The 72089-nt window shown below is 40.2% G+C and overlaps 1 protein-coding gene and 1 long non-coding RNA gene across 2 annotated transcripts; both read left to right on the top strand.

Moving 5' to 3' along the window:
* Positions 1-39404: 39404 nt before the first annotated feature.
* LOC138870207 (uncharacterized) lies at positions 39405-42681 on the top strand. The gene is made up of 6 exons (XM_070147998.1): positions 39405-39680; positions 40152-40736; positions 40916-41051; positions 41642-41748; positions 41800-42059; positions 42132-42681. Exons 1-6 carry the CDS (start codon positions 39405-39407, stop codon positions 42679-42681), a joined length of 1914 nt encoding a protein of 637 aa, XP_070004099.1.
* Positions 42682-43778: 1097 nt separating this feature from the next.
* LOC138872032 (uncharacterized) lies at positions 43779-45872 on the top strand. The gene is made up of 2 exons (XR_011400451.1): positions 43779-44455; positions 45463-45872. It is a non-coding gene; the product is annotated as an uncharacterized lncRNA (long non-coding RNA).
* The last annotated feature ends 26217 nt before the right edge of the window (positions 45873-72089 follow it).

Raw genomic sequence — 72089 nt, 5'->3', positions numbered from 1 at the left:
CGTGATAACGGAAAGCTTTTGTGTGAAAAGAATTAACAAAATAATGATTTTTGGCTTAAAAAGATGATTTTAGTTGACTTCGGTCAATATTTTGGGTAAACGGACCTGGATCCGTATTCCGACGGTCCCGAAGGATCCGTAATAAAATATAGGACTTGGATGTATGCCCAAAATTGAATTTTAAGGTCCCTAGCCCGAGAAATAAAATTTTGAAGAAAATTGTTAACTAAATAATATGATGGTTTTTGGAAATTGAATAATATTTGATATTATTGGTATCGAGCCCGTATTTTAGTTTCGGAGCCCGGTACAGGTCCGTTATAATATTTAAACCTTATTTGTGAAATTTGGTGGAAAACGGAAGTAATTTGACGTGATTCGGACCATTGGTTGAGAAAATAGGAAGTTTAAAACTATCTTGAAAATTTCATGAGTTTTGATGTTGAATTCATAGTTGTAGATGTTATTTTGGCGATTTGATCGCGCGAGAAAGTTCGTAAGATATTTTAAGACTTGTGTGCATGTTTGGTTTGGAGCCCCGAGGGTTCAGGAGAGTATTGGATAGGCTACGGAGTGTTTTGAGACTTCAGGAATTTTCGGGTGCATTGTAGATTTGCAGACATCGCATTTGCAAAGCCTGGCTTGCAAATGCGAGCACCGCATTTGCGAAGCTTCATCGCATTTGCGATGACTGGGCTGGGTGGAGACCTTCGTATTTGCGAAGTTCATCGTCGCAATTGCGATTTTGACAGTGATAGGATTTGTGAACAATTGTCTGCATTTACGAAGGCAGCAGATCAGGCCAAGCTTCGCATTTGCGAACCTGTGATCGCAAATGCGATCCCTGCAACTGTGTATAACATAAGTTAGATGGGATTTTCAACTCATTTCTCAAATTTTCAAACCCTAAGCTTCTATAGGCAATTTTCTAAAGAGGAGTTCTTCCCCAAATCACAGATAAACAATTTCTAACTCATTTCCTTCAATCAATTTCATCTTTTCACAAGATTTCATCACAAAATCTAGGGATTTTCATGGGAAAATTGGGGGTTTGGGTAGAATTAGGGATTTTTATAAATTGGGGATTTAGACCTCAATTTGAGGTCGGATTCCAAAACCAATTATATATCCAGGCTCGGGGGTGAATGGGTCATCGGGGTTTGATCCGAATATCGAGTTTAGACCAAGCGGACCCGGGGTCGGGTTTTGACTTTTTGGGGAAAATGTTGGTAATCCTATAATTATGCATTGGAGTTGAGTTATTTAGCATTTATTGATGTTATTAAGTTAATTATGACTAGATACGAGTGAATTTGTGGTGAAATCAAGAGGTAAAGTAGTGATTGATCTTTGAAATACCCGTTGGCTTGAGGTAAGTGTTTGGTCTAATCTTGACTTGAGGGATTAGGTATCCCCGACTTGTTTGCTATGTGAAATACCATGTGTGTGGCATATAGGTGTGGTGACGAGCACTTATACATCGCCAAATTACTTGTTTAGCTTGTTTTCTTTTCCCCGTTCCCTTATATCTTGTTTTTCTACCTTAATTGCTACTTGTTAGCTGTTGATTTTCCTATTGAAGTATTATTTGTTTCGTAGCTTCATTTTATTACCTTGTTGGATTATGTTGGTTATTATTGCATCATGGTACACTTAGGTTAGTCTCACTGTATAGTTTAACTAGTGAAGTTTTACAGTTGTAGTGATATTCCATTGTGTTGGTTTGAGGAGTTGTTGTTGTGGAGGATTTGAGTTGATTTTCCAACACTTGTCCTCATCTTGTGATTTGTGTTGTTATATATATATATATATAGAGAGAGAGAGAGAGGGATCGAGTTGCACGCTGCAACAGGAGGAATAAGGGTGAATGTAATTGTCTGGTGGGATCGGGTTGCACGCCGCAACAAGGAGTAATAAGGGTGGACAGGTGAGATCGGGTTGCGTGCTGCAACAGGAGGAACAAGGGACATATATTGTGGAGAAATAAGGATGGACTGGTGGGATTGGGTTGCACGCCACAACAAGGAGTATTAAGGGTGAATGTTGATATTGTTGTTAATATGATGGGATCGAGATGCACGTCGCATCAGTTGTTGTTATGTATTCATTTCTATTGAGGTCCATTACTGTGATGTTTAAACACCCTTAAACATTGGTTATAGCAAAATACTAGTAGAACAATTGGGTTTCGTATTTATTAATGCAAGTTCTGGTGATATTTCATTCTATACTTCCTTTCTGTTTAGTATAAACTATTGCATGTTGTATATGTTGTATGCCCCGCCGTAGACTCGTCACTACTTCATCGAGGTTAGGCTCGGCATATACCTGTACATGGGGTCGGTGTTACTGATACTGCACTCTGCACTTTCTGTGCAAATTTTGGAGCTAGTGGCTGATTGAGAGGTTGGTTGCTATCACTGCATTCAGGAGACCCAAGGTAGTCCTGCAAGCATCTGCAGTCCCTGGCATCCCCTTCTATCTTTACTGCATTCTGTTTTACTTTTCTCCGAGACAGATGTATATTTTTGTCACGACCCTAAACCGGACCCGGTCGTGATGGCGCCTCTCGTGAAGACAAGGCCAGCCTACACAATTCCCAAATTTAGTTTTTAACAGTTTAATAAGTCAATTTAAGTCATTTATAAGGATAAATCCCCAACAAGCATAGATTTAGCAAAATAAATAAGTGCGAAAATAAATAAACCCGATATCGGGGTATCATAAGTCACGAGCATCTACTAGGGTCTAAATACAATGGAAAAGTCTGAAATATACTAAATATAGTCTAATTAAATCAAAAGGGAGAAAATCAATGTTGCGAACGCCGGCAGCTACCTTGCTAAACTTCGATGACTCTACCTCCGATCAACAAGTACCCGCTATCGGGTTCTGAAATACCTGAATCTGCACACAAGGTGAAGGGAGTAAAGTGAGTACTCCAACTCAGTGAGTAATAATCATAACTAAAGACTGAGTGATAAGAAATCACGAAAAATGCATCAACATGTTGTATAGAGTAGTACAAACCATTAAGAAAGCAATGAAGCTGTGAAATCTCTTAAAGCATCTTCTCTCAGTTTAAACTTCTTTAAAATGACTTTTCAACAGTTAAGCAATTGATGCAAGTAATTAGAATAGATAAGCACAGAAAATCTGCCCCTCAGGCACAGTTACACAATTAAACAGGTAAATGACAGGCAATTAAGGAAAATAAACACATAAAGGTTTGCCTGTCAGGCATAGTATCAACAAATCTGCCCCTCGAGCAATATCTCAGAACAGTACCAGCCCCTCGGGAAATATCTCAGAACAATACCAACGCCTCGGGCAATATCTTAGAACAATACCAACCTTTCGGGCTATATCTCACATCACAATGGGTCCGCGCTCACTGGGGGTGTGCAGACTCCTGGAGGAGCCCCTTAAGGCCCAAGCACAATATCAAGTCATCTCGTGGCATCATCACTAGGCTCTCAGCCTCATATCAATCAAGCCACCTCATGGCATATATATCTCAGGCCCTCGGCCTCATAATCATAATCAGTGTATCACCATTGCGGCGTGCAACCCGACCCAAAAGTATCTTCACAACACAAGCCCTCGTCCTTACTCAGTCAAAATCACATAAGCCACTCGGGCAATAGTAAAACATGATGCTCAGCCCAAAATATTATTTGAAATATCATTTGATATATTAAAACAGAGTCAACATGGCTGAGTTATGAAAACAGTGGAATATAGCATGACAGAGTAGAAGTTTAAAGTCAAAATAGTGAGGAAATATCAATAAAAATTCCCGAATAGTTCAAATAGTTGACACGAGGCCCAAATATGGCATTTAGCCCAAAACATGATGATAGCAAATAGTTTCCAATCAAATACGCAGTAAAACAGTCATTCGGGATGGACTAAGTCACAATTCCCAACGTTGCACGATCCCACACTCGTCAACCAGCGTGTGCGTCACCTCAATATAACACAATGATGTGCAATCCGGGGTTTCATACCTTCAGAACATCATTTATAATCATTACTCACCTCCCTCGATCCGGTCCAAACTCTAGCCCATGATGCCTTTGCTCACATGAATCGACCTCTGGATGCTCTAAAATATAGTCATAATCAGTACAAAATCATTAAAATATGCTAAGGGAGCAAAGCCCACTCGAAAATATTCAGTTTACATCAAAAATACCTAAATTGCTCAAACTCGGCCCCCCAGCCCATATCTCGGAATCCGATAAAAGTTACATCAATAGAATCCTCGTCCTCTCACGAGTCTATACATACCAAGAACATCAAATCAGACCTCAATTGCCCCTTCAAATTCCCAATATACACTATCCAAAGTCAAGGCCTAATTTCCCAATTTTAGGCTTTCATTTCCACATATCATGATTAAACAAGTAAGAATCAACATAGGATCGAGTATTGAGTTCAAAAATCTTACCTCCAGGTGTTATATCTTGAATCCCTCTTCAAATTCTCTCAAAAAGCTCCAAAATTGCCCAAAAATGGTGAAAGATAGCCCCAAAATCGCGGACAATGGCTTTTTAAACATTCTGCCCAGGCATCAAAAACCTTCTTCGCGAACGTGAGATAACAATCATGTTCGCGATGAACAAAAACACCAGCAATCAAAAATTCTCTATGCATTCGCGGTACCAGCCTCGCGAACGCGATACACACTGGATAAAGAGCTATGCGAACGCGTCCCAAGACTCGTGAATGCGATGAAGAAAAGTCCTTCAGCCCAGCTCCTAGCCCGACTCTATGCGAACACAAAGAGGTCCTCCCTTAACACTATGTGAACGCGGGACACACTTCGCGATCGCGAAGAGCAATTTGCTACTTCCATGGGAATACACTGCGCGTTTGCGACACGTGCCTCGTGAACACGATGAATGAGGCACCAGATATCAGCAGAACACAACAGTGAAACATGAAGGGAAAATAGCCCGGAATCAATACGAAAACACGCCCGAGCCCCTCGGGACCCCAACCAATCATGCAAACATATCCCATAACCCCAATAGAACTTGTTCCAACCTTTGGAACACTCAAAACAACATCAAAACACTAAAATTGTATCGGATTCAAGCCTAAGAATTCCAAGAACTTCCAAATTCTGCTTTCGATCAAAACGTCTATCAAACCTCATCTGAATGACCTGAAATTTTGCATAGATGTAACAAATGACACAACGGAACTACTTCAACTCTCAGAATTCCATTCCGACCCCTATATCAAAATCTCACTTATCAACCGAAAAATGCCAAAAATCTCATTTTCGCCAATTCAAGCCTAAACCTTCCACGGACTTTCAAAATGCATTCTGATCACGCTCCTAAGTCCCAAATCACCTGACGAAGCTAATCAAATCATAAAAATTCTGATCTGAGATCATATAACTACAAGTCAAATCTTGGTCAAACTTTTCAAATTTCAAGCTTCAAACTGAGAACTGTTCTTCCAAATTCATTCCGAATACCCTGAAAACCAAAACCAACAATTTACATAAGTCATAATCCATCACACGAGGCAATTCATGCCCGAGAACTAACGAGCACAGTGCAAAAGCTCAAAATGACTGGTTGGGTCGTTACATCCTCCCCCACTTAAACATACGTTCGTCCGCGAACGTGCCCAGAGTTGTTCAGAAAACCATCAAATCGTTGTGTAACCTTACCATGCACATACCTGGTGGTGATCCCGCATCACCTTATCTCACATAAGTCTGATAACACAATGTAACTGAAATTTTCACAATCCAACCTAGCCCATAAACCTTGGAACCATATTTCCACTTCTGAAATCATCCACAAGATCCGAATATCACATCTATACTATGAATAAGCCCGAACAAGCTGTAGTAACCCATACCTATAACCTCAGGTGCAATTACATGATACACCACATAATTCAAACACTTGTAGCGATAACTTCTAATCTCAGTTGCTGCACACAACAACCGAATACCGATAGAAAACCTCTTATCAACTAAAGTAGTATTCCAACACTTTCATATACTGCCAATAATAAATGAAACACACAGTAAGCCATAATCATTTCTCAAATCAACCATTCATGAAGCTACTTCTCTTTTTGGCAAAGACTATGGCAAATTTCTGTGTCGAACCTCGATATTATCCTTCCAACATGATAAAATCGAATCCGTTCGTATACATTAATGATCCCAACGACCTCATCTAATCCAACACACTACTCTGGTGACATGACATATCAATACAGGCTAAAGCCTCAACTTGTGAAATCCGCGCACCAATAAGCAACAATCCAAACATACTCAAATCATGAAAATGACTCAAATGAAAGAGTTGTACTGCAAGCTCACCAGTGCCACCACAACACAAGGCTGAGAACCCGTCTCACATCATAGAAATAGAACACACGAATCTAACCCACAAGGTCATACCTCCACATAACTTTGATACAATGTGCGACCCTATCCAGACACTGGTCCACATGAAACACTTCAAATCACTATGCTTAAAATCGATAACCATGCGCAATATAATGTCTAAAACCAAAGCAATCATCATGACCACCGCGAAGCAATTGACATAACATTACAAAACCCGAAAAGACATAACTGATACGCCATCCCCCGAGCAATACCCAATACTCTTCTCGCTCGAATTCCACTACAACACTCCAATAGAACCGCACCACATGTGCCCATAACCAACAAATTCCAATGCCTCACAACACGTAAAGGTAACTTATAGATCCTCTCAGAACACTAATAGCTCAATAACAATTGAATCAACACATCCCTCATCAATGGCAACTCGAATCCATATAGGTCCACCAATGAACCCTTATCAAGGAGTTCCTGAAGCTGATCCTTCAACTCCTTTAACCCCCACCGGTGCCATGAGCCACGGTGCCCGGCACCAAATTAATACCAAAATCAACAACCTTGCTTGGCGACATGCCCGGCCACAAGAACACATCCGGAAAAGTCCCTCACCACCGAAACTGAATCAATTGTAGGAGTCTCTACACTAACATCCATCACGAAGGCCAAATAGGTAAGACAACCCTTCCCAGCCCTCCACTGGGTCTTCGAAATATAAAACTGCCCTACTAAGAACATAATCAGTTGAACCTCTCCACTCAATCCGTGGCATTCCCGGCATAGCCAACATCGCAGGGAGAGGAACGGGACGCATGGAAAGGAAACTGAGGCCGACACACCTCCTTCGCTTTCGGATTCAAAGCGGGTCTGCCCTTCCAGTGGAAGCGAGGCAAATACCTCTTTTCACTCCTACTCATCTTCTCTTTCTTCACCTCCTTCGAAAGAAGTGGATTTCAGGTCACTCACTTCTTCCAAAATAGATTTCTGGAAGGAAAACATCCGAAATCTATTTCTAGATCCGGTCGAAAGCATAAAGGCCTTAGCGCAATAGTCCAGAATAACACGACACAAAGACAACTAGTCTATACCCAATATTACATCATAATCTAACCTACCAAGCAGCAAAAGATCCACTCGGATCTCCAAACCCCAATAGTCACTAAATAGTGCTGATACACACGACCCATAACCACAACATAGCCTGAATATAAGAGCTCCCACTCTGCAACTCTATATAGCACACGAATCACTATACCTGATCCCAGTCCCGCCGTCCGAATACATACAACACCTCTAATACCCAATCCTTCCATGAGAGGTACTCTAAAATTCTTCTGTGCCACCAAACAAACTCGAATATCAGCAGTCGATCTAACAAAAGAGTGTCGGAATACTACCAAAGTACCATCAACTTAATCACATTGCCTTTTTCTAAAACATATACCCTCGTCAAATCACCCCAATCAGCAATACCATTTTCTTATTCACCTAAAGATCATTCCCCTAATTATCTAAAGCTTATTTCTCTAATTATCTGAAGCTCATTTCTCTAATTATCTGAAACTGCCCATGCTGCCTAAGAATTGTGACCTTCCTTTTAGAACTGATATGTGACCTTACACCTGCAAATCTAAGTCTTGCACAACATACCACATATACCATACCATCCTAAGGTAAATGAGAACTTCATATCAATTTCGAGCCACATGCAACTACGTACTCAACTAGCCAAGAATTTTTCCATTTGACCTCATCTGGAAGAAAATCACTATACATCACATGCTCCTCATGCCCGTGGAAAATATACACCTCTAACCGTGGTAGTAATCATCAAGAACTTTCCAAATTCCATTCGTACAAAACTAAACCGTTGAAACTGAATCCTTCTAAATCAACCAAGCTATGCAGACCACAAAAAACCAAAGAGAATTGCCACGAAACACCTGCAGAAACTCATTACCTCGTAATCACCCAAAGGACTAATCATAACTTTACCATGCCGATCCGGTCTACTACCAAGCTATCCTATTGATCCTAGTTCCTTCTAAATTACCTTCAAATTGATACTTCTCCTTGCCATAACACCACAATTCCTCAACCCAGACTCACCACATAAGACCCAAGCATAAAACCACAACGTCTAAGGTTCACAAGCCGCCAAACTCTCTCTTAAATATTCCCAACAGCACCACATTCAAAATGCTTACCCTAAAGCGACTTCCTACGAATCCAAAGCCATTATCTTCACCTTTCTGATATTGATATATAGAATCCCATAATTAATATAGAAAATACCACAAGTCCTAACATCTTCTAATGAAAACTCAGTTTCTAGCCACATATACAACTTGAAAATACCCAATTGTTACATGTAAAATCTTGAACATATTAGAACCGTTCTCGAGAGTCATTCACTCTATTCGAACTGTAATTAGCCTAATCTAATGAATAGGACCACCCATGCCTCAATAGCACTCCTACACCGCAGAGTGTAACCTCATCCTAGAACAACCAAGCAACTTCCTACTCTATGTACCAAGCATCCATTACCAACAACAACTCAAGATAATTCGTGATTCTCATACACCTATGAAGCATGGCATAACCTTTGTCAAAATTTTCTTTTACTCGAGCCATCCTCGGTCTCAATCTCCGTAAGCCATAACTGATTCACCCGCACGCCTCAAACTGAAACCAACGTAGCACATAACAGTGCAATCGACTAATTAATAGTAGACTCCCCCACTTGGCTCAAAGCCACGGACCAAACATACACAATAACTCATAACGCATATACTTTATTGCTTCCATAATACCATAGTGAGACTAAACTTAATCCTTCATAAGCTCGTGGAACACAGACCATCTGGTACTTTATATCTTCTGCAAATCTCGCATTCACTCTCGTAGTAGTCAAGTCTACTCTCTTGAGCAACCCAAATTCAAATTGTAAAACATATATTTCCCTGATAACAGAATCTTCCAATAAATAACACAAGGGATTACACAAACTTCAGATCAATCCGCAGGAGATAACCCCATATGCTTTGCCTCAAACTAACATTTCTGTATACCTTCCACCATCATAAACATTACGTAGTCACTTAATCTTCCTGAGTCTAAACTCATACCGCAACATAAAATTTACTTCACTCCCAACTAGAACATATGAAAAGACTCTTCACACACCCATAACTCGAGGCTATCCTCAAATCGAGATGAAAATCAAGTACCTAATGGTTCTTCTATCCTCCAACAGACCCTTCTCATCGTTCCCAAATCATATGAATACATCTCGCAGTCATAACCTACTCGTCACGTAGCTATCCAGTCATTACTCCCCTTAATACTGACACAACAGAACATATAGATCCAGAAGCACGCGCTCACGAAATCAACAGCTCAGGGCTCGAGCTATAGGCAAATAATCTGACCTCAAGTCTTCCCGACTGACCCAACATCAACAAACAGAGATCACATCTTGCCCCTTGATCGGGGAATCACAAGCCATCGATGCATATATGATACTGAGCACTCATGCGCGCATACGAACGGGTGGGAGGAATTCAAAGAGTTACTTTTCAAGCTGACTCAAGGACGCACGATAAGAATTCAAGGATGTGAAGTTTTTCCTAAAGGTTCTGCAGCCTCTCAAGGATAAATACAGACGTCTCTGTACCGATCCGTGAGACTCTACTAAACCTACTCATGACTTGTGAGATCTATGTAACCTAAGCTCTAAACCAACTTGTCACGACCCCAAATCGGACCCGATCGTGATGGCGCCTCTCGTGAAGACAAGGCCAGCCGACACAATTCCCAAATTCAGTTATTAACAGTTTAATAAGTCAATTTAAGTCATTTATAAGGATAAATCCCCAATAAGTATAGATTTAGAGAAATAAACAAGTGCGGAAATAAATACAGCCCGACATCGGGGTGTCATAAGTCACGAGCATCTACTAGGGTCTAAATACAACGAAAAAGTCTGAAATATACTAAATACGGTCTAATGAAATCAAGAGGGAGAAAAACAGTGCTGCAAACGCCAGCAGCTACCTTGCTAAACTCTGATGACTCTGCCTCCGATCAACCAATACCCACTATCGGGTGCAGAAATACCTGAATCAGCACACAAGGTGTAGGGAGTAAAGTGAGTACTCTGACTCAGTGAGTAATAATCATAACTAAAGACTGAGTGATAGAAAATCACGAAAAATATATCAACATGATGTATAGAGTAGTACAAACCATTAAGAAAGCAATGAAGCTGTGAAATCTCTTAAAGCTTCTTCGCTCAGTTTAAACTTCTTTAAAATGACTTTTCAACAGTTAAGCAATTGAATGCAAGCAATTAGAATAGATAAGCATAGAAACTCTGCCCCTCGAGCACAGTTACACAATTAAACAGGTAATGACAGGCAATTAAGGAAAATAAACATAAAGGTTTGCCCCTCAGGCACAGTATCAACAAATTCGCCCCTCAAGCAATATCTCAGAACAATACCAGCCCATCGAGCAATATCTCAGAACAATACCAGCCCCTCGGCCTCATAATCATAATCAGTGTATTACCGCTGCAGCGTGAAGCCCAACCCAAAATTATCCTCACCATACAGGCCCTCAACCTTACTCAGTCAAAATTACATAAGTCACTCGGGCAACAGTAAAACATGATGCTCAGCCCAAAATATTATTTGGAAAATCATTTGATATATTAAAACAGAGTAAACATGGCTGAGTTATGAAAATAGTGGAATATAGCATGACTGAGTACAAATTTAAAGTCAAAACAGTGAGGAAATATCAATCAAAATCCCCGAAGGGTTCAAATAGTTGGCACGAGGCCCAAATATGGCATTCAGCCCAAAACATGATGATAGCAAATAGTTTCCAATCAAATATGCAGTAAAACAGTCATCCGGGATGGACTAAGTCACAATACCAAACAATGCACGACCCCACGCTCATCAACCAGCGTGTGCGTCACCTCAATATAGCACAATGATATGCAATTCGGGGTTTAATACCCTCAGAACATCATTTACAATCATTATTCACCTCGATCTTGTCCAAACTCTAGCCCGCGATGCCTTTGCTCACATGAATCGACCTCCGAATGCTCCAAAATCTAGCCACAATCAGTACATAATCATTAAAATATGCTAAGGGAACAAAGCCCACTCGAAAATATTCAGTTTACATCAAAAATTCCTAAATTGCTCAAACCCGGCCCCCGGGCCCATGTCTCGGAAACTCATAAAAGTTACATCAATAGAATTATCATCCTCTCACGAGTCTATACATACTAAGAATATTAAAATCGGACCTCAATTGCCCCTTCAAATTCCCAATTTACACTTTCCAAAGTCAAGCCCTAATTTCCCAATTTTAGGCTTTAATTTCCACATATTTCATGATTAAACAAGTAAGAATCAACATAGGATCGAGTATTGAGTTCACAAATCTTACCTCCAGGTGTTATATCTTGAATCCCTCTTCAAATCCTCTCAAAAAGCTCCAAAATCGCCCAAAAATGGTGAAAGGTAGCACAAAATTCGCGGACAATGGCTATTTAAACATTCTGCCTAGGCATCAAAAAACTTCTTCACGAACGCGGGATAACCATCACGTCCGCGATGAACAAAAACACCAGCCATCAAAAATGCTCTATGCGTTCGCGGCACCAGCCTCGCGAACACGATACACACTGGATATAGATCTATGCGAACGCGTCCCAGGACTCGCGAACGCGATGAAGAAAGGTCCTTCAGCCCAACTCCTATCCCGACTCTATGCGAACGCAAAGAGGTCCTCCCCTAACACTATGCGAACATGGGATACACTTCGCGATCACGAAGAGCAATTGCTGCTACCATGAGAATACACTACGCATTCGCGACACATGCCTCACAAACGCGATGAAGGACTGAGGCACCAGATATCAGCAGAAGACAACAGTGAAACATGAAGGAAAAATAGCTCGAAATCAATCCAAAAACATGCCCGAGCCCCTCGGGACCCCAACCAAACATGCAAACATATCCCATAACCTCAATAAAACTTTTTCCAACCTTTAAAACACTCAAAACAACATCAAAACACTAAAATCGCATCGGATTCAAGCCTAAGAATTCCAAGAACTTCCAAATTTCGCTTTCAATCAAAAAGTCTATCAAACCTCGTCCGAATGACCTAAAATTTTGCACACACGTCACAAATAACACAATAGAACTACTGCAACTCTCGGAATTCCATTTCGACCCCTATATCAAAATCTCACCTATCAACCGGAAAACGCCAAAAATCTCATTTTCGCCAATTCAAGACTAAACCTTCCACGGACTTCCAAAATGCATTACGATCACGCTCCTAAGTCCCAAATCACCTAACGAAGCTAACCAAATCATAAAAATTCCGATTCGAGATCATATACCAATAAGTCAAATCTTGGTCAAACTTTTCAAATTTCAAGCTTCAAACTGAGAACTGTTCCTCCAAATTCATTCTGATTACCCTGAAAACCAAAACTAACGATTTACATAAGGCATAATCCATCACACGGGGCAAGTCATGCCCGAGAACTTATGAGCAAAGTGCAAAAGCTCAAAACAACCGGTCGAGTCGTTACAATTTTTCTTTCAAACCAATACTTGTAGTATCCATAGACTGTTCGTGAGTTGTGACACCAATTCCTGGATGGAATTTATTCATTTTTTGTTATTAACATAAATATAATCTTTTAATCTATGTTTTTCCGCATTTATTTTCGTTGATTTACTTTTGTTAATTTTTAATTATTAAAAGATAAAGGAAAAAGGTGAGATATTCTGTAACGTTGGCTTGCCTAGCAAGTACAATGTTAGGTGCCATCACGGTCCCGACGGTAAGAAATTTAGGGTGTGACAAGTTGGTATCAGAGCTCTAGGTTGCTTAGGTCTCACAATTCACGGACAAGCTTGGTATAATCTGAGGGATCGGTAGAGAGATGTTTGTGCTTATTCCCTAGAGGCTACAGAGTTAGGAACAAGTTCACTTCTATTAATCTTTGTTGTGCGGTTTGACCTCTCAATGCTAATTGAACTCTCTCCTTTGTTTTTCGTAGATGGCAAGAACGCATACCATTTAATAAGCTGATTAGCAACCCGAGCCCCCAGTGGAAGCTCCTATGATGGTCATAGGACGAGGCCGAGGCTATGCTAGAGGCCAAGGCAGGGGTAGGGCTCAGCCTAGAGCTCGAGCAGCAGCACCAGCGGTGGAGCCTTGGGTAGAGTTTGATGATGGGGTTCCGTCCCAGACCATTCTAGTAGGGTCGTCTCAGGTTCTAGAGGGGTTCATAGCTACCCCGGTACTTTAGGATATTTTGGTCCGTCTAGTGGGCCTTATAGAGGATGTTACTCATGCCAGCATACTTCCTGTAGCACCATCCATCTCTCGGGCTGGGGGAGGAGAACAGACTCATGCTACTCACACTCCAGAGCAGATGACTCCCTAGTTTCAGACTCCGGCAGCTCAGCCAATTGGGGTGGTCCCGCCGGGTATTGTAGTGCAGGCCGGTGATGGATCAGCTATGTCTTCGGAGGCTTTGTGGAGGTTGGACAGGTTCACCAAGCTTTTCACTACTACCTATAATGGTACATCTTTAGAGGATCCCCAGGACTATTTGGACAGTTGCCATGAGGTTCTACGGAACATGGGGATAGTGGAGACCAATGGGGTCGACTTTGCTGCTTTTCGCTTATCAGGTTTCGCCAAGAAATAGTGGAGATATTATTGTTTGGCCAAACCAACTGGGTCACCAGCTCTAACTTGGGACCAGTTCTCGCATCTATTCTTGAAGAAGCATCTTCATATCACTTAGAGAGAGGACTATCAGAGGCAGTTTAAGCGACTCCAGTAGGGTTCTATGATCGTCACTCAGTATGAGATCATATTTGTTGATTTAGCCCATCATGCTCTTCTTATACTTCCCATTGAGAGAGAAAGGGTGAGGAGGCTTATTGAGGGACTCGTTCAGCCTATCAGATTGTAGATAGATAAGGAGATAGGGAGCGAGATTTCTTTCCAGGATGCAGCCAATGTGGCCAGACGAGCTGAGATGGTTTTAGCTTAGGGGGGTGGTCAGGGGTCTGACAAGAGGCCTCGTTAGTCCAGCAGATTCAGTCGGACCTCATCTGTAGGTCGAGGTGCTTTTGGTAGAGGCCATCATTCCAGGCCATTTCATTCAGCACTTCAGACATCTCATGGAGCTTTAGAGGGTCGTATATCTTATGTACCTCCTTCAGGATAGACATCTTATAGTACACCGCCAGCTCCTATCAGAGCACCTCCTCTTTAGAGTTATTATCGTGGCCAGCCGGCCAATCAAAGCCAGTCTTAGTTTCCTCAGCCGCAGTATTCAGATGGATGTTTTGAGTGTGGTGAGTATGGGCATGTCCGAAGGACTTGTCCGAGATTAGCGGGCATTCACTCGCAGCAGAGTTCCCATGCCATAATTCCGGCACCACCTGCCCAGCCAGCTAGAGGCAGGGTCATGGAGCTAGAGGTAGGGGTCAGCCCACTAGAGGTGGAGGTCAGGCCGTTAGAGGTGGAGGCCAGGCCGCTAGAGGTATAGGCCAGCCAACTGGAGGCCATCCCAGAGATATGGTTCAGAGTGGTGGGGCTCAGCCCCGATGTTATGCTTTCCTAGCTAGGCTTGAGGCTGAGTTCTCCGATGTACTTATCACAGGTACTGTTCTGGTTTGTTGTAGAGATGCTTCAGTTTTGTTTGATCTAGGGTCTACATACTCCTATGTGTTTTCTTATTTTGCTTTATATTTGGTTGTGCCTCGTGATTCTTTGAGTGATGTTGTATATATGTCCATGTCGGGGGTGATTCCATTGTTGTATATCGTGTATATCGTTCGTGTGTGGTTATTTTTTGGGGTCTTGAGACTAGTGTAGATCTCATACTTCTCAATATGGTGGATTTCGATGTCATTTTAGGAATGGATTGGCTGTCACCTTATCATGCCCTATTGGATTGTCACGCCAAGACCGTGACCTTAGCATTGTCAGGATTGCCTCAATTGGAGTGGAGAGGGACTCCTGGTCATTCTACCAGCAGGGTTATCTCTTATATGAAGGCTCGGTATATGGTCGAGAAGGGGTGTTTGGCTTATTTGGATTATTTTCATGATTCTAGTGTTGAGGTTCCTTCTATGGATTTTGTACCAGTTGTTCGGGAGTTTACCAAGGTATTTCTTGCAGACTTGCCAGGGATGTCACCCGATAGGGATATTGACTTTTCCATTGATTTGACTCTGGGCACCCAGCCTATTTCTATCCCGTCGTATCGTATGGCCCCGCTGAGTTGAAAGAACTGAAGGATCAGTTGCAAGATTTGCTTGTTAAGGGTTTTATTAGACCTAGTGTCTCACCCTGGGGTGCGCCGGTGTTGTATGTTAAAAAGAAGGATGGATCGATGAGGATGTGCATAGATTATCAACAGTTGAACAAAGTCACCATCAAGAACAAGTATCCATTGCCGAGGATTGATGATTTATTTGATCAACTTCAGGGTGCCAAAATATTTTCGAAGATTGATTTGAGATCTGGCTATCATCAGTTGAGGATTAGGGCATCCGATGTCCCTAAGACAACTTTTCGAACCCGATATGGGCATTATTAGTTTCTAGTGATGTCATTTGGGTTAACAAATGCCCCAACATCATTTATGGATTTGATGAACCGGGTGTTCAAGCCCTATCTGGATTCCTTCGTAATTGTCTTCACTGACGATATCTTGATCTACTCCCTCAGCCGAGAGGAGTATGAGTAGCACCTTTGAGTCATTCTTCTGACTTTGAGAGACAACTAGTTGTATGCTAAGTTTTTAAAATCAGAGCTTTGGTCGAGTTCAGTTGTATTCCTAGGTCACGTCGTATCAGTAGAGGGTATTCAGGTGGATCTTAAGAATATTGAGGCAGTCAAGGACTGCTATACCCACATCAGCTATAGAGATCCGAAGTTTCTTGGGTTTGGCAGGTTATTACCGTCGGTTTGTGGAGGGGTTTTCATCTATAGCAGCCCCGATGACCAGGTTGACCTATAAGGGTGCCCCTTCAAGTGGTCGGACAAGTGTGAGACGAGCTTTCAGATGCTCAAGACAGCTTTGACTACGGTGCCGGTGTTGGTGTTACCTATAGGTTCAGGGCCATATACAGTATATTGTGATGCATCTCGTATTGGATTTGGTGCGATGTTGATGCAGAATGGCAAGGTTATTGTGTATGTTTCACGGCAATTGAAGATTCACGAGAAGAATTATCTAGTTCATGACTTGGAGCTAGCAACCATTGTTCACGCGCTGAAGATTTGGAGGAATTATTTATATGGCATGTCGTGTGAGGTGTTCACGGATCATAAAAGTTTACAGTATTTGTTCAAGCAGAAGGAGCTCAATTTGAGGCAGAGAAGGTAGTTGGAGCTATTGAAAGACTATAATATCATCATCTTGTATCATCCCGGGAAGGCCAATGTAGTGGTCGATGCTTTGAGTAGGAAGTCATCGAGTATGGGCAGCCTTGCGTATATTACAGTCGGTGAGAGACCACTTCCCTTGGATGTTCAAGCCTTGGCCAATCAGTTCGTGAGGTTGGATATTTCTGAGCCCAGCCATGTTTTAGTTTGCACATCCGCTTGGTCTTCATTATTTGAGCGTATTAGATATCGGCAATATGATGACCCTCATTTTCTTGTCCTTAGGGACACGGTACCGAACGGTGGTGCCAAGAAGGTTACGGTTGGAGATGATAGGGTTTTGAGATGCAAGGTCATGTTTATGTGCCTAATGTAGATGGACTTCGTGAGTTGATTCTAGAGGAGGCCCATAGTTCCCAATATTCCATTCACCCGGGCACCGCTAAGATGTATCAGGATTTGCGGCAGCATTATTGGTGGAAGAGGATGAAGAGGATATTTTTACATATGTAGCTCGGTGTTTAAATTGTCAGCAGGTAAAGTACGAGCATCATAGGCCTGGTGGTTTGCTTCAGAAGATTGAGATTCCTGAGTGGAAGTGGGAGTGTATCACTATGGACTTTGTTGTTGGTCTCCCACAGACTCAGAGGAAGTTTGATGTAGTATGGTTTATTGTGGATAGGCTGATAAGTCGGCGCATTTCATTCCTGTGGCAGTTTCCCATTCTTCGGAGCGGTCGGCAGAGATTTACATCCGTGATATCATCTGTCTTCATGGTGTGCCCGTGTCTATCATTTCTGACCGAGGTACGCAGTTTACCTTGCATTTTTGGAGGGCAGTGCAGCATGAGTTGGGTACGCGGGTCGAGTAGAGCACAGCATTTTATCATCAGGCGGACGGGCAGTCTGGGCGTACTATTCAGATTTTGGAGGATATGCTTCGCGCCTGTGTTATTAACTTTGGGGGTTCATGGGATCTGTTCTTGCCGTTACCGGAGTTTTCCTACAACAACAACTACCAGTCGAGCATCCAGATGGCCCCTTATGAGGCATTATATGGTAGACGGTGTCGATTGCCAGTTAGGTGGTTTGAGTCGGGGGAGGCTCGGTTGTTGGGTGCGGAGTTGGTAGAGGATTCCTTGGATAAGGTTAAGATCATTCAGGATATGCTTCGTACAGCTCAGTCCAGGTAAAAGATTTATGCCGACCGTAAGGTTCGTGATGTGGTATTCATGATCGGAGAGTGAGTATTGCTTCGAGTGTTGCCCATGAAGGACATGATGAGATTTGGGAAGAAGGGCAAGTTAAGCCCTAGGTTCATCAGGCCTTTTGAGATCCTTGATCGAGTTGGAGAGGTGGATTACAGACTTGCATTGCTACCAGGGTTATCAGTTGTACATCTAGTGTTTCATGTATCCATGCTTTGGAAGTATCATGGAGATCCATCCTTGTGACGACCCAGCCAGTTGTCTCATGAGTTACCACTCCGTTTTCCCCATTTCTGCTTCTTTATGCTTTGGTTATCCGTGTTATATGGTATCGGGTTGGTCGGATCGAGTTCGGAAATGATTTGGTAAGGTTTGAGATACTTAGTTTCCTTGGAGTGAGTTTAAGTTGGAAAATTCAACCGAATGTTGACTTGTGTGTTAAAGGGCTCGGATGTGAGTTTCGATGGTTCGTTTAGCTTCGGGAGGTGATTTAGGACTTAGGACCAGATCGGAATGAGTTTTGGAGATTCGGAGTAGACTTAGGCTTGAATTGGCCAAGTTGATATTTTGGCAATTTTTGATTGGTAGGCGAGATTCTGATATAGGGGTCGGAATGGAATTCCAAGAGTTGCAGTAGTTCTGTTGTGTCATTTGCGACATGTGTGCAAAATTTTAGGTCATTCGAACAAGGTTTTGTTGGATTTTTAATCAAAAGCATAATTTGGAAAATTTTAGGAAAATTTGGCTTGAATCCGATGTGTTTTGGTTGATTTGATGTTGTTTGAGGTGTTTTGAGGATTGGTACAAGTTTGAATAAGGTATTAGGATAGGTTTGTGCTTTTGGTTGAGGTCTCGAGGGCCTCGGAGTGATGTCGGATGGTTAACAAAGAAGTTTGGACTTTGTTGCAGCTGCTGAATTTGCTGCTTCTGGTATTTCCGCACTTGGGGATTGCGGACCACAGGTGCGGTGTCGCATAAGCAGAGAAATTGATCCCATAAGCGAAAAATGACTGATGAGCAGCGACCGCAAAAGCGGTTAGGGTGACCGCATTTGCAATGTTGCAGATACGGAAGTATGATCGCAGATGCAATTTTTGGCCAGATAAGTGATTTCTGCAGAAGCGGATGACGAACCGCAAATGCTATACCGCAGAAGCGGAAATATAGCCACATATGCGAAAATGACAGGGCAGAAGTTATAAATTGTAGCCTTCGCGAATTTGAGCTATTTCACCATTTTTGACTTCGGCCTCGGAGCGTTTTGGACGATTTGAAAGAGGGATTTCAAGGAAAATTCATTGAGGTAAGGAATTTGGACTTGAAACTCGTTCCTATGCTATTATTTCACAGATTAGAGCTAGAAAATTATGGGAATTAAGGGTGAAAATTGGCGAAACTAGGGCTTGGAAACTTAGACCTTTGCTTAAGGATTTGAAGGACCATTTGAGGTCGGATTTCAAAAATTTTGATATGTATGAAGTCAGGAGGAGATGAGGAATCTAGTGATGTAAAAATTATCGAATTCCAAGACGTGGGCCCGAGGGTCAGGTTTTGGTAATTTCAGGATGTGTCGTATTTTGATTATTTTCGCTTGGGCTTCGTTCCCTTAGCATATTTTGACGTCATGATTCTGATTTTGGGTAGATTCGATGCAAGTGGGGCCGATTTGTGGGGCAAAGGCATCGCGAAGTAGTATTTTCACCGGTTTGAGATAAATAACCATTGTAAATCTGGAACTGAGGGTACAAACCCCGGTATTTGACTTGTTTTGATAAATGCGGTGACACACATGCTAGGTGAGTAGCGTGTGGGCGTGCACCAGTAGGGATTGTGACTGGGTCCGTCCCATAACGACTATTAACCCGCGTATTTGATTTGGAATCTTATATTTTTTTCCGTACTTTAGTCATTTATACTGTATTATGGGCTGAACACCATGTTTGGGGCCTTGTGCTGACCTCTTGAGACCTTTAGAGGCATTTTTACTATTTTTCCTCACCTTACTTGTTGAAAGCATATCCTCAATCATGTTTTACCTGTTTAAAACTGGTTTTATCACTTCACTTCTAATTGTGAGGACTATTTGGGTTGAGTTCCCTAATTTCTATTGTTGTGTGATGTACCGGAGAATTTCGGCACATTTGATACAAATTTCTTATATTTTATCTTGTTTTAGATGCAATTATCTGTTATACTTATATAATTTTAATGTTTTTGCAGTGCATGAGGTTTAAGGACTTAAGAGCATGGAAATGAAATCAAAAAGCCACAAAAAGACAAGAAAAGAGCAAAAAGGCATCGCAAATATGGATATGCGATCGCAAATCCAACATGCGAGTCGCAGAATGCACAAGGGAATCACAAACCAAAACAGATTTCTGGGCAAAGTCCAGTGCAAGAAATGCAGTCCAATCTGCGATTGCATAACCTGTTTGCGAGCCGCATAATGGACCGCAAACTCGATATGGAGATTTTTGAAGGTAGAAAATGCGACACGAAATGCGATCGCATATCTGCAATGCGGACCGCAGAACATCAATGCGATGAAGGCCTGGAAACTAGGGTTTGAAGATGCGATGGTTATGTCAAGAATGCGGAACACATGTCTGTTATGCGACAGAAATGTGGTCGCATATTTAACCGGAAAGGATATTTTTATCCATATTTTGTCCCGAGCTTTGACCCACTATAAATAGATTTATTGGGAGTAGGGGCATCTTGTCTGATTTTGGAGCTACAATACAAGGCTTTAATATTCCTCTCTTTTGGAAGTTTTTGGGTCAAGAATCTTTCACTTTGTAATCTTTATGGCATTAAATATTCTCTTCCTTTTGTATTTTAGTATGTGTAGCTAACTTTAAATACTAAGGTTGTGGACCCTAAATGGGCGTTATGTTAATGGGTGTTTAACATTGAATATATGTATAATGGTTGGTTGATATTTATTTACTTCTCATTCTTCATTTATTGTTGGTGGTTGCAAATATTAACAAGTGCCATTAAATTCTTACTTTGCTTGGGAAAGTGGGTTGGAATTTGGTAGAAGTAAATATCAAAAACTCAAGGCTTTAAACCTTGTTTAATAGAATCGCTTAGGAATAAGTGGGTTTTATGCATATATTGATTATTCTAATTGCAACTCTTTTATATTTGGAAAAATCATAAAGAGGAAATACTACCCAACTATTGAAAAATATTGGGTAGTCATTTAGAAATCATTTGCATATCAAAAAGAACCTTCCATTATAAATATATCATATTAATACCGATAGCATTACACTTCATTAAAGGGGACACAACCTTGGTTTCTTTAATCAAATTATTTACACTCTCAATATCACAATTAGTTATTTCACTAAACCAAACTCAATTCATACTCTTGTTACCATTAACCGAATAGAATTATGACTTTAGTCAAGTAACACACTATTTGAGTAACTTTTTCACACATATTCCCTGTGGGATTCAACCCCAACCTTGTTGGGTTATTATATGTGACACTGACTGCCTTACACTACTTAAGTAAAGTGTAATTTGAGCGTATCAAATTTTGGCACCGTTGCCGGGGAATACGGTTTTGAAATTACTAATTAGTGTGTGTTTTACTTTACGTCTTAGTCTATTCCATCATATTTTGCTTGTTTTGCTTGGTGTTGATAGGAAAACATGGCCGAATATGAAGAATAAATGGAGGCGGAAATGGAAGAAAATCCTTTTTGCGGACATAAAGGAGTATATTGAGGATACAAATGCTATTGTACCTCCAGCTGTTGGTTCTACAACTTTCAAGGTGGAACATGGTTTAATCCTTATGCTCAAAGCGGAGGCGTTTTTCAGGAATTCCACTGATGATGATCCGACACAACATCTTAGAAACTTCTTGGGTGTGTGTGCGATGCATAAGAAGAACAACGTCTCGAATGATGCTATAAGGTTGAGGTGCTTCAAATAGTCACTAGCTGGGGACGCAAGGCACTGGCTTCAGAATATGCCACCAAATTCCATTCACTCATTGCCTGAACTTATCCGGGCATTCTTAGCTAAATGGTTCCCGCAAAGAAAGAAGTCTGAGCTTCAGGATAAAATTTTCTTTTTCAAGCAAGTACCGGGAGAACATCTACATGAGGCATGGGATCGGTTCAAGTTATATTTGGTGAGGTCTCCCAACCATGGTTTTTCGGATTCTATCTTGTTGGAAAAATTCTACATGGGCTTGGATCCTACGAACCAATCTATAGCCAAGAATGCAGCTGACGGATCTTTCATTGACAAATCATTTGCAAGGGTCACACAAATACTTGACAAAATGGCAAAGCATAATCAAGCATGGCACTCATAGGACACCACAAGTGGAATTTCATATGGGTCCCCTCCTTGACCACCATGATCAAGGAAAACCAAGAGAGGGATCAAGTGATTGCAGGGTTTGCCACAAATGTCAATGTGTTGACAAAGATGTTCACAAAAAGTCAAATGAAGAAAGTAAATGTGGTGGAAGATGTGCAACCCTTATCAAATGAAGACTTTGAGGAGGCAAACTATGTCAACAACTCTCAAGGTGGATATCAAAGGCAACAATACCAAGGTCAAGGACAACAAAATCAATGGAGGCCTCACCCGCAAGGGCAAGGAAACCAACAGTGGAAAAATGACCAAGGCAGCTCAAATCAAGGTAATTGGAACAACAACAACAACAACAACTTCCCAAATCGAAGTCAAACCCTTATGTTCCTCTAAAGGGTCAATATTCAAATCAAGGTTCCTCAAGTGAGTCTAAGTTGGAAGGCATGCTTGAACGGGCATTGCAAAATCAAGAGAAGTCCAACACTTCTATGAGGAATATGACCGAGTTTGTTGGTTCTCATACTGCATCCATTCAAAAATTGGAGATGCAAATGAGAGACCTCTCTAGGTAACAAAATCCGAAGCAAAAAAGGACACTCAATTGCGAACCCCAAGGGTAGTGGGAGTGGTCCAACTTCTCATGTCATAGCGATTACTACTCGGACTGGGAAGGTACTACAAGGAGGGAGTGAATAAGTGGTTGAAGTTGAAGCGTCCGAACATGAAGTTGAGTTTGAGCCAAGGGTTGTTGAAGTTGGAAAGGTTCCGGAAGAGTTGAAAGTGCAACAAGAAAACCGGGGCGAGGTAAAGGAAAAGGTAAAAGAGACACCAAAAACTCTACCACCTATTCCTATACCTTCTCCTCCATTCCCTCAAAGACTTGCTAGAAAGGTTGATGATAGCAAACTCGAAAAGTTCTATGACATTCTCAAGCAATTATCGGTGAATATTCCATTTGTGGAAGCATTTCAAGAGATGCCGGGTTTTGCTAAATATTTGAAAGATTTGATTACCAAGAAGAGAACCACCAAAAATGAAGTGGTGAATGTGACTCACCAAGTTAGTTCCATCATTGCAACATCTACCGTTCAAAAGAAAAAAGACTCGGGAGCTTTTACCATTCCTTGTACTATTGGGGAATGACTTTGCAAGAGCCCTTTGTGATAATGGGGCTAGCATCAACTTGATGCCTCTTGCCATTTACAAGTAAGCGGGGTTAGGTATGCCAAGGCCCATAAATATGAGATTGCAAATGGCTGATCGTTCCATAAAGAGACCGGTAGGAATTGTTGATGATGTGCTTGTTAAAGTGGGAAAGTTTCATCTACCCGCCTATTTTGTAATCCTTGATTGTGCAGTTGACAAAGAGATCCCTATCATTTTGGGGAGACCATTCCTAGCCATAGGAAGAGCATTAATGGATTCGGAACAGAATGAGATCAAATTTCGTGTGAATGATGAAGAGGTTACGTTCCAAGCAAGCAAGGGTATGAAACTACCACATGAATATGAGAGCATCTCGGTGATTGATGTTGTTGATGAAGTGGAAGATGCAGTTGAAATGAAGATGGAAGAACAATGCCTTGGCGAGGCGTTGGCGGCTATTTTGGTGAACTTTGATGGTGAAGATATGGAAGGATATATGGAATCGGTAAATGCATTGGAGGGGCTTGGGTCCTATACTTATGCTCCAGAAAAGCTCTCTCTCGACTTGGAGAATAGAGCCACTCCTCCCGCAAAGCCTTCTATCATTGAGCCACCGCAATTAGAGCTCAAACCACTTCTACCACACTTGAGGTATAAATTTCTTGGCTTAAATGATATTTTACCGGTAATCGTTTCTTCTTTGTTGAATGATGTGCAGGTAGAACAATTGTTGGAAGTCTTGAAGGAGCATAGGCAAGATATTGGATGGACAATTGCGGACATCCGAGGGATTTCCCCCAGAATTTGCGAACACAAGATCCAATTGGAGAGTGAGACAAAACCAAGTGTGGAACATCAACGACGGTTGAACCCATCCATGCAAGAGGTGGTAAAGAAGGAAATTATCAAGTAGTTGGATGCCAGGGTAGTCTACCATATTGCCGATAGTTCTTGCGTGAGCTCGGTGCAATGTGTGCCAAAAAAGGGAGGCATGATCGTGGTTAAAAATGATAAAAATGAGCTCATCCCAACAAGAACGGTGACCAAATAGAGGGTGTGCATGGATTATCTGAAGCTCAAAAGTGCCACATGCAAAGACCATTTCCCTATGCCTTTTATTGATCAAATGCTTGATCGGCTAGCGGGAAGGTCATTCTATTGCTTTCTTGATGGATATTCCGGGTACAACCAAATCAACATAGCATTATAGGATCAAGAGAAGACAACATTCACTTTCCCTTATGGAACTTTTTCTTTTAGCCGGATGCCATTTGGTTCGTGCAATGCTCCGGCTACTTTTCAAAGATGTATGATGTCCATTTTCTCTGACATGGTGGAGGATTTTCTAGAGGTTTCATGGACGACTTCTCAGTAGGTGACTCTTTTGAGCACTGTCTTAACAATCTTAGACAAGTGCTTAAGAGATGTGAAGAGACCAACCTTGTGCTCAACTGGAAGAAATGTCATTTCATGGTGGATGAAGGTATTGTATTGGGGCATAAAATTTCAAAATATGGCATAGAGGTTAACCGGGCAAAGATCGAGATTATTTCTAAGCTTCCTCCACCTACTTCCGTTAAAGGTGTTCGAAGCTTCTTGGGGCATGCTGGGTTCTATAGGCATTTCATCAAGTATTTTTCTAAGATTGCAAATCCTATGTGCAAACTCCTTGAGAAAGATGCCAAATTTGTTTTTGACGGGAAAGGCCTCAAAGCCTTTGAGGAATTGAAGCAAAGGCTCACCACGGCACCTATTATTGTCACACCCGATTGGTCTCTTCCTTTCGAGCTCATGTGTGATGCCAGTGGTGTAGCTATTGGAGCAATGCTTGGCCAACGTCACAACAAGGTTCTCCACCTAGTCTATTATGCAAGCAAGACACTCAATGGAGCACAAATGAATTACACGGTGACTGAGCAACAACTTCTTGCCATTGTTTATGCCTTTGAGAAGTTCCGGGCTTCTTTGTTGGGATCCAAGGTGATAGTGTACACAGATCATGCTGCTCTTCGCTATCTCATGGCAAAGAAGGATGCAAAGCCTTGATTGATTCGATGGGTCTTGTTGTTGCAAGAATTTGACTTCGAGGTCAAGGATCGCAAGGGAACTCAAAATCAAGTAGCGGATCATTTATCAAGGCTTGAAGAGGCAGGGAGGCCAAAGGGAGATCTTGAGATCAACGATGCATTCCAAGATGAACACATATTGGCACTTTCTAGCACTTTTGCTCCTTGGTATGCCGATATTGCCAACTACTTGGTTAGTGAACTTATTCCATATGGATTGGAATCCTATCAAAAGAAGAAGTTTTTGATAGATTGTCGGTAATATTATTGGGAAAAACCATTCTTGTTCTGTGTTTTTGCTGACAACATCATCAGAAGGTGTGTTCCAGAAGAAGGGATTATGCCAATGCTAAAGGCATGCCACTGCTCACTGGTTGGATGTCATCATGGGTTTGAAATCGAACGGCGGCTAAGGTGCTTGAATGGGGTTACTATTGGACTTCATCTATCATGATGTCAATCAAATGGTCAAGGCTTGTGACCAATGCCAAAGGCAAGGCTCAACCTCCAAGAGGCATGAAATGCCAATGCACTTTGTGATGGAGATAGAAATCTTCAACGTGTGGGGAATTGATTTTATGGGTACCTTTGTAAGCTCTTATGGGATGAAATATATCTTGGTAGTTGTGGACTATGTGTCCAAATGGGTTAAAGCAATTGCCTTACCAAACAACGAGGCAAGGAGTGTGACCGCATTCTTAAAGAAAAACATATTCACTCGGTTTGGCACTCCTAGGACCATTCTTAGTGATGGTGGGTCTCATTTCTGTAACAAGGCTTTCACGGGGCTACTAGAGAAATATGGGTCAAGAATAAGGTGGCCACACCTTATCATCCCCAATCAAGTGGTCAAGTTGAAGTTTCCAACCGGGAGATAAAGAGAATTCTAGAAAAGACAGTCAATACAAACAGGACCGATTGTTCAAGGAAGCTAGATGACGCATTGTGGGCATACTGCACGGCATACAAAACTCCTATTGGCACTTCTCCTTATCGTTTAGTCTTTGGCAAAGCTTGTCATCTACCCATAGAACTGGAACACAAAGCCATGTGGGCTCTGAAGAGGTTGAACTTGGATTGGGCTGAAGCTGCAAATTTAAGGTTAACACAACTCAATGAAATGGAGGAATTCCGTTTCCATGCATATGAAAGTGCAGCTGTGTATAAAGAAAGGATGAAGTTCGTCCACGACAAAAAGATCTTGAAGAGGGAGTTCAAGTCGGGTGACTTGGTTTTGCTCTTTAACTCAAGGCTCAAATTGTTTTCGGGCAAGCTCAAATCAAAATGGTCTGATCCATTAAAGGTGGTAAATGTCTCTCCTTTTGGAGCTGTGGAACTAGAATCGGAGTATGGGCTCCAAACCTTCAAAGTGAATGGCTAGCGAGTCAAACACTACTTGGGCACAAATGGAGAAAAATATTTGGTGGAGCAACTGGCTCTCAAAGATGGTTCGTGCCCGACCAATGAGTGAATCCAAAGGAACACCAACTTCGTCGTGCCACGATGTTAAATCAAGCGCTTCATGGGAGGCAACCCATGTGTGGTAACACCCTTTTTGGCCTTTGAATTTTTAATTTTTGTTAGATAGATTTAATTGAGCACTTTAATGTGTGTGTTAGAGTGCAGGGGATTCAAAAGATCATAACACGAGGTAAGATTGCATGAGAAAGGGAAGAAAAATTACCTTGGGCAGTGTGCTACACATATGCGGTCTCATTTTCACTATGCGGACCGCATTTTGGTCGCACACCAACATAGTGTGTTTGGATAAAATTGGTGATAAAAATGCGACAAGTTGGTGCACTTTACGGGCCGCATTTCCACTATGTGATCGCATAGTGCACCGCGTTTTTGCCCCTCCAGCAACTTTCTTGATTCCATTGCATAACACTTATGTGGTCGCATAGTGTGTTATGCGGTGACTTACCCACCGCAAATCGTTTAGGTATACCCCTCGCATCTCTTTATTCAAAACAAACAAAAAGAATTTTTTTTTATTTACAGAAACAAAACGAAAAAAAAAGAGAAAAGGAACAGAGAAGGCAAAACAACTAGTGTGTGAACTAATCTTCCAAGTGTGCTCATAAACCCATCACTGGTATGTTTTCCTTGTCCCAATTTCATTATTGCCAGCTTTAGTTTGTACATTTGTTCTTGTTTTTGTTCTTCCTATTGTTGTTTCATGTTTCTTTTTCTTTCTTTCTTCTTGTTTATGTTTGGTAGTTAGATGTCTATTCATAATGTGATGTTGGTTACGTAATGTGTTTTGGGGTGCTGGGTAGTAAAAATTAAGATCGCCATTGTCGAGGGTTGAGTTCAATCGTTGGGAACGATGAAGTTTGCGGCTCACATAATCAAAATGCGGTCCGCATTTCTGCCGCATAAGTGAACCCTAGCTGGCTGAGGAAGATGCCCAAATATGGTGACTTTGCGATTGCATAATTTATATGCGGACCGCAAAGTCACCGCATACTGACACAGAACACCCAGTTTAATAACATGCTTTCTGCGGCCATTTTGCGATCGCATTTCCCACTTTGCGGTGGAATTTGCGATCGCATTTTTGTGATTTTGTTTTCTAAGCAATCAGGTATGCGATGGTTATGCGAACCGCATAGTGTTTATGTGATCGCATAACCCGTCGCACACTTAGATCATTTGAAGAGCTTGAGAATTTGTGACAAGTTTGCAGTCTGCATAGTGGTTATGCGACCGCATAACCTATCGCATTCTTAAATTTTTCTTGAGTTTTTCTGTTTTCTTTTCACTGTTGCCTACCATGTCGCTCACATATCACTTTTGTGCAAATATGGCTCCAAAGAAACATACAGCCTCCTCCCAAAAAAAGGCATCCTCTAGTCGTCAAACTCAACAGGCAAAACATCCACGGCTAGACCCTACTGGTACACGTCCCTCCCAGTCTGATGAAGAGGATACCTTGCCCGAAGTTGACCTACAGGCTGAGGCAAGAAGGAAACGAGGAGATGACTTCCATCTCAGGTTTGGGGTCGAAGGGTCTAGGGAGCTTTATAGAGAAGTGTTGAACAAATGAAAATCCTGGTCGAAAAATAACTGAGTATGAATGGGCTACAAGAGCAGTACCCCCACATCTGGGAGAACATCAAGGCAAAAAAATGGGAGAGCTTCACGGAGCTGCCTGATGACTATAATGAAACCATTGTCCTTTAGTTTTATGCCTCCTATGGAGCCTCCAGGACTGCTCATCACAAGCGTAACATGGTTTTCTGTGACACTGTGCTAGTTTGGGGGAAGAGTGTGTTGTGCAATGATGAGACTATCAATGAATTTTACATCCCTAACTGGAGCCCAGGCACAGCTGAGTACCACGCCAAATGGGTAAATCGGGAGAATGAGCGGAGTTGGATAGCATATGTGATAGCAAAGGGGACCCCTGCCTGGATTTACAAGGAGGATCTCACACGAGAGGGTCGAGTTTGGCTTAGCTTTGTCACTTCTCGACTGATACCGTCAAGGAATGAGACTGATATAGGCATTGAGAAAGCTCTTCTCATTGCCTGCATTATGGCGGAAATCAAGATCGATGTGGGTGCTCTTATCTTCCGGGAGTTAGGGATTCGGGAAAAGCAGGTAGCCACTTCACTTCCATTCCCCTGTTTGATCACAGCCCTCTGTAAGGCTGTGAAAGTCCCTACCATGCCACACACTGATAAGATAGGGAAGGCGCTGAAGGATATTGATATCACGCGCATAAATGATGTTATTACTCCCCCAGAGGTTCAGACTCAGGGTCCAGTTGATGTAGAGCCTTTAGATTCCCCGGCTCATGTGTCCCCTCAGGTTCCAGTTGCCTCCACTTCTACTTCACAACCTGCCTCTCAGTCAACCACTGCTCAGCCTTCTGCTGCACTGCCAGCTGTCTTGAGGCTTGGTCTCATTTCTCAGCATGTCAATGCTAAGGTAGACCAGCTTCTGAAGAACTTGCCCACCCTTATCAGACAGGCCTTGACTCCTATACAGTCCTCAGTGACAACACTCTAACAACAACAAACAACTTATAGGGATCGTCTGCAACAGCTTGAGTTGAGGGTTGAAAATATAGAGCGAGGTGAGGTTAGTGACTTGCCTAGGCTCCGGGAGGAAGTTTCCACTATGAAGACTGACCTTCACAAGATGCAGACTTTGGAGTTCGATCTATCATCCTTCATTCCCAAGGAAGGTGAGCAGGGAGCAGACACATCAACACCAGGCTTGGACCTTGAATTCTCCACTATGATGACAGATATTGCACCTTTGACTACCAAGGCTTCCCAGCCTCCACCTCCTCCTGCATATATTGAGATTCCTTCCGAGGAGGATTCCATACATTTTATAGAGTCCGAGGGTGAGGGGGCAGATGAGGGAGAGGATGAGGATGATTCATAGTCCACGGAGGATGATGGCCCTCAGGAGAATGGCAAGCAGGTTGTTGCCTCCACAGTTGAGGACGAGGAACAAGCAGCAATTCAAATAGCAATACAACATTCGCTAGTAGATATGGCTGCCCCTGCAGATCTATCGGTCACTCAGCTATCAGTGGGCGAGACTAGCAGCTCACAGGCCCCAGCTCCAGTATTGGGTCAGCCAAAGACTCCTCCTCCATCAGTGGAGGTCACTCCTCAGGCCGAGATCTCATCGGTCCCAGCTTCAGCATTAGAGGGTGACCCCATCATCACTCAGCCGGCTTCCGACTCCCATAGCGCTTAGTGCGCCTCAGGGAGCCCCTAAACTCTATTTTATGTTCTTATGCATTGGGGACAATGCATGCTTTTTAGTTGGGGGTGGTAGCCTTGTATATATTTTTGTGAAATTGGCAACTGTTGTACATGTTCATGTTTTGTGCCATATAAGCAAACTTATGTATTCTCTTGTGTTTTTGTGTTTCGTGATTCTGTATGTATTGATATTTTGTGGTTTTAGTACATATGTTATCCTTGTATATATATAAAATAAAAAAATAAGTAGATAGTTATCCATCTTTAGTAGTTAGCAATGAATTCCCCTTGGTTTTTCTTCGCCGGGTTCTTTTCCAAGGGTGTAATAGTAGAACCAGGACAGTAGAATGAAGCATGTCGACCGGTTTGGTGTACTTGTTTAGTTTAAAGCATGTGTGTCTATATATAGCATATACCCTTCCTAAAAAAAAGAGATATCAACTGTGTGAACTTGAGGCTCGCTCTGTAACTCTAGGTCTACCTAGAGTTATACATGTATATATGATGAAAGCTTTGAGTTGCCAAGTGTTTACTCGAGGGCTTCAAACTATATAAGCCAAACAGTTCATGTGTCATGTGTGTGAGGTCTTTGTGTAAATAATTCTTGTGTTTACTTCTACCGTCTAGAACTTGGCCTGTTGGTTCTTCGATGCTTATAATAATTACATTGGTTGGAGAAATGACCTTAGGCAGTTTTTGTGATTTTTGGAAAACCAGTTAGTCTTTCAAGCCACCTATTGTACAGATAGTATCACTAGTCAACCCATTTGAGCCTTTAACCTTTTCTTTGGCTACCTCATTACAAACCTTTCCCTTTTTGTGAAATAATTCCCTCTTTTAAAACCGTCCCTCCTTGAGCATTGAGAATGAGGCTAAAAGCCTAAGTTGGGGGTGTGGTGTCAAGCCGGAAGTTGGCAAGGTTATGCAATGAGCGTAGGAAAGTGTACCTCAAAATGTGAAACTACTCAAGCACCAAAAGCAAAATAAAATTTAAAAAAAAATAGAAAAAGAAAAAAAAAAGTATAAGAGTTGTGAGTATTTATACATAAGGAGCCTTGAAGAGAATAAAAATGGTAGTTGAGGTGGCTAAATGGTGGAAAAGTTGAAGCTAATGAAGGCTATGTGGTTTGAAAAGAAGCAAAGAGCAACAAGAAAGAAAAATGTGATTAGTGTTCAATGAGGGTGTAGTCACTTGTACCCAAATGCTTATCCGACCCTTCCTAAACCTACATTACAAGCTTAAAAAGTCCTTATGGGATCTCCAACCGAGCATTCTTAGAATAAAGCGATGAATTAAAATAAGTGCAAGCCTATGGTATGGTATGTTGTAACACTTGAAACTCTTTTTGAGGGTGAGTGTATTTGTGAATTCGTCCCTTTTTGTTGTCATTGTAAATATTGTGATTTTGGGACTTTCTTTCTAGTGAGGGCACATGAATTGTGAGGTTGGACAAAAGTTGAGTTTTTGAGTCAAATGCAAGTGCACTCAGCTGAGGATAACATTTTATCACATTGTTTGAGGCTCAAAGTTTCAGAAGTTGATTAGTTTCCTTGTAAATATTGATGGTTCAGGAAGGGTAAAGCAATCGAAAATGCATGCTTGTAGTACTAACAACAAACACCGTCCACGGTCACTATTGTTGCATATCTTTTAGATGGAGTCTAGAATAGGATAGTATTGTCTTAGTTGCTTGAGTGCAAGCAACAACTTAAGTTGGGGGTGTTGATGTGCCGGAGAATTTCGGCACATTTGATACAAATTGCTCAGATTTTAGCTTGTTTTAGATGCAATTATCTTTTATACTTATGTAATTTAATGTTTTTGCAATGTATGAGGTTTAAGGACTTAAGAGAGGAAATGAAATCAAAAAGCCACAAAAAGACAAGAAAAGAGCAAAAAGGCATCGCAAATGTGGATATGCGATCGCAAATCCAACATGCGAGCCGCAGAATGCACAAGGGGATCGCAAACCACAACAGATTTCTGGGCAAAGTCCAGTGCAAGAAATGCAGTCCAATCTGCGATCGCATAACCTGTTTGCGATCCGCATAATGGATCGCAAACTCGACATGGAGATTGTTGAAGGTAGAAAATGCGATGCGAAATGCGATTGCATATCTGCAGTATGGACCGCAGAACATCAATGCGATGAAGGCCTGGAAACTAGGGTTTGAAGATGCGATGGTTATGTCAAGAATGCGGACCGCATGTCTATTATGCGACAAAAATGCGGTCGCATATTTAATCGGAAATGGTATTTTTGACAAATTTTGTCCCGAGATTTGACCCACTATAAACAGATTTATTGGGTTTTGTGGGGCATCTTGTCTGATTTTGGAGCTACAATACAAGGCTTTAATATTCCTCTCTTTTGGAAGCTTTTGGGTCAAGAATCTTTCACTTTGTAAGCTTTATGGCATTAAATATTCTCTTCCTTTTGTATTTTAGTATGTGTAGCTAACTTTAAATACTAAGGTTGTGGACCCTAAATGGATGTTATGTTAATGGGTGTTTAACATTGAATATATGTATAATGGTTGGTTGATATTTATTTACTTCTCATTTTTCATTTATTGTTGGTGGTTGCAAACATTAACAAGTGCCATTAAATTCTTACTTTGCTTGGGAAAGTGAGTTGGAATTTGGTAGAAGTAAATATCAAAAACTCAAGGCTTTAAACCTTGTTTAATAGAATCGCTTAGGAATAAGTGGGTTTTATTTGACATATATTGATTATTCTTAATTGCAACTCTTTTATATTTGGAAAAATCATAAAGAGGAAATACTACCCAACTATTGGAAAATATTGGGTAGTCATTTAGAAATCAGTTGCATATCAAAAAGAACCTTCCATTATAAATATATCATATTAACACCGATAGCATTATACTTCATTAAAGGGGACACAACATTGGTTTCTTTAATCAAATTATTTACACTCTCAATATCACAATTAGTTATTTCACTAAACCAAACTCAATTCATACTCTTGTTACCATTAACCGAATAGAATTACGACTTTAGTCAAGTAACACAATATTTGAGTGACCTTTTCACACCTATTCCCTGTGGGATTCGACCCCAACCTTGTTGGGTTATTATATTTGACACCGACCACCTTACACTACTTAATTAAAGTGTAATTTGAGCATATCATTGTGCCCGAGAGGCTGTGAGGTTAATGACTGAGAGAGGTTGAGAACCTAATAGTGAGGATATTATATGTATATATTATGGATCGAGCTGCACGTCGCAGCGATATATATATTGGAACGGGTTTCACGCCGCAATGATATATATACTGGATTGGGTTGCACGCCGCAGCGATATATATATTGGATCGGGCTACGCGTCGTAGCGATATGACGTTTGGGTTGTAGGAGCCCCTCCAGAGTCTGTACACTCCCAGTGAGCGTAGTCGACTATAAATTATGGATCAGGCTGCACACCGTAGCGGTTACTATAATTTCTATTACTATGAGATATTAATGAGCCTGAGTGTCGAGAGTGAGTATCCACGACGAGAGTTGAGTCACGAGTGACTGAGAGGCTGCCCGAGAGGCCATATTCTGAGTGATACCTTACCCGAGGGGCCCAGTTATGATATTTTTACTGATCACTCTTCTTTTAAAATAAGCTCCGTTGGAAAATTTTCTAAGTATATGATTTCAAGTGTTTAAACTGAAATTTGATGATTTTTACGACGAAACTGGTTTTAAACTGTGAAGTTGACCTGTTGTTTCTTCAATTATATGATTTTTAACTGCTCGTCACTGCTTTCAGACCTTATTTACTTTAGTTACTTACCGATTTGGCATACTCACGTTACTCCCTGCATCTTGTGTGCTGATCTAGGTACCTGAGCGGCAGAATGAGGGTTCTCAGCATTGTCAGAGTTTGCCGGAGACTGCAAGGTAGCTACATGGCGTCCACAACCCTGCTTTCTTCCTCTTATCCTTGTTTTCCTGCATTTTAGACTTGTTATGTATTAGACAGTTGGCTTTGTATATTTAGAGGCTCTAGACTCATAACACCAGATGTTTGGGCTGTGTTGGTTTAATATTTTATTGATTCCGCACATTTTATTTTTAGTTGTCTTAAACATTTCTTATGAAAAAATCTGGTACCTAAACCTGTGTTAGAAAATGGTTTTATAAAAAGGAACTTGTGTGGTTAATGGCTTGGGTTGGCTTGCCTAGTTGTGATAGGCGCCATCACGACTGGGTATTTGGGGTCGTGACAATCCCATGTATTAGACTTCAGCACTGTCCAATTAGATAGGGATTTGACCTATGAGGAGGAGCCGGTGGCTATTCTGGACCGGCAGGTTCATCAATTGAGGTCGAAGAGTTAACCTTCGGTTCGTGTATAGAGGAGAGGTCAGCCTGTTGAGGTAGCTAATCGGGAGTCCGAGTTCAATATGCGGAGCAGATATCCCCATCGTTTCACTGACTCAAGTACTTTTCTATGTTCGTTCGAGGACGAACGGTTGTTTTAGAGGTGAATAATGTGATGATCCAAAAGGTCATCTCTTATTTTAGAAGTCGAATCTGTGTTTCGAGACCTTAAAACCTCCTTTTATCTCTCCTCAATTTGTGTGCACAGTCCAGGCACGATACTAGAAAGCTTTTGTGTGAAAAGGATTAAAAAAATAATGATTTTTGGCTTAAAAGATGATTTTAGTTGACTTCGGTCAATATTTTGGGTAAACGGACCCCTACCTCTATTCCGATTGTCCCAAAGAGTCCGTAGTAAAATATGAGACTTGGGCATATGCCCGGAATTGAATTCCGAGGTCCCTAGCCCGAGAAATGAATTTTTGAAGAACATTGTTAATTGAAAAATATGATGGTTTTTGGAAATTGAATAATGTTTGATATTGTTGGTATCAGACCCGTATTTTGGTTCCGGAGCCCGGTACAGGTCCTTTATAATATTTAAACCTTATCTGTGAAATTTGGTGGAAAACAGAAATAATTTGACGTGATTCGGACCATTGGTTGAGAAAATAGGAAGTTTAAAACTATCTTGAAAATTTCATGAGTTTTGGTGTTGAATTCATAGTTCTAGATGTTATTTTGGCGATTTGATCATGCGAGCAAGTTCGTATAATATTTTAAGACTTGTGTGCATGTTTAGTTTGGAGCCCCGAGGGCTTAGGTGAGTTTTGGATAGGCTACTAAGTGTTTTGAGACTTAAGGAATTTTCTGGTGTGTTGCAGATCTGCAGACTTTGCATTTGCGAAGTCTGGCTCGCAAATGCGAGCACCGCATTTGTGATGACTGGGCTGGGTGAATACCTTCGCATTTGCTAAGTTCATCGTCGCAATTGCAACTTTAACAGTGACCGCATTTGCGAACAATTGTCTGCATTTGCGAAGGCAGCAGGTCAGGCCAAGCTTCGCATTTGCGAAGCATTGGTCACATTTGCGAGTTTGCATTTGCGAACCAGTGATCGCAAATGCGATACCTTCAGCTGTGTAAAACATAAGTTAGACGGGATTTTCAATTTATTTCTCAAATTTTCAAACCCTAAGCTTCCATAGGCGATTTTCTAAAGAGGAGTTCTTCCCCAAATCATAGGTAAATGATTTCTAACTCATTTCCTTCAATCTATTTCATCTTTTCACAAGATTTCATCACAAAATCTAGGAATTTTTATGGAAAAATTGGGGGCTTGGGTAGAATTAGGAATTTTTATAAATTGGGAATTTAGACCTCAATTTGAGGTCGGATTCCAAAATCAATTGTATATCCAGGCTCGGGGGTGAATGGGTTATCGGAGTTTGATCCGAATTTCTAGTTTGGACCAAGCGGACCCGAGGTCGGGTTTTGACTTTTTGGGGAAAATGTTGGAAAATCTATAATTTATGCATTGGAGTTGAGTTATTTAGCATTTATTGATGTTATTAAGTTAATTATGACTAGATACGAGTGAATTGGTGGTGAAATCAAGAGGTAAAGTAGTGATTGAGCTTTGAAATACTCGTTGGATTGAGGTAAGTGTTTGGTCTAATCTTGACTTGAGGGATTAGGGATCCCTGACTTGTTTGCTATGTGAAATACCATGTGTGTGGCGTGTAGGTATGGTGACGAGCACCTATGCGTCGCCAAATTACTTGTTTAGCCTGTTTTCTTTCCCCGTTCCCCTATATCTTGTTTTCCCGCCTTAATTGCTACTTGTTAACTGTTGATTTTCCTATTGAAGTATTATTTGTTTCGTAGCTTCATTTTATTACCTTGTTGGATTATGTTGGTTATTGGTGCTTCATGGTACACTTAGGTTGGTCTCGCTGTATAGTTTAACTGGTGAAGTTTTACAGTTGTAGCGTTATTCCATTGTGTTGGTTTGATGAGTAGGTGTTGTGGAGGATTTGAGTTGATTTTGAAACACTTGTCTTCATCTTGTGATTTGCAATGTTATATATATATAGGGATCAAGTTGCACGCTGCAACAGGAGGAATAAGGGTGAATGTAATTGTCTGGTGGGATCGGGTTGCGCGCCGCAACAAGGAGTAATAAGGGTGGACAGGTGAGATCGAGTTGCGTGCTGCAACAGGAGGAACAAGGGACATATATTGTGGAGAAATAAGGATGGACTGGTGGGATTGGGTTGCACGCCACAATAAGGAGTATTAAGGGTGAATGTTGATATTGTTGTTAATATGATAGGATCGGGATGCACGTCGCATCAGTTGTTGTTATGTATTCATTTCTATTGAGGTCCATTACTGTGATGTTTAAACACCCTTAAAGATTGGTTATAGCAAAATACTAGTAGAACAATTGGGTTTCGTATTTATTAATGCAAGTTCTGGTGATATTTCATTCTATACTTCCTTTCTGTTTAGTATAAACTATTGCATGTTGTATATGTTGTATACCCCTCCGTAGCTTCATCGAGGTTAGGCTCGACATTTACCAGTACATGGGGTCGGTTGTACTGGTACTGCACTCTGCACTTTCTGTGCAGATTTCGGAGCTAGTGGCTGATCGAGAGGTTGGTTGCTATCACTGCATTCAGGAGACCCAAGGTAGTCATGCAGGCGTCCGCAGGCTCTGGCGTCCCCTTCTATCTTTACTACATTCTATTTTACTTTTCTCCGAGACAGATGTATATTTTTCTTTCAAACTAATACTTGTAGTATTCGTTGACTATTCGTGAGTTGTGGGTGGAATTTATTTCGATTTTCGTTATTAACATAAAGATAATATTTTAATTTGTGTTTTTCCGTATTTATTTCCGCTAATTTACTTTTTTTAAGTTTTAATTATTAAAAGATAAAGCAAAAATGGTAAGATATTCTGTAACGTTGGCTTGCCTAGCAAGTGTCATCACAGTCCCGACAATGAAAAATTTGGGTCGTGACAAATAAAATAACTTTTGAGGCTAGACAAATATTTTATGAAGCGACTATCTTTATTCCCATGTATCATCCATCCCTTGGAGGTTGGTACTCGAGCCGTTACCACTGTTAGGATACATACAATTAATTATACATTTAGATATTAAATTTTTCATGGAATAATTATTAATGTATCTAATTTTAATAAATATTTATATTGAATAGATCATTAAGTACACTCGAATTCCTACTATCTATATTCATGTGTCAAATAATAGTTGCGAGAACTCGTAACTTTTACCAGCATATATACAACTTTTTTATCCAAATGTATCTATTCTTTTACTCCCTCCGTCATAATTTATGAGGCGGTATTTAAATTGGCATGGAGTTCAAAAAAGAAAAAAAATTAAAATTTATGATCTAAAATAAGTAATAGATATTTATGTGACTTCAATCATCGTATGAAGGGTAATGTAGAAAATTTAACATTAAATTGTATCTAAATAAGGAAATATGGCATTGTTTTTTTAGATAGATTAAAAATCAAAGTGTTAAGGAATATTCTCTATTTATTTAAAGGTGTAAAAATGATATATTATAAATGTAGAATATTTCCTAACAAAAAAATATAACAAATAAATTGGGACAAAAAAAAGTATATAAGATGTGATGGTATTGCTTTAACTGGGAACGTCATGATGCATTTTGGCCAGTTATTTTAAAAAACTTACACCATATCAACTTTTCTTAATCAATTTGTAGAATCAAAATTGACCCTTTTAAATCGTTTAGTTCATGTATGTTTTTTAAATTACCTTCGAATCTACATGACACACACTAAAAGATCTAAAAATACCAATTGATAATCCCATCATCATAATTGAAATGAGCGTGTAAGGACCTATTTTCATTGCATGGCTGCAGAAGACCTCCTAAAGTGGCCAATCTCAATATATTCCTAAGCATTCCGAAGGATTATATGAAGGGGAAACTCCCTTGAATAAGACAATAATTTCTCAATGAACTGCATATATAAGACATCTAGAGACGTAAGCATGATTAGGCGATAATATCAATATTAAAAATAGATGGAGACGATATATACTAAACCAATTATGGCCTATATCTTCTGAATTAGCTGAGTGACAGCTCTCAAATAGTTGTCTATTTGTTGAATAAATCAGTTACTGTAAGATTAAGTCAAACAACAGCTAAATATTTTTCCTCACGTGTTTTACATTTTAGTATTCTTAACTTAGTTGCATATTTTTAGGAGTTTGTTGACCATGGAATCATCTGTTGGTCATGGAATCATGTGCAAAGTAGTTGCTTAATTCTAGGATCTACTTGTTCAGTTTTTTCTGTATTTAAGCACCATTTTCAGTTCTGAATATTACTTTCTACCAACAAATTATCTCTTATTCTTTCATTTATTTCCTTTTTTCCTTAAAGTTACAGTAGAACTTATAAAAACTCCAACAAATTGGTATCAGAGCTCTCTTCTTGAGCGACCTATAATTAAGGGAAAACACATTTTTTTTTCTTCTTCTATGGATTCAGAAACCCCTTTCACTACACTTGCACCACCCATCTTCAATGGCGAAGGCTACTATGTCTCTGCAGCAAGGATGGAGGCACATCTGGAAGCAAATGATCTCTGAGAAGCTGTTGAGGAGGACTACGATGTTCCTTCTTTGCCTGCAAATCCAACTATGGCACAGATGAAGAATCACAAGGAGAAGAAAACAAGAAATTCAAAGGCTAGAGCAACATTATTTGCTGCAGTCTTACCACAAATCTTTATCAGGATTATGACAATGAAATCGGCGTTTGAGGTCTGGAGTTTTCTGAAGAAAGAATATAAAAGAGATGAAAGGATCAAGGAAATGCGTATTCTCGACCTTATCAGAGAATTTAAACTTCAGAAGATGAAGGATTCAAATACAGTTAAAGAGTATTCTGACATATTACTCAACATTGCCAACAAAGTAAGACTACTTGGCTCTGAATTTTTTGATTTTAGATTGGTTCAAAATATTCTTGTAACAGTCCCTGAAAGGTTTGAAGCAACCATTTCCTCGCTGGAAAATACTAACAATCTGTCAAAAATTAGTTTGGCAAAATTATTAAACGCTTTGTAGGCACAAGAACAGAGAAGGATTATGAGGTTTGAAGGGTCTGTTGAGGGTGCACTGCCTACAAAAGTTTAGTAAAGCCAGGGAGAAAAGGGAAAGAAAAAGAAGCACAACCTGAACAAGAAGGAAAACTCAAGTGTTGATTCTCCTACGAATAATAAGAGAACAAAATATGATTTTCCTCCTTGCAAACATTGTGGAAAGAAAGGTCATCCACCGTTCAGATATTGGAGAAGACCAGATCAACACTGCGAGAAATGTCAGCAAATAGGACATCATCAAAAGATTTGCAAGAACAATATTCAGCAGAAAAATGTTGCATAGGTAGTTAAAGATCAAGAAGAGGAAGATCAATTATTTGTTGTGTCATATTTTGCAAGCGATGTTTCAAGCGAGTCTTGGCCGATCGATAGCGGATGCACAAATCACATGATTTTCGAGAAAGAACTCTTCAAGGAATTGAAGCCTACTCGAGTTAAAAAACTTATAATAGGCAATGGAAACTATATTCCAGCAAAAGAAATAGGAACCATAGCAATTGAGACACAACCAGGTACTAAAACAATATCTGATGTACTTTATGTAGCTAATTTTGACCAAAACTTGTTAACCCTTGGTCAACTGGTAGAAAAAAGTTTCAAATTATATTTCGAAGATAATTATTGCTTAATCAAGGATCCAGCGGGGCAAGACTTATTTAAAGTAAAAATGAGAGGCAAAAGTTTCTCATTAGATCCACGTGAGGAAAAGCAAATGGTGTATTCAACAAAAGAAAATGTTGCAGAGTTATGGCATAAGAGACTCAGACATTATCACTATCAAGGACTTGTCAAAATGCAAAAATTGAAGATGGTGGAGAACCTATCCGACCTAGAAGTGAACTCTACAGAATGTCATGCCTACAATTTGGTAAACAACATAGAAAGCCATTTCCAAAATCAACCTGGAGAGCCTCACAAAAGTTGTAGCTAGTACACACTGATGTTGCAAGATCGCAAAGAACTCCATCATTATAGGGTAGCCTCTATTACGTTCTGTTTATAGATGATTTTTCAAGAATGTGTTGGATTTTCTTCTTGAAATTCAAGTCAGAAGTTGATGGTGTATTCTGGAAATTCAAAAATTTGGTGAAAAATCAAAGTGGCTGCAATATTCAAGCTTTAAGGTCTGATAATGGGAAGGAATACACCCTAGCAAAATTTATCTCATTCTGCGAGGATGCTGGTATTGTGCATCAGCTTACAACACCATACACTTCGGAACAAAATAGAGTTAGTGAAAGAAAAAATAGATCGATAATGGAAATGGCCAGATGTATGTTGCATGAGAAGGAATTACCCAAAATATTTCGGGCAGAGACAGCGAATACTACAGTTTTTCTGCAAAATCGACTTTTAAAGAAGGCTTTGGAAAATAAAACACCATTTGAAGCATGGTATGGGTTAAAACCTTTACTAAGTTTTCTTAAAGTGTTTGGTCGTGTGTGTTTTGCTTATATTCCTCAGGTTAAGCATGACAAACTTAATAAAAAGGCAATTTCAGGCATCTTTATGGGTTACAACACTATTTACTAAGCTTATAGAGTTTTCGAACCTCATACAAGGAAAATTTTGATAAGTAGATGTGCATTTCATGGAGGATAAACAATAGAACTGGAATGAAGCACAATCAATATCAATTCCAAATGAAAGTACAAAGCTTCTACTGAAAGAAGATGAATTGGTGGATCATGTTCCAGTAAGAGGCACTAGATCTCTTTCTGATATATATCTGCATTGTGGCTATACTTGAGCCATCTGATTTTTTGGAAGCAGAAAAAGATCCAAAATGGAGAGTTGCAATGAAGGATGAACTCAACATGATTGAGAAAAATCATACCGGGAAACTTGTGAAAAGACCTAAAGACAGAAAAGTCATAAGAGTAAGATAGGCTTTCAGAACTAAGCATAATTGAGATGGCTCTATCAACAAGCACAAAGCTAGACTTATTGTGAAGGGGTATGCTCAAGTCTTTGGTATTGATTTTTCTGACACATTTGCTCATGTTTCCAAATTAGAAACCATCATATTATTGTTGGTTATAGCTGCACAGAAGGATTGGAAAGTGTTTCAGCTAGACGTTAAATCTGCATTCTTGAATGGCTTTCTTGAGGAAAAAATTTATGTTGAGCAGCCTGAAGGATTCATAGTCAAAGGGAATGAATATGAAGTATACCAGCTTAGGAAAGCTTTGTAAGGACAGAAGCAGGAACCCAGAGTTTGGTACATCAGAATTGATGAGCATTTGTTGTAACTGGGCTTTAGAAAAAGCACCTGTGAAGCTACTCTCTACATTAAAGATGATGAAATCAATTTTATTGTAGTTTCACTATATGTAGATGACATGTTGGTTACAGGAAGCAATGACGAACTTGTTAAGAAGTTCAAAGAAGATATGCATCATACTTTCGAGATGACGGACTTGGGAGAAATGGTCCATTTTCCGAGTATGGAAATCAAGCAAAAGGTAAATGAAGTGTTCATCTGTCAAAAGAAGTATGCAGGACATATTTTGAAAAAGTTCAGAATGGAAAATTGCAAAGAAACAATTATTCCAATGTGTCATAAGGAGAAGTTGAGCAAAAATGATGAAGCTGAAAAAGTGGATAAGACTCTTTACAAAAGTATGGTTGATTGTCTCATGTATCTTACAATAACTAGACCTGATATTTTATATAATGTAAGTCTTCTATCTAGATTCACTAATTTTGCAATTGACACTCATTTTAGAGTAGCTAAAAGAGTGATGAGATATGTTAAAGGAACACTGAATTTTGGAATCAAGTTCTATGTAAATCAGAAGTATGTATTGTAGGGGTATTCAAACAGTGATTGGGCTGGTTCTTCTAATGATATGAAGAGCACTTCCGATTATTATTTGAATCTTGGTTCTGGGGTATTTTCTTGGCGTTCTAAACAATAAAAATTAATGCACAATCTACTGCTAAAGTTGAATTCATTGCAGCAACAACTACTGCAAATCAAGCCTTATGGCTTAGAAAACTGTTGCTTGATCTAAATTTGAAGCAAGATCAGCGCACAAAGGTGTTTGTGGATAATCAAGCAGCTATTGCTATCTCAAATAAACCTGTTTTTTCATGGAAAACCCAAGCATTTCTGTCACGACCCCAAAACCAACCCGGTCGTGATGGCGCCTATCATGGAACTAGGCCAACCGACATAAACACAAAACCAATCAATATTTTCCATTCTTAAGATAAAATCAAATCTATTTAACAATAAACCTTTATATAGTGTTTAAAACAAAACTGTGAATATGTGATATTTGCCCTATATGAAATACTCCTATAAAATTCCAAGAAAATAGGTTTTCTGTTAATTATTTGTCATTTTAGAAATTTTTGTAAAATTTTCTTAATTGTTTGAATTTCTGTGCATGTTTAATTTTTATTTGAATCATAAAAATACAAAAATGTCATGCATTACATTTAGGATTTGTTTTTACATTTTTAGAATTAATCAGTAATTATTTGTTTTATATAAATTTAAAAATCACAAAAATAGCTCATTTTTACATTTTTGTCTTTTAATTTTTAGTTTATTGATTTTTTCTCTTTTTTAGAATTAAGTGATGTTTATAATTTTTATAATTAGTTAATTATTTTAATTTCACATTTTAGATAATTTAGAATTTTTAATTTAAAAAAGGGAAAGAAAAGGAAAAAAATTAGAAATAAAAGAAAAAATTGGAAAAAGTTCATTTTTGAAATTGGGCCATTTTTAACACTCCAATTCGGCCCAAAATATTTCCCCCTCAAAATCAATTGACCCAGCCCCAAATACCCGCCGGTCCAGCCCAAAGGAAAACCGACCCGCCTGTTTCCCCTTCATATATAAGCCCTGTTATAACATCTTCCCTATTTCCAAACCCTAAACCTAACAAATGTAGAAACGGCGCCCTCCCCTTTTTACTGTTTATCTTCTTCGGCCGATTCAACCCTCACGAGTTCACTCAAATGGGTCCACTACTCTCCACTCACTTTATTCCAACGATTTTCTGTCGGAGAAGAGAGAATATTCCCGAATTCGCACGATTTCTGTACTATAGGGCGATTTGCTGGATAAATGGGAGTCGTGGATGGATGTAAATCGATCCATGACTTCCATTTGTCCCAAAAATCGTTCAAAAACGCGAGGATTTTCGGATATTTGGGCAGAAGCTTCGAGATTTTTTGAGGGTTATATATAAGGTAAGTTTTCTTGTTTAAGGGGTAAGGAAAAAAGGAGAGAAAAAGTTTCAGAAGTTTTTTCCTTTTCTGCAGGCCTTTTTCTTTTTGTCTACTCTCTTCAGACAAACGAAAAAAAATTAAAAATGTTCTGAGTTTTAGTTTCTTCATGTGAGTTTCATTTTCAAAGAAATCGAAGAAAAACACAAAACACACATTTTCGGCGATTTTTTGTTGATTCTGGGTTCTCAAGAATGGTTTTGATTTGAGTTGGTTTTCTAGTTTTCAAAGCTTTGGATTCGCCGTTGATTCCTGTTGATTTTTTGCTGCTGATTTGCTGTGCTCTTCACTTTCACTTAGCCTTTATTTGGCATTTTGCTAGTTGATTCACCTGCTGCCAAGGTACGTTTGTTTGACTTAGCGATTTTCGTGTTGTAGAGTTCGAATTTCAGATTCAATGCAAATGGTGTAATCCTCATGGGCTTTGTTTTGGTATGAATTTTATCATGTTTGTTCTGTGTCAAATCGTTCTGCTGACTTACTGGTGGTTTAACTTTCCTTGTTAGTTGTTGTGATTTCTAAGATGCATACTTTAGTTTCTCACAAAAATCAGACGTAAATGCATTGATATATAGCTTTAGAATTTTGACTGGTATTCAATTTTGTTTCAAGGGCTTCACTGCCACACCAAGGGGTTAATTGTAGTAGTTGAGTGTAGTTCCTAATTTGAAGTTTGAGAGCTATTTTTGTTAACACGTGATATTTTGCAAAGCTATTTGGTAATCAACAACAACAACCCAGTGTAATCCCACAAGTGGGGTCTGGGGAGGGTAATATGTACGCAGACCTTATCTCTACCCGAGGGGCAGAGAGGCTGTTTCCAGGAGACCCTCGGCTCAAAGAGGCAACAAGAAACACTATATTAGTACTATCAATAGACTCGTAATAAAACAACATAAAATACCATAAAATCCATAACATAACATAAATACCATAAAATAACAAAGTAACAACAATATAAGAGATATAGGAAATACGAGAAAGATGTAAGGTATTAATACACAACAAATAAAGCCCATCATCAGTAGTTGATCAATAACATCCTAAGACTAATTCCTAACTGGCTAGTCTCACTCTAGTGCGCTGTCGAAAAGACATCACAATTTCCCCTAACCTACAACCTTAATGCTCGATCTCCACAATTCCCTGTTTAGGGCCATGTCCTCGGTAACTGAAAAATGTTGATTCCAGACAAACATGAAATTCAGCTTGATAAACTCCCATATTTGTATGCCTGAATCAGCTGTACTTGGTGTTAAATTACTAATTGTTGAACTAGCTTACATAAATAAGAAGCCGTGGTGTATTGAATAATTAAACCTCAGTTTATGAACATGTCAAACCTTCAGATATTCTTATCACTGAGTTTTGGTACCAGCTGAAATGGAAACTATATAGCCTGGAGATATGTATGTGTTTTCATATGGAGAATGGGAAAGGATGCCTAAATGCAGATCTGTTTTCAAGTGGTCTCGATGTTCTTTTATGGTTGTCTATGTAATTGTGTCTATGGCTGCTTGGGCACTGTGGTTTCACATGTAGAAGGGAGAGTACAAAGAATGTCTCTGTTTAGCCTAATGATTTAGAAGTTTAGTAGAATAATTATGCTACTGTTTGAAAGTTATGTAGATTGAATGTAGTTGCATTAAGCTCAGCTGCTGCAATAAGTCATTTTGTACTGAGTTTTCATCAGAATAGGTGTTTGATTTTAACAATGGTATGTTGCGGTTAAGAAATTTGTATTTACAAAGTTGGGCCATTTGGGTTTTAGAATTCATTTGTTTAAGTTATTGGCTGAGTTTTCCTTAATGTTCGTTGCTAAGTTTTCTTTATGTTGGTCCTATTACTGCCCATAGAAATAATTTCTCTTTTGGCCTCATTAGTTCTCTCTCTTTGGGCCTGTGTTTGGGCTTATTTGTATGACTTGCATCTGGGCTCAATTCTGAGCCCAATGAGTGATGGTGCCCATTTCTTTTTTTTTTAAAAGAAGAGGAGAAGCGTGGAATAATACACTCGGCCTGCCATTGGCCCAGTTCCTTCCTCGAATAGCTTAGGTTTGTTTGCATTTCTTTACACATTAATTAATGGCTTGAGTCCAAGTTTGGATGTAAATATTTTTAGGCTTAATTAAGTGTAATCCTTTTGAAATGGTTGGAGGTGTGCCATCTTTCGTTAAAACTTACTCATGGCCCTCTTATTAGTAATACAAACTTAGAAGTAATTAATTCTTTAAATATCCGTAGTTCGTTTTAGGTGCGTAATTAAATTATTACAACTATGAGTACGATTTTCATGACGTGGTTGTGATAATTAGTTTTAAATTAGATTAAAATAAGAGTACCTTTGAGTTAAATATATATCCCTTTTCTTAAAATAATTTGAGGTGTGCCATGCTTAAAATTCATAATATATGGCCCTCACCAAATTAATTCAAGAGTTAATGCTTTAAAAAGATTGAGGTGTGCCATCAATTAAACACTCCATGGCCCTCACAAATGTTGCTATTAATTTGAACTTTCGTAGTTGCTTTAGGCGCGTTCTTTAAATAATTCATCATAGCTACAGGTACGGTACCCATGACATAGTTGTGATTGTTAATTACTAAATTCGAGTGTACATTTCATGTGACCCAATTCTCAATAATGTTAAATAAAACGTATTGCGAACCACAGATGTATTTCATGTAGCGTGGTTTACGATGTGTTTTAAATGACATTGAATCTTCCTAAAAACGGTTTAAATTAATTAAAAGCAGTTATAAAGCTAAAAATGCACAATAGGTTAAAACATGTAATAAATCGGATAATAAGCCAACATTAATAGTTTAAGCGACCGTGCTAGAACCACGGAACCTGGGAATGCCTAACACCTTCTCCTGAGTTAATAGAATTCTTTATCTAGAATTTCTGGTTTGCAGGCATTTTAAATAAAGTCGAAAACTTCCTCGATTTGGGATTTTAAAATAAACCAGTGATTTGGGACACCAAATAAATTATTCCAAGTGGCGACTCTAATAATTAATTATTCTCATTTCGAATAATGTCACTTTAATTGAAAAAACTTCCTTATATCCCCCACGGGCAGGTAAAAAAAAGGTGTGACAAAAATAACAGTGCGGAAAGAAAACCCGATATCTGGGTGTCACTAGTTATGAGCATCTACTACAACTGTCTGACAGCCTCAAGACCAACAAGGTCGGAAGAAAAATCACAAAATAGACTAAGGGAGAATAAGAAGGGAGAAAAGCAGGGTTGTGATCACCAAGCAGCTACCTTGTTAACTCCGATGAACCTGTCACCGCGCTTAGAAATACCTGAATCTGTGCACAAGGTGCAGGGAATAATGCGAGTACGCCAACTCAGTAAGTAATAAAAGTAAATATAGACTGAACAGTAGGAAATCACGTAATCCACATCATAGCAGCACGGCGGGTACAGTATGTTTCCAAAACAGGATACAAATCAAATCATCTCATTAATCTCCAATTTCAGTGAAATCCATTGAAAAATAACTTTCTAACAGTTTCAATAGAGGTTCAATGTAGTTTATACTGAAAGTGATGAAAATCATAATCGGCCCCTCGGGCAAAATAATTCATAAACAGCCCATTCTGGCAAACCTCTCGGTCATTCATATTCATCACATAACATGAAAATTTCAGTGAAAATAACAAAACCAAAACAAAAATTTAATTCCAAACATCTCGTAAAAATTCCTGTTTTAGTGAAAGTTGTTCAAAACATTTGTTTTACATTTTCAATAGAGGCTCACTATAATGATGAGTGAAAACAGTAATTTCGTAAAAACAAGCCCTTAGGCAAAGCATCACTCGTATACATGTATATATAGCCCCTCTGGCAAGTCTCTCAGTCACTCATGACTCAACTCTCATCAATCAGCACTCACGCTCAATAGGTACCATATAATAACCGCTGCGGCGTGCAACCCGATCCATATATCGCTGCGGCGTGTATCCCGATCCATATATATAGTCGACTGCACTCACTGGGGGTGTGCAGACTCCGGAGGAGCTCCTACAGCCCAAGCGCTATAACGTTGCGGCGTGCAGCCCGATCCAACATATCGCTGCGGCGTGCAGCCCGATCCATTTACATATATATATATTCCTAACAACCAAGCCCTCGGCCTCTCTCAGTCATCAACCTCACAATCAGGCCCTCGGTCTCTCTTAGTCATTAACCTCACAAGCCACTCGAACTATCAGTAAAACAGGAAGTTCGACCCAAAATATCATTTGTAGTATCAAAAGTGAGTAAATAAGGCTGAATTATGAAATCAGTAAAACACAGCATGACTGAGTACAATTATAAAGTCAAAACAGTAAGGAATAGTAGTAAAAGGCCCCATAAGGTTCCAAAAACAGTTGGCACGAGGCCTAATTATGGCATTCCGCCCAAAACATAGCGATACTTTCTAAAACACAATGATATCAAATAGTTTCCAATAAAATACGCGACTTAACAGTCGTACGGGACAGACCAAGTAACAATCCCCAATGGTGCACGACCTCACGTTCGTCATTTAGCATGTTCGTCACCTCAAAGTAGCACAACGATGTGAAATCCGGGGTTTCATACCCTCAAGACAACATTTACAATCATTACTTACCTCAAACCAAATGAAAATCCTACTCCGCAACGCCCTTGCCTCTCGACTCGGCCTTAACTCTCCTCGAATCTATCCAAAATCAGATTCATAACATCAATATACACTAAGGTAACAAAGCCCACGCGAAAATAATCAAATTACATCAAAAATTCCGAAATTGGTCAAACCTGACCCCCAGGCCCACGTCTCGGAATCCAATAAAAATCACATCAATAGAATCCTTATACTCACACGAATCTATACATACCAAGGTCATCAAAATCGGACCTCAAATGGCCCCTCAAATTCCCAATTTAACTATCCAATTTCAAGCCCTAATTTTCCAAATCTTTCTCTAATTTTTCCACTAATTTTCATGATTAAACAATGAAATAATCACCATAAACACAAGATACAAAGCCCAAGTAGCTTACCTCTCTGTCAACACTTGATCCCCTCTTGAAAACCCTCCAAAAAGCTTCAACTCCGGAAAAAAATGGTGGAATATAACCCAAATTTCGCGAAGGGGAACTTATATACTTTCTGACCCAGGGATTCCGCACATGTCGTCCTTTTCACGCTTATGCAGTACCGCTTCTGCGGTCTAACCAACCGCATATGCAGTTTCCACTTAATGTCTAAGGACCGTACCTGCGCCAATCCATCCGCACCTGCGGTCTCGCAGGTGCGTTACACCTCTCGCACCTGCGACTTCTGGCCTTCTCTCATATGGCCGCATCTGCGTCTGATCTAATGCTTCTGTGATCTCATACTTGCGGTCCCCAATCCGTAGGTGCGGTTATGACAGAAACTCAGTAGCTTCAGCTGCAACTCTAACTTCCAACTTCCTGATAACCATCCGAAATCACCTCAAGGCCCCCGAGGCCTCGACCAAAAGTACGAACAAGTCATATACCAATATTCAAGCTTATACCAATCTTCAGAATACTTAAAACAACATCGAATCATCAAAACACCCTCGGATTCAAGCCTAAGGTTTCCAAAACATCCGCATCCCGCAAATGATCAAAAAGTTTATCAAACCTCGTCCGAATGACCTGAAATTTTGCACACACATCCCAAATGACACAGCGGACCTACTCTAATTTTTGCAGTTCCATTCCGACCCCGATATCAAAATTTTCACTGCCGACCGGAAAATAACAAATTCCAATTTCGCCAATTTAAGCCTAAATCTTCCACGAACCTCCAAATTCCATTCCGGATGCGCTCATAAGTCCAAAATTACCCGACGGAGCTAACCAAATCATAAAAATCCAAATCCGAGATCGAATACTAAGAAGTCAAAACTTGGTCAAACCTTTCAAATTTAAAGCTTCAAACTGAGAATTGTTCTTCCAAATCTATTCCGATTATCCTGAAAATCGAAACCAAGGATTTACATGAGTCATAATACATCACACGGGACTAGTCATGCCCGAGAACTGGCGAGCGAAGTGCAATTGCTCAAAACGACCGGTCGGGTCGTTACATCCTCCCTCATTTAAACATACGTTCGTCCTCGAACGTGCCTAGAATTGTTCCGAAAACCATCAAATCACTGTGTAACCTTACCATGCACATACTCGGGGGTGATCCCACGTCACCCTATCCCATATAGGTCTGATAACACAACATAACTGAAATTTCACAATCCAACCTAGCCCATAAACCTTAGAACCAAATTTCAACTTCTAAAATCATCTATAAGATCAGAATCTCACATCTATACTCTGAATAAATCCGAACAAGCTGTAACAAATCATACCTGCAGCCTCAGATGCAATTACATGATATACACATAGCTCAAACTCTCGTAGCGATGGCTTCTAATCATAACAATTGCTCAGAACAACCGAATATCGATAATAAACCTCTTATCAAATAAAGCCTCATTCCAACACTTTCATATACTGCCAATGATAAATGAAACACGTAGAAAGTCATAACCATTCCTCATATCAACCATTCGTGAAGCCACTTCTCCTTTAGCAAGGACTATAGCAAATTTCTAAGTCGAACATCGATATTATCCTTCCGACATGTTGAAATCGAATCCGTTTGTATCCATTCTAGGTCCAATGACCTCATCTAATCCAACATGACTACTCTGGTGACATGACACATCAATACAATCTAAAGCCACAACCCATGCAATCTGTGCACCAATAAGCAACAGTCGGAATGTACTCAAATTATAGGAAGTGAATCAAATGACAGAGTTGTACCACAAGCTCACCAACACCACCACAACACAATACTAAGAACCCATCACACACCGTAAAACTAGAACATAGGAATCTAACCCGAAGGATCATACCTCAAGATAACTTCGTTGCAATGCGCGATCTTATCCAAACACGGGTCCACATGAAACACCTCAAGTCACTACACTCAAAATCAACAACCACACACAATTTGATGTCTAGCACCCAAAAGTGAATCACCATAACCACAGACAAGTAAGTAACACAATGGCATACAAGTCCGAAAGAGCATATCCAATGCGCAAAGAATCATGTGCCACCCAAATACCCGTCTCACTCAAATTCCGCTATAAAGCCCAAATCGAACTGCACCGTATGTGCATATAATTAACAGTCACAACTCCTCACAACACGAAAGGGTGACTCATAGATCACTCTAGAACACGAATAAGCTCAATGACAATCGAATGGCACATCCCTCAAAAATAGCAATTCGGAGTCAACAATTCTAATCCGGTACAAAACACACATCCATATTAGGCCTACCAATGATCCCTAAATCAACTCTGGTCACCCACAACATATAAATAACCCCCCGGAAGTCCACAGTGACTGAATCACAACACATACCACCCTTTGACTAACCTTAGCTACATTTTCACAGTCCACAACCACGAAACCATCTGCTCACGAAAACTCTCAGTCTCTAAATCCATTAGGATATACGAATCACCATTTCTGATCTCAACTCCACCGCCTGAATATCTACACTTCTCCGATTACACGGTCATCCTACGAGGAATACTCCTGAAATATTTCCTGTGCCACAAGGAAAAATCAGAACTCCAGCAATCGATCACACAAGAGAGTGCCGCAATACCAATGAAGTATTCATAACTCAAATACATCGCCCTTTCTGAAACGTATACCCTTATCAAGTCACCAATCAATGACCTCATTTATCTAGTCATTTGGAACTGTCCATGCTGCCCAAGAATTTATAACTTCCTTCTAAAATCGAACTGTAACCTTACACATGCAATATCAACCCTACACAATATACTGCATATACCATGCCATCCTATGCCAAATATGAGGACTTCATAATCCATTCCGAGCCACAAGCTACTACGTACTCAACTAGCCAAGAACTTTCTAGTTGATCTCATCTAGAAGAAAATTATTATACATCACATGCTCCTCACGCCAGTAGAAAATACACATCTTTAATTGTGGTAGAAATCATCAAGAACTCTTCGAATCCCATTTGCACAAAACCAGATCGTTAAGACTGAATCCTTTTATCTTAGCCAAGCTATGCAAGCCATCAAAAACCTAAGAGCATTGCTGCGAAACACCTGTAGAAACTGATTACCTCATAAGCACCCAAAAAACTAATTATATCCCTTACCATGTCGATCCGACCTACTACCAAGTTGTCCTATTTATCCTAAGTTTCTTCTGATTTACCTTCGAATTGATACTTCTCCTTGCCATGTTACCGAAGTCCTCAACCTAGACTCACCACACGAGACCCAAACATAAAACCACACCGTCTTAAGGCTCATAACCCATTGTATTATTTTGAAGCACCCTCAAAAGTACCACAACCGAGATATCCACTCTGAAGAAACCTTCTGCGAATCTAAAGTCATTACCTTTGCCTTCCTGATACTGGTATGTAATAATGTAGAAATGCCACAAGTCTTGTCATCCTCCAAATGTAAACCTTAGTTTCTAGCCAAATACTCCTGAAATGCCAATTATTACATGTAAAATCTTGAACCATTAGAACCATTCTCGGGAGTCATCCACTTTACTCAAACCTCAATTAGATTGGTCAAATGGACCGGACGACCTGTGTTCCATTAGCACTCCAACACTGCGGAAAGCCCACCTTAATACAACCAAATAAATTCCTACTTCATGTACATTACATCCCTCACCAATAACAACTCGAGTCATTCCAAAATTCTTATACACCCATAAAGCATAACACGACCTCTATCCAAAATTCCCTTTATTCGGGTCATCCTCGATCTCAACCTTTGTAAGCCATAATTGATTCACCAGTATGCCTCAAACTGGAACCAACATAGTATATAACTGTGCAATCAATTGATCAATAGCAGACATCCCCACTTGGCTCAAAGTCATAGATCCAAACACACAATAACTCATAATGCATATACTCTATCACTACCATAATACCATAGCAAAGTTAAACTCAATCCTTCATAAGCTCGTGCAACACAGACCAACTAGTACTTCAAATCATTTGTGAACCTCGCATTCACCCTCGTACCAGTCAAGAAAACTCTTCTACGCGATCTAAGCTCAAACTGCAGCACATATAATTCACTAATAAAAGAGGACTTACAACAAACATCATCGGGACCACACAACTTCAGAACACTCCGTAGGAGATAACCCACCTGCTTCGCCTCAAACTAACATCTCTTTATACCCTTCCACCGTCATAAACTTCACACGGTCACTGAATCTTCCTGAGTCTGAACTCATATCGCAATATGAAATCTACCTCACTTCCCAACTAGACAACATGAAAAGATCCTTCAACACACCCACAACTCGGACTATACATCAAATCACACTGGAAATCAAAGCACCAGATAATTCTTACTACACCATGCAGACCCTTCTCGTCTCATTCAAATCATATGAACATATCTCGCAGTCACATCATGCTCATCACGTAGCTATCCAGTCATCACTTCCCCTAATAAGGACACTATCAGACATATAAAACAAAAAGCACGTGCTCACACAATCAGCACCTCAGTGCTCAAGCTACAGGCAAAACCTGGCCTCAAGTCCTCCAGACTGGCCCAACATCAACGCACAAAAATTACATCTCGCCCCTCAATCAGGGAATCACAAGCCGTCGATGCACAGCTAATATCGAGCTCTCATGCGCGCATACGAACGCGTGGAAGGAATTTCAAGAGTTACATTTCATGATGAATCAAGATCGCACGATAAGAATTCAAGAATGTGGAATTTCCTAAAGGTTCTACAGCCTCCCAAGGATAAGTACAAACTTCTCCATACTGATCCGCGAGACTCTACTAAACCTGCTCATGACTCGTGAGACTTATGTAACCTAGGCTCTGATACCAACTTGTCACGGCCCCAAAACCAACCCGGTCGTGATGGCGCCTATTATGGAACTAGGTCAGCCGACACAAACCCAAAACCAATCAATATTTTCCATTCTTAGGATAAAATCAAATCTATTTAACAATAAACCTTTATATAGTGTTTAAAACAAAACAACAGGGCAGAAAGAAAGCCCGACATCGGGGTGTCACTAGTCATAAGCATCTACTACAACTATCTGACAACCTCAAAACCAACATGGTCGGAAGAAAGATCACAGAATACACTAAGGGAGAATAAGAAGGGAGAAAATCAAGGCTGCGATCGCCAAACAACTACCTTGCTAACTCCGATGAACCTGCCACCAAGCTCAGAAATACTTGAATCTGCACACAAGGTGTAGGGAGTAATATGAGTACGCCAACTCAGTTAATAATAAAAGTAAATATAAACTGAGCAGTAGGAAATCACGTAATCCACATCATAGCACCACGGCAGGTACAATATGGTTCAAAAATAGGATACAAATCAAATCATCTCGTTAATCTCTAATTTCAGTAAATTCCTTTGAATAATAACTTTCTAACAGTTTCAATAGAGGTTTAATATAGTTTATAGTGAAAGTGATAAAAATCGTAATCGGTCCCCTAGGCAAAATAATTCATAAACAACCCATTCTGGCAAACCTCTCGGTCATTCATATTCATCACATAACATGAAAATCTCAGTGAAAATAACAAAACCAAATCAGAAATTTAATTCCAAACATCTCGTAAAAATTCCTGTTTCAGTTAAAGTTGTTCAAAACATTTGTTTAATATTTTCAATAGAAGCTAAGTATAAAGATAAGTGAAAATAGTAATTTCATAAAAACAAGCCCCTCAGGCAAAGCATCACTCGTATACATGTATATATAGCCCCTCAGGCAAGCCTCTCAGTCACTCATTACTCAACTCTCATCAATCAGCGCTCACACTCAGCACTCACGCTCAATAGGTACCATATAACAACCGTTGCGGCGTGCAGCCCAATCCATATATATAGTCGAACTGCGCTCACTGGGGGTGTGCAGACTCCGGAGGGCTCCTACAGCCCAAGCGGTATATCGCTGCGACATGCAGCCCGATCCAACATATCGCTGCGGCGTTCAGCCCGATCCATATACATATATATTTCTCACAACCAGGCCATCGGACTCTCTCAGTCATCAACATCACAATTAGGCCATCGGTCTCTCTCAGTCATCAAACTCGCAAGCCACTGGGACTATTAGTAAAACATGGCGTTCAGTCCAAAATATCATTTATAGTATCAAAACTGAGAAAATAAGGCTGAATTATGAAATCAGTAAAACACAACATGACTGAGTACAATTATTAAGTCAAAACAGTGAGAAATAGTAGTAAAAAGCCCCATAAGGGTCCAAAACAGTTGACACGAGGCCCAAATATGACATTCCACCCAAAACTTAGCGATACTTTCTAAAACACAATGATATCAAACAGTTTCCAATCAAATATACTTAACAGTCGTACAGGACGGACCAAGTCACAATCCCCAATGGTGCACAACCCCACGCTCGTCATCTAGCGTGTGCGTCACCTCAAAGTAGCACAACGATGTGAAATACCCTCATGACATATTTACAATCATTACTTACCTCAAACCGTACGAAAATCCTACTCTGCGGAGCCCTAGCCTCTCGACTCGGCCTCAACTCGCCTCGAATCTATCCAAAATCAGATTTATAATATCAATATACACTAAGGGAACAACGCCCATACAAAAATAATCAAATTACATCAAAAAATCCCGAAATCTATCAAATCCGACCCCCATGCCCACGTCTCGGAATTCGATAAAAATCATATCAATAGAATCATTATCCTTTCACGAGTCTATACATACCAAGGTCATCAAAATCGGACCTCAAATGGCCCCTCAAATCCCCAATTTAACTCTCCAATTTCAAGCCATAATTTCCTAACTCTTTCTCTAATTTTCCCACTAATTTTCATGATTAAACAATGATATAATCACCATAAACACAAGACACAACGCCCAGCAGTTTACCTCTCTGTCAACACTTGATCCCCTCTTGAAAACCCTCCAAAAAGCTTCAACTCCGGATAAAAATTGTCACGACCCAAACTGGAGGGCCATGACTAGCACCCGACCATACTTGCCGTGCACCAACATACATTTTATCTAACCTTCTTTATTATCTTTTAGGGCTGACGAGATCAATATAAATGGTAGACCTGGATCATGGACAACCAACAATGAGATATGAAGACATGAGCATACATAGCAGGGGATGACCAGACAATCAAGAAACTACATATAAGGTATGAACCACCACGCTAATATGAAAGACTATACAACAAAAACTAGCCGACAAGGCATACCAAACTATACATGAGTCGACACCTGTCTATGAGCCTCTAAAGGAACATAAGTGCTGCAACATAGCCGGAACAGGGCCCCGACATACCCATAATGTCTATAACAAAAATGCATACCAAGACCAAGGCAAGTCCGGAGAAGGGATCTCGCCAATCACCGTTGAACTGGACAGCCTACTGTGGTGGGGAGCTGCACCTGCCTGTCTATCAGGACCTGCAGCACGACATGCAACGTCCACAAATAAAAGGACGTCAGTACGAATAAAGTACTGAGTATGTAAGGCAAGGAACCATAAATATGATCAGTAATGTAAGCAAGGATAGAGAATATACAACCTGTAACATCTTAGTACCTCTGAGGGCTACTTACATGAAATGCATGATACATATGTATAAATACATAAACCTTTAAAGCATTCGCCTCTGTGGGCATCATCATCATCATATCGTACCCGGCCATAATAGGCTCGGTAGAATCGTACCCGGCCACGTGGAGCTCGGTAAAACCCAACTGATCAGTGGTTGCACAATAGGTGCCGTACCCGGCCAACTATAGCGTGGCTCGGTAGAGTAAAATAGATACATATATATAATGCATGCTCGACTCATGGAATCACATTCTAAACCTTTCGGAGTGACGTAAGGTCGGTATCCTCTGTACATGTTATTAGGACTAACTCTTCACTATGAACCTTATAAGAATCAGGAAGTACCAACAACATTGATAACATAAGAATAAGAGAAGCAACATTAACATCAATCGTTCCATAAGAGGGAAAACAATGTAAGTACTGCTAGCTTCTAAGAGTAGAGTATCTTGGAAGCTCATTCATTACATTATGTACAATCGGAGTCGTGCAAAAGAAGGAAAGGGATAGCCTCACATACCTTGTATATACTGCCCCAATCTCAAGCTATGCAATTGTCAAAACTCCTTAGTCTACAATAAGAGAAACGATACTATCGTTATCATTTAAGCGTCATAACTATTATGTATCGACCACAACCTATTTTACGATGAAACGGACAGCACCTCCCCTATATATATGACCTCACACCATTCAAAACAGTCACCAAACATCCCAAACAACATCAATAATAAACATATTGAGCCTCCCAAAATAGTCCACACACAGCCTAATCACTCCATACATACGACGACCACCGTAGTCGTGTCAAACAACCTGGAAATGTTACGAATAACTATCAGCCCATAACCCTACATATATATGGTGTTTCTCCACACCCTTCCTCCTCCAAAACTCCACAAGATAGTAGTAAAATACGCAGCCCAACAACAACGCAAAACAGTCCACAAAACAATAACATTACTACCAAGCCTTTCGATATATATTTCACAAGTTCTAGCTTCAATGGCTTAGCCGCAACTTGGATAATCTTAAATACATATAGAGTAAGAGGTTCCTTACCTTTATACAGAAATAACAACTCCAATTTGACCTTAAATTTCCATGAAATATCCCTCCAATGCTGCCACAACAACAAAAAAGCAAAACTAGCGATCAATTAGTGTTTTTCGGCACTAGAATCACTTTAGAAGGCTTGAAATCACCTAGGATTGATATTAAGAACATGAGGGAGTATTTACAGAACATAAACCCTTTAAAACAACCTCCCACACGAGCTGGAACGACACAAAAATGAGCAACAACAAGAAGAACAAGAGACTTACTAGCGCCACGGAATTCCCGACACTTGATTTGTGTTGTTTGCCCTTTTTTGGGTCTTGAATCTTGAGAGAACCTTGAGAGGATGTTCCTAGGGTTCTAAGGTCTGAAAATAGTGAGAAGAAATGACTTAAAACGGGTTGGAGGCATCCTATATAGGTCCAAATATCTTAAACCGCCTTAGTGGGCCCCATAGAGAGGTGCTTGGCGCAGTCTCACGAAAACGCGAATATCTCTCTACTCCGAGATCGTATCGATGAACGGTTTAATGAGTTGGAAACTAGACCCGTAGATATTTAATTTGGTGGGTATATCACCCCGTAATTCCTTTTAAATTAGGAAAAAAGCTTAGAAACATTTAACTTAATGTTTAAGTAAAATTATGAACCTAAGTTGCGACAACGTTTGTCGACTTTTGTTTCATAACTCGTTTGACTTCAAGACTTATGATACGGATATTATATGATTCAAACACCTTAATACATGACCTTGAGTGTATTAAGAACCTCTAGGTTTACTTGAAAATACGAGTTACCACATCCTTGATTCGTTTAACTTCTAATACTTGTTAATCACCCTTATACACCCTTGTATCACTTAAGATCAATAGGATTGACTTCTTATCATCTCAAAGATAATTCCTTCTTGGATTTATGTTAACTAATATATGGCATGGACTAACACATGTGGATATGGGTTGTAACAAAAATGGTGGAAAAGAACCCAAATTTCGCGAAGGGAAACTTATATACTTTCCGACCTAGGGATTGGGCACCTGCGATACCGCTTCTGCGGTCTAACCAACCGCATCTGCGGTTTCCACTTAATGTCCTGGGACCGCACCTACGCCCATCCATCCGCACATACGGTCTCGCAGGTGCGTTACATCTCCCACACCTGCGACTTCTGGTCTTCTCTCATATGGCCGCATCTGCGGCTGATCTAACACTTCTGCGATCTCACACCTGCGGTCCCCAATCCACAGGTGCGGTTATGACAGGAACTCAGCAGCTTCAGCTGCAACTCTAACTTCACTCTTCCCGATAACCATCCGAAATCATCCCAAGGCCTCGACCAAAAGTACGAACAAGTCATAAACCAATATTCAAACTTATACCAATCTTCGGAACACTTAAAACAATATCAAATCATCAAAACACTCTCGGATTCAAGCATAAGATTTCCAAAACTTCTGCATCTGCAATTGATCAAAAAGTCTACCAAACCTCGTCTGAATGACCTGAAATTTTGCACACACGTCCCAAATGACACAGCGGACCTACTCCAATTTCTGGAGTTCCATTCCGATTCCGATATCAAAATTTCCACTGCCAACCGGAAAATGCCAAATTTCAATTTCGCCAATTCAAGCCTAAATCTTCTACAGACCTCCAAATTCCATTCCAGATGCGCTCCTTAGTCCAAAATCACCCGACGGAGCTAACCAAAGCATAAAAATCTAAATCCGAGATCGAATACTAAGAAGTCAAAACTTGGTCAAACCTTTCAAATTGAAAACTTCAAACTGAGAATTGTTTTTCCAAATCTATTTCGATTATCCTGAAAACCAAAACCAACGATTTACATGAGTCATATTACATCACACGGGGCTAGTAATATTCAAGAACTGGCGAGCGAAGTGTAATTTCTCAAAACGACTGGTCGGGTCATTACAATTTCAATATTAAATTATTCTTTCTCAGAGACTTACAGAAGGAAGGATCTATTGGATTAAAGTATTGCAAGACTGATCTTTAACTAGCAGATATGTTTACCAAAAGTTTTGCCAAGGAACAAATTTGAATTTCTCAAAGAGAGGCTTGGGATTTGCAGCAACTGAAGCAAGGAGGACTGTTGAATAATTGCCTCAGTTACTGCAAGATTAAGTCAACAACTGCTGAATGTTTTTCCTCACGTGTTTTACATTTTAGTATTCTTAACTTAGTTGCTGATTTTGAAGAGTTTGTTAATCATGGAATCATGTGCTAAGTAGTTGCTTTAATTCTAGGATCTAGTCGTTCAGTTTTTTCTGTATTTAAGCATCATTTTTAGTTCTGAATATTACTTTTTACCAGTAAATATTATTGTGAGCACGTGATTTTTGCCCTATATGAATTACTCCCATAAATTCAAAACAAAATAATGTTTCTATTTGTTTGCAATTTCGTAGATTTTTGTTTGTTATTGCTTGCATTTGTGTGTGCATGTTTATTTTACTAAATGCAAAATACAATAATATGTTACATTTGCATTTAGAATTTAATTTTACATTTTAGGATTAATTGACAAATTATTTATTTTATAAAAATGGGAAAAATGACAAAAAATAGTTTATTTGCACTTTTAATTTTAATTTTGAATTTTGGTAGTTTTTCCCATTAATTTGGTTTTTAATTATTTGTAGTAACAATTATTAGGGTTAATTAATTTAATGTGGTAGGATAATTGGGTTTAGGATTTAATTTAGGTTTTAATTTTAAATTTTGGGAAAAGAAAAAGAATTTTTAAAGAAAAAGGAATTGAAAAAAAGAAGAAGAAAGAGAAGGAAATAATGAAAAAGGAAAATTTAGGCCAAATAGGGCCATGTCCCCAAGCCCAGACTAATTTCTCCTTAGACCCGTCCAAATTACCGCTTTACCCGGCCAAAAACCCGTCCCTAATACCCGGTCCAACGTTCATAATCAAAACGACGTCGTTTCATCCTCTTTAATCTGGATCGTTGATCTCAGTTGATCAAACGGTCCGTAACTGACCCCGTCTTAAATATAAGTGTCTGAATCTCGCACCCACCCCTTAATTCCCAAACTTCATCGTCCCCAAGCCAAACCCTAGAGATCCGCCCTAATTCCCACCACCTCAGGCCGACGGCGCCACCTCCGATGACCACCATATTCACACCTTAAACTCCTCATCCCTTCCACAATCCCAATCCATAACCAACTTCGTTCGAACACACTCAGAATCCCTCGAATCTGAGGTTGAAGTCACAAACCCTAGTGCTGCCCTCATTTCCTCCAGTGGCGGCGCCGCCTCTGTTCACCACCAAATTGACGCCATAGAACCTCCATGACACCCTTGTACCAAATCCACGCTCTATTCCCCTCGAATATGTCTGGAATGTGTCGAATATTGAATCTAAGGTTGAGCCCTAGAAGCCCAAACTTGACCAGTGCATGCAAGGTTATTGAGGGTCGATTTTATCCCAAAATAACATCATTTGCTTATTCTTAACCAAGCACAAGCGATTGGCATTATTTGGAGATCAAATCTGAGGTTCAGTCAAGTTCATGGCTTGAATCAGTGAGTCTCCTTAGCTTTTCCGTCCAATTTTTCTTATCTCATCCCAGTCCCTCATCGTTTGTGTTGTAAATCCGTGATTGTCCCCCCTTCTCTTTCTTCTTACTCATTTTCCTTTAACCCATAGTATTTCCTGTCACTGCTGTTTTAATTACATTTATTTTATTTTCTTTGTTTGATTGTTGATTTACAGTAGGCGTTCAATGTTGAGTTGGATAATTAAAATAATTCAAGCTTAAAATCAGAAAGTAATTGTATCTTCCCTGAATTTTTGATTTATTAGTTTCTTTGGTTCATTTGGTCACTTCTGAGTGTTTCGAGCCCTAACGAGTAACTATGGTCATTTTTGACTTGGTAAAAGGGTCTGGTTAATTAGACCATGGGTTAATTTGAATCAATGGGTAAGCTAAGGTAAATAATAGGGGTATTGGGGTTAGTTTGGGTAGTCTTAGTGAGGGAATATATTTGTAACTGTTTGAGAAGCTTCTAGGAAGTTGGGGGGGGACTACTTTGCAAAAACTGAATTTGAACTAGGGGTGTTTAAGCTAAAATAAAAATTGCAAAAGGGTATAGGTGCAAATCTGATCCTCATCTAGCTACCCTAATAACTTGCCTATAAAGGCAGCCTTTCTTGCCTTTCAAGGCAGACCCAAGACCTAAGGAGGAAGAACTAAAAATAGAAAAATAGGGACGGCTACATTGGGACTGCTCCATTGGTTCCAATTTTGGAATTTCAACTTGTTAAGGCAATCTGTGGTTCATTCAAGTGTGATAAATGGCGTGAGTCTGTTTCTTGTCAAAAAGTCTGGGGTAGATTTTGTGTTTTAACCACTATTTCAATGAATTTGAGTCAATTTAATTGAAAGTTTGTTGAATCTGGGTTGTTGTTCAACTAAAACTGATTTCTGGGTTGCTGTATATCATTTCCTAAGTTTGAAATTGGGTTGTTGATCACCTCTCGCTGCTGAATTCTGCTTTACCGCTTCTGCTGATCCCTCACTATTCCTTTTCCTGTTTCAATTTCCAGGTACATACTCTTGATTTCTAAAGCATGTAAGCCATGGTTCAAAGAGTGTGTTTTTTGAAGAAAAGTGAAGAGGGTGTTATCAGATGTTATGGCTTTTGTTTTGTTTTTCTCTTTCAGTGTGTCTTGGGTTTATGTTAATATTATAGTAGGACTCTTATTTAGTGTGTGTTGATTTTTGTTTTGTTTAACTCCTGGATTCTGCTGCTATTAGAACTGGCCATCAACTTTAAGATCCGTGAACATTGTTTTTTTAAAAATTGCAGATCTGTTAGAATGCTATGCTAATGTTATCGTAGTTAAGATTGAGCATGTGTTAAAAGTTGAAGTCATTGGTGTTCTCCGGATTTAAATGTGCTCTGTTTTGCTTTGTTTGTCTATGGCTGCTCGTTAGTAAGTTAGAACTTGGAAATTAAATGGGTGTATTTCTCCTTTCATATATTGTCGCAAGTCTGCAATAACTGCTGAATCTTAATTAAATTATGGGATTTTAGTTGGTAAGATTTTAAATTGGATTAAGGCATAGTTACTTCTTTGCTTTCGAAACTAACAGGGTGTGCGAGTTTGAATCGTTTTGAATTGGTAAGGTTCTTATTTTGAATTGTTTAACGTGCATCAATATATTTGGTTCAAAGCCGAAGTTGTAGGGGCAGTGTAAGATGACCTCAAGTGCAGTAACACTGAGTCGGCTATTAACCTGGATCTTTTTTGCGCCCAGTTCCCTTTCGTATTAAGCTCTTGATTTGGGCTTCATGTTTAGCCCAATCAGGTCTCCATGTTCGTCGTGGTTATTAGCTATTGGACCTCGGGTCAGGCTCATGCTCTGAAATGAAAATAGATTAGGCCTTATCCAGTACTAGCCCGTAAATCAACAATTTAAATTTAACCGTAGTCTAGGAGTAACTGCAATTCGTTCAAGCCTTACTCAATTAGTGGATCATTGTAGTTAATTCGAAGCGTGCCTTTCTAGCCGGATGTATAATTTAGAGCCTTCACTTAATTAATTGCAATCCTTTAGAAATTGAGGTATGTCATTTAGCGAATTTTCCATGGCCCTCGCGAAGCTAAAAACGCGTAGTTGCTCTAGGCGCGTTGTTTTAATAAAAGTACTTTTCCTGAATTCGGGTGCGCATTTATGTGACCCAAATCCAAATCTCGATAAGGTTAAAACATGTCGAACGCCGCAGGTGCATTTATGTGACGTGGTTCAAGACATGTTTTAACAGCGTTGCAATGTTTCTAAAAATGAATAAAAAGCGGCTAATATTGAAAATGCACATATGTTTGAACATGTACTAAAATCAGATAATTAAGCCAATTATAAAAGTTGAGCGACCGTGCTAGAACCGCGGAATCCGCGAATGCCTAACACCTTCTCCCGGGTTAACAGAATTCCTTACTCGGATTTCTGGTTAGCGGACTGTAATACAGAGTCATTCTTTCCTCGATTCGGGATTTGAACTGATGACTTGGGACACCATAAAATTATCCCATGTGGCGAATCTGAATTTTTTAAAACAATAAATCCCGTTTCGATTGTCCTTTAATTGGAAAAACTCCTTTATTTATACCCGTCCGGGGTGTAAGGAAAAGGAGGTGTGACAGCTCTGGCGACTCTGCTGGGGAATCGAACCCAGAATCTCTGGTTTAGTGTTCAGAATTCGAGCTTAGATGAATTGTTATATTTGGCTTTATCTGATTTTGTTACATGTTTGGGCCTAATGTGCTAAATGTTGTTTTTTACCGCTTTGATATTATCTGAACTGTATATATAAACTGCTACAAAATCCCTCTCTTCTCTCTCCTGAGGAGTGCACGTTGGTCGTGACTTCTTTCTGTTAGTGTCATATCCCAAATAGGACGAGGCTCGGACAAGTTGCAAAGCCGGATGATCCTTTGGTTACCGGTACGCCCCCCCCCCGGCTCGAGTTGTTTGCTCGGGTAAGCCAAGTCTAGAACAAATAAACCCAGGGTTTTAAACCTAGTATAACAATACCTCATGTCGGATCCCTAGTAGGAGCGTTTGTTTGCATCATGTGCATATTTGACTTTGGAGACTCAACACAGGGGTTGGGTCTGTCTAGGACAGGTGCACCCGAAATAAAAAGACCATCCTGATGCATCTTACTTGCTACTTGTGCATTTATTTGCTTCGGGTTTGCATGCTGACCGACTTTTGAATAAAAGGAGAGAATTTGGAAAAGAAATGGCAGTATGAGGGCTAAAGAGAGTTAATCGTCTGTTTTGAAAAAAAAACGATGTACAAATAGTGTCGAAACTCTGCCGAATTTTTGAGAAAATAATTAGAAAAAGGAGGAAAAATAGTTTGTTTTATTTATGAAATGAAAAAAAGAGAGAAAGAGTTTTTGTTTTCAAAATAAAAAAAATAGTTCGTTTTGTTTGCCAATGAAAAAAAAAGTCTTATTTTCAAAAAAAAAAAATAGTTTATTTTATCTGCCCGAATTACGCCAATTTGATTCTCACAGGGTGTGAGATACGTAGACAACCCCCATCGGGTCCAACTTCCTTTTGCGAAAGTAGCCAAAAGCAAAAGTATTACTTTTATTTGAAAATAATTAGGGTGATGTCATTCTTGTCAGAAATAGCCGAATGTCCCTAAAAGGGCGCCGGAAGGCTGCTTTTGCAAGAACAGCCGCATGTGGTCATTTTTCAAGGTTTTCACCGATTAGCCAACACAGCCTTAAAATCTTTATCTCCGAGTTGCTGAAAGGCCGTATTTGCAAAACCGGGTTCTATTTTTGAAAAAATGAATAAGTGTCAGTTTTATCTTTGAGTCAAATGAGTCTTGATTTTGCTTAATCACCCTAATAAATGTGCAGAATGAGCATGAGTCCATGTTTGCCAATAGCAGTCATGAACAAAATCCCTTTGGAGTTGCATATATGGTGGGAAGATCTGGGAAAATCGGAGCAAGATAAGGTCAATATACATTTGGGAGGTCTCACCGGGTTGTTAAAAATCAGGCCCAGAGGAGATGTCATAAAGGCTTTGGTTACGTGTTGGGACCCGACCCATAACGTATTTCACTTTTTGGATTTTGAACTCACCCTAACCTTGGAAGAGATAGCAGGTTATATGGGAAGTACTGAAGGACTGAGGCATAAGTATCTGATCGCTCCAAGAGCCGTTAACTCTCACAAGTTCATGGATTTGCTAAAGATAAGTAAGGAAGTCCCGTATTCCGAGTTGGAGGATGGTTTTGCTACTCTACGTTTTATATACCGAAGGTACGGGCATGTAGGAGGGTTCAATGATCCGGCAAGCGGGGTTTGTAGCAAAGGAAACCGAACAAAATGGGATGAGCATAGGCGTTTCGCCTTCATGGTAGCTTTTTTAGGCCTTGTGGTATTTCCCCGAAAAGAGGGGAATATCGATTTGCGGATGGCCGGAATCGTCAAGGTCCTGATCACCAATGCCAAGAGCATTCTCGCCCCTATGATAGTGTCTGAGATATACCGCTCTCAAAGCCTGTAAAGCTGGGGCAGATTTCTTCGAGGGGTGCAATTTGCTATTACAGATGTGGATGATCGAGCACCTGTGCCATTGCCCTCAGTATATGAGTTACGGATCCATAGATAAAAGTTGTATTGAAGGGTTTGACACAAGAATTGCAGGGTTTAAGCTGCCAGAGGGGTTTGAAGAGTGGGTATCCTGCTTTTGCTCCATTACTACAGGGCAAATAGAGTGGACATTGGGTTGGCTTCCTATTGAAGAAATTGTATACATGTCTGCCACTGGTCCTTACTTCCTCCTGATGGGTCTGCGAGGTATTCAGCCTTACGCTCCTTACCGGGCAATGAGACAGTTGGGAAGGTGTCAGGTGATGCACCCAGATGAAGATCTTAGTGTGCATACGGTCGAGGTTAGTGCTGACGGTCAATTCATGAAGAGACAGTTCGTTCTATTTGGAATGAATGCCAGTACTTGACAGTAAACACTCGAGTGCGTGATTTATCTAGAGGCGAAATCTCACCCGCCTATCTTGTTTGGTATAGAAAGAAGAACAGTACAAGGGCTGAACCAGAAAGACCAACCAAAAAGCCTCACGTTCAGGAATTCGTTGAAGCGCCACAAGAACAGTGGGCTTGGGTGGCTAAGGAGAATGAGTACAGGGCCACAATAGGAAAATTGGAAAAGCAAGTCAGAGAGCTTCAATTCGAGAGTAGCTTGCAGGTTGCGGCGGATGAAGGGGAAAAGAAAAGGCTAGCCACAGAAAATGAAGCCCTTCGAGCTCAAATTCAGAAGATGAAAGTAGCGGCAGAAAATCCAGCCCGAAGCGACAGGGATGAAAGACTCATAGCTAACCTAAGGCAGAAAGTGAGTGACTATAGTTTTGATTTGAACAAAGCATAAAGTGAACTAGCCGAGGCTAAAATATTTTGGCTAAAAACGTAGATGAACGGGTACGCTTGGTTAAGCAGTTGAGAGAAAGGTACAACGATGAGGTCGCAGGGTTAAAGAAAAGGGTCATCGCCACGGAAAACAAAATGATCAAGCAGGAAAAAGACTTCAAAGTTGAAAGGGAACATTGTTATATGACATTGGCACGATTAGAAATAGATTTACAACAACTTCAGGAGCAAAATCATGCGGCTGAGCAAACTTTGGAAGCCAGGGCCCAGCAGATTGGGCGTTTGTTACAAGAAAAGGGCGTCATAAGAGAGAGAATTAGAAATATCGCTGACTACATCGTTATGAAGTGCCACATCTGTAAGGACATGACTCGCGCTACATTCTTTGCAGCAGTGATGACCTATGTTAAATAAATAATGAACGACTTGGACCGACTTCAAAGGGATCTTGCACATAGGCCTGCGGCGAGACCGAATGATGTCCTGCGGGCACCAGGAGCATTGATGTACTCATGATTTTTCGTTTGAGTTTGTATTTCCTTTTTGTCAGAGTCTGAAAGTCATATTGGGTTTGTATTTTCTTTCTGTTTTTGAGTCTGTATTTCTTGGGAGTATGATAGCCTATTTTCAGTCTGTACTTCGTCTTTGCATCATAGTCTGTTAGTCTTTTGGAATTTGTTAGTATTGAGTCTTTGTAATCGAAGCATTTGTTTTTATAAAAACTGAAAATCCCAAAAACAATGTTTATTTACTTTTACACTTATCTCCCAGAACTACGCTCGGTCTGATTCATGCGGGGTCATGATACGTAGGCAATCTCCATAGGATTCAACTATAACCAAAAGAGAGAAAAAAGGAAAAGAAAAAAAAAGAAGAAAAAGAGAGGAAAAACAAAGAAAAAGAAAAGAAAAGAGAAGAAATAAGAAGAAAGAAACGATGGTGACGAGAGGATAAAGGAAAGAAAAGAAAGACAAAGAAAAGCAAAGAAAAGAAAAAGAAAGGAAGTTGCAAAATGGCCAAGTCGGGATGACGCAAGCAGCCGAATAAATGCATGATAGAAACGGTTAACTGCCTAGGTGCATTCATTCCCCAAATGTGCGATTACCAAATTGTTAAAAACCTATCCGCTAACAATGTTGTTGTTGATGAATTGAGTTCAGGCAGGTGGTTAGTTGGTTGGCATTCTGGCAACTCACTCATACAACACCCGATCGAAAGACAGGCTGAATATGGCCAATCAGGAAACGGAAACAAGTATTGTCGACCCATCGAAAGAAGTGGAAGAAATGGACGTTAATGCAATGAGGGAATAAATGTATAAGTTGAAGCAACAGATGGCTGAAATGTATCAAGCATGGGCGAAGGGGAATCCACCGCCAGTCTATCCCGCTAACCCTGCGTATATCCCACCATTGGCTCAACCTCAGTAACCTCCCACTGTGAACTCATCTCCAGCCTTTCCACTCTACCAACAATGCCAAGGCACCACTTCTCATACATCGCAAGCTCTTCCACCCAAACAAGTTCCATACCCTCCTCCGCCAGTCACTCCTGTTTTTGTGGCACCTCCACCTGCTACCTTACACCGATCTTCCAGTGAACCTCTATTCCTGACCCACGACAACCAGTATTATCCCCCTGAACCTACCTTCAAAGTTCTAGAACCCTATCTTTACACCCCTCATATTGATCTCACGGCGGAAACCGAGAAGCCACCCAAAAATCCTGAGCAAGAGGAGATGATCAGAAAGGTCAAAAGTTTAGAACAATCATTTCGAGACATGAGGGGGTTAGGGGGCCAAGTAAGTGTGGCCTACAAATATTTATGTCTGTTCCCAGATGTTCAGTTACCAGCTGGTTCAAGATGCCCAAGTTTGACCTGTACGACGGGCACGGTGACCCAGTAGCACATTTAAGGGGATTTTGTAGCAAGATGAGAGGAGAAGGCGAAAGAGATGAATTGCTGATGGCGTATTTCAGCCAAAGTTTGAGTGGGTCGGCGCTATAATTGTACACCAGACAAGATCATAGCAGGTGGTACATATGGGACGATTTGGCCCAAGCCTTCGCCTATCATTTTCAGTATAATCTCGAAATCATCCCAGACCATCTATCATTGATGAAGATCGAGAAGAAGCCCGATAAGAGTTTCTGAGAATATGGGTTCGGTTGGAGAGAGCAAGCAGCAAGGGTTGACCCCCCGATGAAAGAGTGTGAGATGGTTGATTATTTCTTGCAGGCTTTGGAGCCCACTTATTTTGGTCATTTGGTGTCAGCAGTGGGAAAGTCCTTTAATGAAGTTGTGAAAATGGGAGGCATGGTTGAGGAGGGACTCAAGTCCAATAAGATCATGATTTATTCAGCAATCAAAGCAACCACCCAGGCCATTCAAAACGGTACTTGGGGTGTATTCGGAAAGAAGAAGAAAGAGGATGTTGCAACGATCGAGTCGGCAGCTTGGGGTGGATCCAGGAACCTTCCACAATTCTACAACCAACCTCGACCCTATCCCCAAACCTACCCCCACACTCCATATAGCCCGCCACAATACTACTACCCACCGCCAGATCCCCATTTTTCTGTCCATCACGCACAAACCTATACCCAACCTCCCGCTCACGTACAATGGCGTGCTCCAGCTCCACAAAATCCATACCAAGCTCCACAAAATAACTATCCACCCCCAAAATCCTATAAAAATCCTCCTGGAACAGGTTTTCGACCCAATCAAGCCTTTAAGAATGAGAGGCTGCAGAAGAAGAAGACTTTTACTCCACTGGGAGAATCCTATACTAGTCTATTCTACAGGCTGAGACAGTTGGGCATGTTGAATCCGATCGAAGCCAAACTGTCGAATCCCCTTCCCAGAAATCTTGATCGCTCGGTGAGTTGTCAGTATTGTTCAGGGGCCCCGGGCCATGACATAGAGAAATGCTGGAAACTGAAAACAGCTGTACAAGAGCTCATTGATACTCATCGGATCGAGGTTCAGGCCCCAGAAGCACTAAATATCAACCAGAATCCGCTGCCAGCTCACCATAAGACCCATATGATTGAGTTGATACACAAGGGAGGAGAGGCTAAGAAACCCTCGCAGACGGTGATGATGATCTGCTCCATGGAAACCAGTTCAAAGGAAAAGGTAACCAGTGGGAAATCGGTGGTCCAATTGAAAAGGGTAGACAATAAGCCAGTTGTGGTAGCCGGGAAAGGGTCGTCAAGCGCTGTCACAGTGAAACCAGAGAAAGCTAAAGTGGTGGTACCAGGTGTTACAAGTAAATCTGTTGTGGTGGTGAAGGTTGCTCGGACATAGCCTGTTATTATAAAACCAGTAACTCAGCTTCCAGTGATCAACAACAAGGCGGTCCCGTGGAATTATGAACGAGTGACAGTAACTTACCAGGGGAAAGAGGTTAAAGAAGAAGTGTGTGAGACTCATGGTTTGACTCGATCGGGGAGATGCTTCGCCCCCGAAGAGTTGAGAAAAGCTAAGACCTCAAAAGATAATCCAGTATTGGTGAAGAAAGCGGTGACTGAGGAAGAAACAGAAGAATTTCTGAGAAAGATGAAAGTGCAAGACTATTCCATTGTGGAGCAGTTAAGGAAGACACCAGCTCAGATCTCGCTCTTGTCATTATTGATCCATTCCGACGAGCACCGTCGGGCCTTGATGAAGATCTTGAACGAGGCTCATGTCCCTGACAAAATCTCAGTAAACCACTTGGAAAAGATAGCTAACAAGATATTTTAGGTGAACAGAGTCACGTTTTCTGATGATGAGTTACCCACGGAGGGCACTGAGCACAATAGAGCCCTCTATCTGATGGTGAAATGCCAAGATTCCGTGGTTACTCGGGTACTGATTGACAATGGGTCTAGTGAGAACATTTGTCCTCTTTCCACGTTGAACAAGCTGAAAGTGGAAGATGAAAGAATTCACAAGAATAGTATTTGCGTTCGGGGACTCGATGGTGGAGGGAAAGATTTAGTTGGGGACATAGTGTTTCAGCTCACCATAGGGCCAGTTGAATTTACTATGGAGTTCCAGGTGCTCGATGTGGCTGTTTCATACAATCTGTTGTTGACACGATCCTGGATCCATGCGGCCAAAGCAGTCCCATCTACTCTGCATCAAATGGTCAAGTTTGAATGGGATCGACAGGAAATTGTTGTATACGGCGAAGATAATTTGTGTGTGCCCAATGGTTCCATTGTTCCATTCATAGAGGTTGACGATGACAAGGGACCATGGGTTTATCAGGTTTTCGACACAGTATCGGTAGAGAAATTTCGGAAGGAAAATGCGTTCCAACTCCAAATATGGCTGTTGCATCAGTCATGGTAGCCGTTGAAATGTTTAAAAATGGTTTCGTACCGGGCAAGGGTTTGGGTGCATCTTTGAAATGTATTCCGCAACCAGTTTCTCTTCCAAAGAATCTGGATACTTTTGGTCTGGGGTTCAAGCCTATAGTTGCCGACATGAGACGAGCCAGGAAAATGAAACAGAAAGCATGGGCATTGCCAAAGCCAATCCCGCGTCTGTCCAGATCATTCGTTAGGCCGGGTATCAGAAAGCAATTGTTGTCAAAGGTTCCTGGATCATTGATTGGTGCTGATGGAGACTTGGAGAAGGGGTTCGAAAGGTTATTCGCCGAGGTTAACATGGTTGAGGCTGGGGAAGGGTCAAGCAAGGCAGATGTGCAATTTGTGGGACCATGTGCAAAAGTCAACAACTGGGAAGCTACTCCTCTTCCTATCCGGAGGGAGTCTTGGTAGTGGGTTTTGATTTTCTTTTAGTTGTCTGGATTATTCCAGGGTCTGTAATTCAGATATTATGTTCCGTCCAGTTGGATGTGTCACAACCCTGTTATCTTTAAATTCAATGAAATGCAATTGTCCCTTGTCCTTCACTCCTTCTAATTCTATTTTGTTTCTTCTTTTGTACAGTTCTTTTTATGCTGATATCAATGACATGACATGCATGAGGAGTCTTCGGCCTAGTTTTAAAAGCCAATCTAACTCTGAAATAATAATACAAGAAATTGAGTGTGATGACGAGTCGGAATTTGATGATGATGAGGCCTATGAAGAAATTAATAAAGAATTAAGTCATTTTGAGGAAAATCCCAAACCTAATTTAAACGATATAGAAGAAGTTAATCTAGGGGACCAAGATAATGTCCGTGAAACTAAAGTAAGTATCCGTCTGGAAACACAACTCAAGGAAGAGATAATCAAAGCACTGTTCGAATTC

Source organism: Nicotiana sylvestris, chromosome 6 (assembly GCF_000393655.2).
Source record: "Nicotiana sylvestris chromosome 6, ASM39365v2, whole genome shotgun sequence".
NCBI classification, from domain to species: Eukaryota; Viridiplantae; Streptophyta; class Magnoliopsida; order Solanales; family Solanaceae; genus Nicotiana; species Nicotiana sylvestris.
This window is presented reverse-complemented; position numbering and strand designations above follow the sequence as displayed.

Coding starts and splice junctions, on each gene's coding strand:
- LOC138870207 (XM_070147998.1), top strand. CDS start 39,405: ATGGCACAGATGAAGAATCACAAGGAGAAGAAAACAAGAAATTCAAAG. Junction 40,737..40,915: donor AATGTCATGCCTACAATTTG/GTAAACAACATA, acceptor TTGAAATTCAAG/TCAGAAGTTGATGGTGTATT. Junction 42,060..42,131: donor TACCAGCTTAGGAAAGCTTT/GTAAGGACAGAA, acceptor ACTGGGCTTTAG/AAAAAGCACCTGTGAAGCTA.